Here is a 72,089-nt window from a genome sequence, read left to right on the forward strand (position 1 = left end):
GGCCATTCTTCTTTAGCCCTTCCCTGAATTCATGGGCAGCTCCGTTTCATAGTCTAGTGACTTTCCACGGCACAATTAAGTACTTCTCTCTCTGTGACGCTCTGGTATTTAATACAGTGCTGTGGATCAGTTCATTGTTCACGAGCGCTGAGGCCCTGTGCTCGCATTTTTCACATAACATACATCCCATTTCAAACAGTTCTAATACGATGTGGTTCGTATTTATGGCTAAAATCTGGCAGCTTCCATGGATATTTACGTTTCCATACATTAAGAATATAACTGCACGAGAATCCAAAACACATTATTTTTTCTGTTTTTTTTTTTATTTATGAAGTGGCGCCAAAAACTGAGTTTGCAATTTATCAAAACATAACAAGCAGTAATATTTTTGAAAAAAATTGTCGTTGCTATAAGACGTACCACATATGTAAGATGCAAAACAGTTATTGTGGTAGCCTTTCTCAAGACATGAATCGCGAAACATTTAACTAAAGACAATTTTTGTCAAAGTTATCTTGCACTCACACTTCGATCTGTAGTTGTATAGAAACGACAAAACATTATAATTTTTGGTGAAAATAATGTTTATGACTTTTGGGAGTTAAATGGTTCAAATAGCTCTGAGCAGTATGGGACTTAACATCTGAGGTCATCAGTCCCCTAGAACTTAGAATTACTGAAACCTAGCTAACCTAAGAACATCACACACATCCATGCCGGAGGCAGGATTCGAACCTGCGACCGTAGCGGTCGCGCGGTTCCAGACTGAAGCGCTTAGAAACGCTCGACCACTGCGGCCGGCCTTTGGGAGTAATTTCCAGGAAATCTAATGATGGCACAAGCTCTTACAGTAACTCGTTTCTCAAAAATGGCGCAATTCTGTCGCAGCTATTCTTTCATACATAACAAGTGCGAGTATTAATTGAGGACCAATTGGATGAAAATCAGTGTGGGTTTAGGCCTCTTAGAGGTTGTCAGGACCAGATCTTTAGCTTACGGCAAATAATGGAGAAGTGTTATGAGTGGAACAGGGAACTGTATCTATGCTTCATAGATCTAGAAAAGGCATATGACCGGGTTCCTAGGAGGAAGTTATTGTCTGTTCTACGAGATTATGGAATAGGAGGCAAACTTTTGCAAGCAATTAAAGGTCTTTACATGGATAGTCAGGCAGCAGTTAGAGTTGACGGTAAATTGAGTTCATGGTTCAGAGTAGTTTCAGGGGTAAGACAAGGCTGCAACCTGTCTCCACTGTTGTTCATATTATTTATGGATCATATGTTGAAAACAATAGACTGGCTGGGTGAGATTAAGATATGTGAACACAAAATAAGCAGTCTTGCATATGCGGATGACTTAATTGTGATGGCAGATTCGATTGAAAGTTTGCGAAGTAATATTTCAGAGCTAGATCAGAAATGTAAGGACTATGGTATGAAGATTAGCATCTCCAAAACGAAAGTAATGTCAGTGGGAAAGAAATATAAACGGATTGAGTTCCAAATAGGAGAAACAAAGTTAGAACAGGTGGACGGTTTCAAGTACTTAGGATGCATATTCTCACAGGATGGCAACATAGTGAAAGAACTGGAAGCGAGGTGTAGCAAAGCTAATGCAGTGAGTGCTCAGCTACGATCTACTCTTTTCTGCAAGAAGGAAGTCAGTACCAAGACTAAGTTACCTGTGCACCGTTCAATCTTTCGACCAACTTTGTTGTATGGGAGCGAAAGCTGGGTGGATACAGGTTACCTTATCAGCAAGGTTGAGGTTACGGATATGAAAGTAGCTAGGATGATTGCAGGTGCTAGTAGACGGGAACAATGGCAGGAGGGTGTCCACAATGAGGAAATCAAATAAAAACTGGGAATGAACTCTATAGATGTAGCAGTCAGGGCGAACAGGCTTAGATGGTGGGGTCATGTTACACGCATGGGAGAAGCAAGGTTACCCAAGAGACTCATGGGTTCAGCAGTAGAGGGTAGGAGGAGTCGGGGCAGACAAAGGAGAAGGTACCTGGATTCGGTTAAGAATGATTTTAAAGTAATAGGTTTAACATCAGAAGAGGCACCAATGTTAGCACTGAATAAGGGATCACGGAGGAATTTTATAAGGAGGCTATGCTCCAGACTGAACGCTGAAAGGCATAATCAGTCTTAAATTATGATGATGATGATGATGATGATACATAACAAGTGAGGAGATTATAACTTCTTTGGATGTAATTAGTGTAGGAGATAGATTTCAGCACTCAGGGATACGATTGCATCTTTTATACCAATTCACAATGAACAGTACTATGGCGACTAATAGAAAATGAAATTCTCTGATCTTTAGAATTCATGTCGTCAGACCAAATAATATGACGAATGTCACGTATGTACCATGCATCATATGCCAAAACGCAAGCGTGAACTATCTAAATAATGAGAAAATAGTACTACAGGTCTTCAGTATATAGTACATTGCTGTAGTTTACATTCGTCTTCTTTTTGTGGGAATTTTTCTTTACATCGAAGATCATTGTCCGGCCCTTCCTGCGGGGGAGGGCAGGGGTTAGTAATTACCGGAAAGTTAGGAATGCGACCTTAAACCACCATCTTCCATATTACAGCACTATTCTTGAGCAGAAAGAAGTAATGAGCAACCTCTCAAACTTTTGCTGTTGAGGTTAACCATGACACCTAAAGGCTCATATACTAAAACATACGTTTACCCTAAACAGGTTACGTGCAACAACGCATGTATCTAGAAAATGATGAGAGATATACCGTGTATAGCACATAGCTCCATGCTCTCTACTAACCTCCATGAGGGCGAACAACTTGTGAAGACAGTGATATGATAGCCTAACACATTAGAGGGCTTCAAAACGTTTGCTTAAGTTTCCAATTATCTCCTCCAGAGTATGCTGAGGGCAACGGTAGGAGCAAGGGAGCAGTTATGAAATCTGATGCAATCCATTCTCGGAGTGTTGTTCAATATGGTAAAATACTAGGTCTTGGATTTAGGCCATGGTACCAGTTACGATCTGCCGGTATATCGACTCCGTTTGCTGGAGACATCGTAAGTGCTTAAAAACACAAACGTTCAGTCTTCGAGAAGTAGCGATATCGATCACCATACGGATATTAAACTCCTGTCCTCACAGTCCCTGACGAAGTGTCCAAATAATGGGCATGGAACATAGGCAGCAAGTTATTTGTGGAGGCACGACTTAATTCTCAGTAACGCCATATCACCGGGTTGTAGATATCTGCCATGAAGCCTTGCAGAGTCGGGTAGTTGTATGTTTTCAGCAACACATGTATTAGTGCAGCTGAACTACGCACAGAAACGCTCGCGCGAGCAGGCTCCCGCGCTCACACACACACACACACACACACACACACACACATACTCCACCCATCCCTCTCTCACTCTCTCTCTCTCTCTCTCTCTCTCTCTCTCTCTCTCTCTCGTCTTTCCCCTAAGCGATACATCCCGTTTTCTAGGAACATGTCTCGAAGTCGTCTGTGTACGTTAACCTAATAAATTGTATCACATTTTCATTCAGCGACGACCAAATAACACCGTGCAACTGCGAAAATATATACTGAAACTAGCTCATGCTTCTCTGCTCCATTGTGTGGATAACGAATATCATAAAAGAAATTGAAACTTGGCTCTGGTCTTTGTTTTATAACGCTCAGCATCCATATAGGAAAGCCTAACAAAGTTATTCCTCTCGAAATATTTGTAACAAAATTCCGGGATTTACTGCCCTCCAAGAATTTGTTCTCGGGACCGAGAGTTGCTAACATCCGAAGTAGGTAGCTCTGAAATTCATAGCGAAGCAGGGAACGATATCGAAAAGACTGATTAGATGCCATAGAAGTGGGATTGCTTATTGCTGTCGACAAAAATGTTGTCTCTATTGAGATATAATCTGAGTGACTATGAGACTGTTTGGTCACGAATACCAGTACTAGGTGAAATCAGGTTAATTGGTGGGTGATTTCACCGGCCACCCGATTCCACCATGACAGTTTTAGAGTTATTCAAAGATAATCTACGCTTAGTCTGGCGGATACATCCAGCTCATACAATGTTAATTGGAGGCGATGGATTCACTGCAAAAATTACTCGCAAACATTTCTTCGAAAAACAGCCCTGAGCGACTAATTCAAGAGCGCACACGCAATGGAATTTTTTTAGACCTTGTTGCTGTAAATAAGCCTGACCTTACCGACAGGGATTAGTGACAGGGGTTAGTATAAAGACAGGGATTAGTGATAATTATGTCATCATAGCTACGTTGGTCACTAAACTAAATAAATGAATCAGGAAGAATAGAAAAAGCAGTAAAGCAGTTGTTAGCATCCAAATGAACGGACATTGTTTAGTTCCCGCATGATAGACCTAGAGAAATTGCAGGCAAAGTTTAGACGGATTGTATACAGCGTTCTGGAGAAGAATTTATCATGTCATTTGATTAACAGATCAACAGACTCACAGTATTTTCGTAGCATCGAGTAATGTTCAGGCAGCAAAGACTGTTGCTCTTCCGGTCCAAAAAAGAATGCGCAAATGATATCTGTCAAATGTTAGCGGAGATTCGTGTGCCGTTAAAAAGATTTATTCACAAATTATACAGGAGCTGACACTGTCACAGATTAGCAAAAGACCTGTCCGGGAAGCCAAGAAGACCTCTCTCTAGTCACACGTCGACCACGTGGAGTGTCAGCTGAATATACGAAAAGGAAAGACGAAGTTTCAGAGTTTGCGTTACAGAAATGTTTCATGCAACATGATCCTACATTTATACCGTCGTTTGACCATCGCATAGTCTCCAGTACGGAAGAGAGCAACAGGTATCCCTGCAGTCGGAAAGCAATCTCGGTATTCCACTGTGTCTGAGCTTGCATTTATCATGAAATTCATGCAAATTGCAAATCTAAATTCACTGCAACTGTACTATTTGCTGGTGACACAAGAAAATTTGAGTCGGACCTGGAATGCGATCTCGGGTTTCCCGCTGAAGTAAATCCGCAATTTGCGAATCAAATTTCGTAATATTTAAGGAGCGGCTGTGGATCGTTACACAGGCATGCATGCTTGTCTGAAGGAACATTGTTTCACTTCAATTGTCAACAGAGATATTGTAAAATCATGTAATAAATCACATAATGTTCGAGTACAGTATTAGTAGTGTGCTCCTTCACTGAGTCACGTCGTTTAAATATCTAGGCGTAACTTTGCAAAGCAAGATGAAATGGGGCTACCACGTAAGAATTGTAATAGGGAAGGCGAATCGTCGACTTCCGTTTATTGGGAAAATTTTAGGAACGTGTGGTTCATCTGTAAAGGAGAACGCCTGTAAAAGCCTAGTCTGACACATTACTGAGTACTGCTCGAGTGTTAGGGATCTCTACCAACTTGGATTAAAGGAAGGCAGCGATGCAGTTCAGAGGCAGGCTGCTATACAGTATTTGCTGCCGTTAGCATCGATAAGCACACTTTGGGAACTCAAATGGGAATCCCTGGAGCGAAGGCGACGTTCTTTTCGAGTAAAGCTACCGGGAAAATTCAGGAATCTAGTATCTGAAGCTGACTGCAGAGTGATTCTGCTACCGCCTACGTTGTTGTTGTTGATGTTGTGGTCTTAAGTACAGACACTGGTTTGTTGCAGCTCTCCATGCTACTCTATCCTGTGCAAGCTTCTTCATCTCCCAGTACCTACTGCAGCCTACATCCTTCTGAATCTGCTTAATGTATTCATCTCTTGGACTCCTTCTACGATTTTTACCCTCCACGCTGCCCTAAAATACTAAATTTGTGATCCCTTAATGCCTCAGAACATGTCCTACCAACCGAGCCCTTCTTCTAGTCAAGTTGTGCCATAAACACCTCTTCTCCCCAATTCTATTCAGTACCTCCTCATTAGATAGGTAATCTACCCATCTAATCTTCAGCATTCATCTGTAGCACCACATTTCGAAAGCTTCTGTTCCCTTCTTGTCCAAACTATTTATCGTCCATGTTTCACTTCCATACATGGCTACACTCCATACAAATACTTTCAGAAACGACTTCCTGACACTTAAATTCATACTCGATGTTAATGACATTCTCTTCTTCAGAAACGCTTTCCTTGCCATGCCAGTCTACATTTTATATCCTCTCTACTTCGACCATCATCAGTTATTTTGCTCCCCAAATAGCAAAACTCCTTTACTACTTTAAGTGTCTCATTTCCTAATCTAATTCCCTCGGCATCACCCGTCTTAATTAGACTACATTCCATTATCCCCGTTTTGCTTTTGTTGATGTTCATCTTCTATCCTCCTTTCAAGACACTGTCCATTCCGTTCAACTGCTCTTCCAAGTCCTTTGCTGTCTCTGACAGAATTACATTGTCATCGGCGAACCTCAACGTTTTTATATCTTCTCCATGGATTTTAATACCTACTCCGAGGTTTGCCTTTCCTTAATCTAGCTTCTAAGATAAGTCGTAGGGTCAGCATTGCCTCACGTGTTCCAATACTTCTACGGAATCCAAACTGATCTTCGCCGAGGTCGGCTTCTACCAGTGTTTCCATTCGTCTGTAAAGAATTCGCGTTAGTATTTTACAGCCGTGATTTATTAAACTGATAGTCGGTAATTTTCACATCTGTCAACACCTGCTTTCTTTGGGATTGGAATTATTATATTCATCTTCAAGTCTGACCGCCTACGTAAGAACTACGAAGATCACGGAAATTAGGGTTTGTGTGGAGGCAGATAAGCAGTAGATTTAGTCTCCCTCCATTTGCGAGCAGAGCAGGAAGGGAAAAGATGACTAGTAGCGGTACAAGGTTCATTCCGCCACACACAGCGCGGTGGCAGGCGGAGTATGTGAGTAGGTGTGGACTACTGCTAGGGATGCTCCTGATGTAACTTACGGCCTGCCATTTTTGTTTCATCAGTCTTCCCTTAGACTGATTTGACGCGGCTAGCCACGAATTCCTCAGTTTCTCTCCTGTTCCAGCGTCTGCATCTCAGAGTAGCTCTTGCAACACGGGTCCTCAATTATTTGCAGCACGTATTCATATCCTGGCTTCCTCTACAGTTTTTACCCTCTACAGCTCTCTCTTATACGGTGCAAGTTATTCCCTGATGTCGTTACTGATGTCCTATCATCCTGTCCATAGTTTTCCATATATTCCTTTCTTCTCCGGTTCTGCACGGAACCTGCTCATTCATTACCTCATCAGTCTACATAATTTTCAGTATTCGTCTGTAGCACCACGTCGCAAATGCCTCCTTCTGGATTGGGTTATATTGCTGCCTAAGTAGCTCAATTCTTTAACTTCATCTCCTTCGCTACCATCAACCCTGATGTTTTCCCTTTTTGTCATATTTCTGTTATTTCTCATTACTTTCGTCTTTCTTAGATTTACTTTCAATCCACATTCTGTGCTCGGTAGACTTTTCATTCCACTCAGCACATCCTTTACATCTTCGTCACTGAGGATAGCTATACCACAACAAACCTAATCATTGATATCCTTTGACCTTGAACTTTAATTCTGCTCTTCAATCTTTCATTTGTTTCCATAATTGCTTCACTAATGTATAGATTGAACATTAGGGGCGAAAAACTACATCCCTGTCGTACATCCTTTTTAATCGGAGCATTCCTCTATTATTATTTCCTCTCGGCTCTTCTACAGGTTTTATATTACCCATGTCTCCCCATAGCTTCCCCCTATTTTACTTTGGATTTCGAGCATCTTGCACCAGTTGACACTGTGGAACGCTTTTTCCAGGTAGTATATCGCCAGCCTCAAACATTCTACACAATTTTTTTGCCTCTTCCCTTAATGATTTTAGATATTTGGTGGAACTTTGACTATTACTTCCGTCTTATTGTATCTTACATCTGGCAAAGCTCTTTAAATTCTAAGACTAGTACTGGATCCCCAGTCATTTCCATATAGACTGCTGTTTCTCCTTCTATCTTATCATACAAGTCTTCCCTATCACACAGGCTTTTAATACTCTTTCCACCTATCTGCTATGCACTCTGCATTTAACACTGAAAGTTCCATTGCACTCTTAAAGTTACCAGCCTTGCTTTTAATTTCATCGAAGATTGTTTTGAATTTCCTATATATTGACTCTGTCCGTCCGACAGTCGTTTATTTTTTGATTTCTTCACACTTCTGGTGCTGCCATTTCGCCTTAAGCTCCCTGTATTTCCTATTTATTCCGTTCGTAAGTGATATATATTTCTGTATTCCCGAATTTTCCAGAACAATTTTGTACTTCCTTCTTTCATCGATTAACTGAAGCATTCCTTCTGTTACCGATGGTTTCTTAGCGGTTACTTTCTTTAAACCTATGTTTTTCTTTCCAACTTCTGTGGCTGGCTCTTTTAGAGATGTCCTTTCCTCTTCAGCTGAACTGTCTGCTGATCAGTTCCTCCAAGCACATTACGTCATTCCTTTGTTCTTCCGTATTCTACGTCTCAGCGTGTTGATTCTTCCTGACGACGCTCTTAAACTTCAGCTTACTCCTCGTCATTACAGAGTTGTAGTTTGACTCTATAGCTGCTCCTCGGTACCCCTTATAATCAACCATCTGATTTCGGAATCTCTACCAAACCATGATGTAATCTATCTAAAATCTTCACGTATTTCAAAAATGGCTCTGAGCACTATCGGACTTAACATCTGACGTCATCAGTCTCCTAGAACTTACAACATCTTAAACCTAACTAACCTAAGGACATCACACACATCCATGCCCGAGGCAGGATTCGAACCTGCGACCGTAGCGGCCACGCGGTTCCAGACTGAAGCGCCTAGAACCGCACGGCCACTAAAGGCCGGCTTCACGTATTTCCCGGCCTTTTCAAGGTATACGTCCTCCTCTTCTGAACCGTGAACTGACTGTTTGCTATTACTAGATGAAATTTTTTTGCACAACTCAGTTAGTCTGTCTCCTCTCTCATTCATAGTACCAATCCCATGATTTCTAGTAATCCATTCTTCTACTCCTTCCCCTACAACCACATTCCACTCATCCACTATTATTAGATTTTTAATCTCCCTTTACTTACTGAATTATCCGTTCCATATCCTCGTATATCTCTCCATCATTAGCTTTCGATGTCGACATGTATAACTGAACCATCGTTGTCGGCGTTGGTTTGCTTTCGATTCTTATGAGGACAAGACTACCGCAGTAACTCACTTTCTACCCTATCCCCCTGTTCATAACGAATCCTATTCCCGTCTTACCACTTTCTGCTGCTGTTGATATTGCCCTATACTCAGCTGACAAGAAATCCTTGTCTTCTTTCCATTTCATTTCACTGACACCTACTATATTTAGATTGTGTCTTAGCATTTACCTTTTCAGATTTTCTGGTTTCCACACAACGTTCACACTTCTGACACTCCACGCCCCGACTCGTAGAACATTATCCTTTCGTTGATTATTATATCTGTTCCTCGTGGTCCCCTCCTTATTGGCTGTCCCCTCATAGAGATCCGAATAGGGCACAATGAAGAGATCATCATGGCACATTTCTAACTACAGGCCACATGTTCTGTGGGTAAACAAGCGCCTTTAATGCAGTGGTTTCCATTGCCTTCTGCATGGTCATGCCGTTGATCATTGCGGATTGTTCCGCCTTTAGGGCAGTTTCTGAGCCCAAGAGGCAAGAGAGTGCCCTGAACCTCGGACCGCTCCTCCGCCCTCTTTGACAATGCCGTTTGCAAAAGGAGTGTGACTCCTTGTACCGGAAGTGTGATCTAAAATTCAACAAAATGGCTTGTCAGAACACTGCTTGCGTTAAAGCTGTTTACAGCGCTGAAATTTACGTACTCTGGTGGTCTTATTTACTGTTATTTTTATATGTCTGTAATATCTGTAAGGTACTGTAATAAACGGAATATTCTTCAGTCAGTTTTGGTTAAATTTTTTTTTTTCAGGTCACCTTTACCGAATTTTATCACTGGGAGTGTACGTATGTAATTCAAGTGGCCCTTCTTCCCACAGACTGACAGTAATTAACAAATTCCCACCAATAAACATACATATGCATTTAGTAGAGGGAATTTGTTAATTGCTGTCAGTCTGTGGAGCATGTAGTTCTGAGGTGGGCAACATTTGTTGTACCCTATCACTGAATTGTTCACAATACCTCATGGTACTTCTAAAGTGGGTGACATAAACGTAGGCACCCGAAATACATGTAATTTACAAATTGTCAACTAAATTTGTAGTACCGTGTAACAGCTACTCATTTCATCCGTGCTGAAGCATAGTACATGGCCACTGCTCTGTGGGTCGTCCGAGAGGCGAAATGAGTATCCTAGTTTTAATTAGAACACTTACGTTCCGCTGTTTTAATTAGATTTACTCCGCTAGTGTCAAGACGTAACGGGGTTGATTTAAAGTTTGTTAATTGACTAACTTTAGGTGGCTAGAGTTGGCCGGAAGCGTTTTACTGCTGGAGGCTCCACGGCTTGAAGCTCTATGTGTTCGTTCATTGCACCGTTCTTCTCTTTTGGAAACAACATAGTTCAGAGCTCTTAAGTTCGATTAACCTGTCGATTTTCAGCAATATATTGCGGTACAATTAATTCGCTTCCGAACGACATGTGCAAGAAATGTGTTTGACAGTAATACACTTTAAGACAAAAGGGAAAAAAAACGACGCACCACAAAGGAATTATTCGAATGGGACGGAAATTTGTAGACATGACGTACATGTACAGCCAAACAAATGATTACCATTTCAGAAAAAGTGAATGATTTATTCCCCCGAGAATAAGCTTCACAAACTGACGAAGTCAATGAAACGTCGGTCCACCTCTGGCCTTTATGCAAACAGTTATTCGGCTTGGCATTGATCAATAGAGTTGTTGGATTTCTTTCTGAGAGATACTGTGGCATATTCTGTCCAACTGGTGCGTTAAGGCGTAAAAATCCACAGATAGTCGGAGGGCTCTGCCCGTAATACTCCAAACGTTCTCAGCTGAGGAGCGATGCGGAGTTCTTGTTGCGCGTCATATGGTTTGTTAAGCACGAAGACATGCAGTAGAAACCCTCTTCGTGTGCCGGTGGACATTATCTACTGAACTGTACATCCAAGATGGCTTGTCATGGTGGGCAACAAAACGGGACGTAGAATTTCATCGATACCGCTGTGCAGTCAAGATGCTGCGGATAACAAGCAAAAGAGTCTTGCTATGAAAAGAAATTACCACTCACACCATTATACCTGGTTGTCAAGCCGTATGTTGGGCGACAGTCCGGATGCTATTGCTCCGCAGTCGGTGGCATCTCTAGTCACGTCTAAGGATTGAATTATCATTGACTGTAGTAGAACTGTCTTCAGTGGTAAGTCCCGCTTCGATCTGAGCCTCTGTGACCAGTGCAGACCTGTCTGGAGATGCCCCGAACAACTTTGGGACACTAATCTGCCTGTAGCCCTCCAGACGGAACGAGTACAAGGACTTTTCTTTTCACAGCAGTACGTTTTTGTTTATCATCAGAAGCGCAGCGGTACGCCGACGATATTCTGTATGCCGTTCTGTTGCCCTTCATGGTTGAAATCTGGGTTCCGCAGGACAGAGTGTATCAGAACAGTTACTGTTTGTTGCACAAAACCTACAGCTTTATTTTCCTGAAAACACTTAATCGCATGACCTTAAAAGGATTCAAAACAATACGGCTGAAAACCCGAACACAAGTTATTAAATATATAAGAAACCATCAGCTTCGATTTCCGTACTGAAACCAACCTTTACCTAGGTTTCAGCCCAAGTAATTGAGCCTTCTTCAGAAGATATTCCTGAATCTACACTACTGGCCATTAAAAGTGCTACACCACGAAGATGACGTGCTACAGACGCGAAATTTAACCGACAGGAAGAAGATGCTGTGATATGCAAATGATTAGCTTTTCAGAGCATTCACACAAGGTTGGCGCCGGTAGCGACACCTACAACGTGCTGACATGAGGAAAGTTTCCCACCGATCTCTCACACACAAACAACAATTGACAGGCGTTGAATGCTGAATCGTTGTTGTGATGCTCCGTGTAAGGAGGAAAAATGCGTACCATCACGTTGCCGACTTTGATAAAGGTCGGATTGCAGCCTATGTCGATTGAGGTTTATCGTATGGCGACATTGCTGCTCGCGTTGGTCGAGATCCAATGACTGTTAGCAGAATATGGAATCGGTGGGTTCAGGAGGGCAATACGGAACGCCGTGTTGGATTCTAACGGCCTCGTAACACTAGCAGTCGAGATGACAGGCATCTTATCCGCATGGCTGTAACGGATCGTGCGGCCGCGTCTCGATCCCTGAGTCAACAGATGGGGACGTTTGCAAGACAACAACCATCTGCACGAACAGTTCGACGACGTTTGCAGCAGCATGGACTATCTGCTCGGAGACCATGGCTGCGGTTACCCTTGACGCTGCATCACAGACAGGAGCGCCTGCGATGGTGTACTCAATGACTAACCTGGGTGCACGAATGGCAAAACGTCATTTTTTCGGATGAATCCAAGTTCTGTTTACAGCATCATGATGGTCGCATCCGTGTTTGGCGACATCGCCGTGAACTCAATTTGGAAGCTTGTATTCGTCATCGCCATACTGGCGTATCACCCGGCGTGATGGTATGGGGTGCCATTGGTTACGTGTCTCGGTCACCTCTTGTTCGCATTGACGGCAGTTTGAACAGTGGACGTTACATTTCAGATGTGGTTGTTCTGGGTACTGATTTCTCAGGATCTATGCACCCAAACTGCGTGAAAATTTAATCTCATGTCAGTTCTAGTATGATACATTTGTCAAATGAATACCCGTTTATCACGTGATATTCTTCTTGATGTAGCAATTTTAATGGCCAGTAGTGTAAAATATGTCTATAAGGGCATGGTCTAGAAATAAACATAAAACAGCCTGAATAGGCGTAGTCACGTTTTAAAAATGCGGTGCATAAGTACTAAGTCAGCACCAAGACTTAACATAACCTCTGGCGTCCATGGAGACGAGGCGCACGCCAGAGCTTAAGTCTTGGTGTTGACTTAGTACTTATGTACCGCATTTTTAAAATGTGACTACGCCTATTCAGGCTGTTTTAGTTTTATTTCTAGACCATGCCCTTTGAGACATATTACAGATTCAGGAATATCTTTTGAAGAAGGCTCAATTACTTGGACTGAAACCTAGGTAAAGGTTGGTTTCATTACCGCAATCGAAGCTGATAGTTTCGTATATATTAAATTATCACGATTACTGACCGTGCTGCAATGTTGAAAATATAACAAGTTATTAAATTTGCTTTAAAGAATACATGCAGCTGAAGGCCTTTCTTAAGAAAAAATTACGTAAATACCCGGCTTAAGGCCACATACTGAACACTGAGCAACTCAAGGCTTAAGACCTGGCTAACAAAGATTTAAAATGGAGCAAAATCTCTTTTTTAAAATAGCTTTAAATAAATCGATCTTGAAAGCTTAGTTTAAGTCTGCCGAAGGCCTTATTTTAAAATTAATACAAATTAAACTAATAGGCGGCTGAAGGCCTCGCACAGTACTTCAGACTAAAATGAAAATCACAATCTAGAACCAACAGAACAGTGGTGCTCAGAAGTGTTCCAAGGGTAGGCCTGAGGAGGCAGCTCTAACGTAAGGTGAGGTGAGACAGGCAGCCAAAAGTAAGACTAAATAATCGGATGGCAACCTGACCCAGGGACGACTGAAGGACCGACCCACAACCTAATCAAATCCCTTCCGCCGACCAACGGCATGACCACGGAAAATGTCACCCGAGGACGAAGTTACCGGCAGCACTACTTCTTCAAAATTGGCGTCTAAACACAGCCAAGACACAATAACCACTCAGCAATATGAACAACACCAAAAGCTATCGAAGTACATGCGGTACGGACAGCATCAACACGGCGAGGAAAAACGCACTGTGGAACCCAATGCTAATGCCCTCGACGCGGAGACTTCCTCGCTGGACTGATCCAACTGACCGTCACTCCAGTACACAGACAGCATTAAAATAACTGCTCAGTCGAAATCACACAAGCTAGACACAGTTGCACAAAAACACTTCCACAAGAACTCGAAAAATCCTAAAATCCATCACTGCGGAACAACAAGGATTAATCACAAGTCGAGACACACAGAGATCCCATAAGCGGTCCGCGACTAACTACACGTCGTCCGATGACACGACCGACTGACAACCAAGGTCGTACCCACTCAAGTCTTGTGTGTCGGCAGCGATCTTACGAGTCACGGCTGTCAAGACCTCACTGGTGCTCCGTCCCGGCTCCCTTCGGACGCACGCCGACCCAGAGGCACTGGCTCGGACCCAACCATGCAGAGGGGACACTTGCCCATTGGCCACCCGACATCTCCGCACAAGCAGGAACCGACCCACGTCCCGCTAGATCACAAACTGAAGCTCCCCTTTAACGGTCGTGTGAGTTCTCGCTGTCCGGACCTCACTGGTGCTCAGTACCGTCTCCCTTCAGACGGACGACGTTCCGGAGAGACTAACTCTGACCCAAACATGCAGAGGGAAACTGGCCCATTTGCCACCCGACATCTCTGCACAAGGAAGGTACAGACCCAAATCCAGCAAGATGATCCACAGATGAGGCCCAGAAACGGTTAAAAGTGCCGGCCGGAGTGGCCGTAGGTTCTAGGCTCTACAGTCAGGATCCGCGCGACCGCTACGGTCGCAGGTTCGAATCCTGCCTCGGGCATGGATGTGTGTGATGTCCTTAGGTTAGTTAGGTTTAAGTGGTTCTAAGTTCTAGGGCACTGGTGACCTGAGTGCTCAGAGCCATTTGAACCAAGTAACGGTCAAAAGACCATTTACCATCGCCCGATGAGACGACCGACCGAACGACCCACAAACGGTCGTTCCCGCTCCAGTCTCCTTCAGTCGGACAGTGCATGTGTGTCGCCAGGCGTCGGCGAGTACTGGCTGTCCGCACCTCACTGGCGCTCCTTCTCAACTCAACTGCCGACATACCACGACCCGGAAATACCAGCGGTCGCTCCAGAGATAGTATGACAGTGCACTTATCGATAAGCGCTGCTGCTGCCACTCAAGGGCAAGCAAAACAGCAACTTAGTGACGCCAGCAAATCGAATAAGAAACGAGACGGCGGCACCGTAAAGACAAGCTGTCAAGCATTAAACGGTACGAACGCGAGCCGTGCACAGCTCAATGGTAAACCATCCTGGGCTTACATTTCAGCGGTATGATACCCACCCTCACAAGGTGATAGCTCCTAAAGATTCTCTTCGTGCCTGCCAAACCCTTGCTTGGCCAGTAAGGTCGCCCGATGTCTCCGTAAGTGAGAACATTTGGAAAATTATGGGTAGGGCGCTTCAACCTTCTCGGGTTTTTCATGATCTAACGCGCCAGTTGGAAAGAATTTGGCACAACGTCCCTCGAGAGGACATTTAATATGTCTATCAATCAATGTCAAGGCGAATAACTGCTTGCACAAGGATCAGATTTGGACCAACCCGTTATCGACTGCTCAATTTGTGAGGCTCTCTCTCTTGAATAAATCATCCGTATTTCCTGAAACTGTAATTATCCACTTGTTTGTCTGCACATGTACATCACATTTACCGACTTTCGTCCCATTCGGATAATTCCTTTTTTATTCTAATATCTGCCTGAATCTACAGATTCCCATACTGTCACTCCCAACTAGAATAATTACTGCGTGAAGTCTCAACAGAAGTAACTATAGCAAGCTTCCCGTGTCTATACTGAAATTTCTTAAACTTCTTTCCACATGAACTTTTTCTAGTGGCCATAATTTGTGGCGTGCTTGTGTAGCATTACGTTTCAAGTGTTTGCCGATTAGCTCCCTGATTTATCAATATTCCACGTGTCATTACAGCAAAATGCTGTTCAACAACGTACAGTTACAAGATCTGTTTTCCCAATGCGTTGTCAATATTTGATGACCCTAGAGGTCCTTTGGCGTTGATGATTTTCTTCATGACTGCCGTTCTGTTTCTTAATTCTCCTTTACTTTATTTGTGCAGTGTAACATTGCGTTCATAGTAGTGGGAACATTTCACTTTTTTTCTGTTATTTCTGCTTCAATTCAATGCCAACATTCTGTTGGCACCCACCTACATAGGGAGAAATGATCACCACGATAAAATAAGAGAAATAAGGGCTCGCGGGGAAACATTTAAGTGCTCGTTTTTCCCGCGTGCCGTTCGAGAGTGGAACGGTAGAGAGACAGCATGAAGGTGGTTCATTGAACCCTCTGCCAGGCGCATTATTGTGAACAACAGAGTAATCACGTAGATGCATATGTAGAATTTATTATAATGTTACCCTTTCTACTGCTCTGCACCACAAATTATCACCTGATTACAAAGGGAGAATTATTTTGTAGTTAGTGCTACTTAGTCGAAGCTTGTGTAGCATTGAAGAACTTTGATTACCTCTTCCAAATTAATAAATGTGAGGAATCTCTTTCGCATTCCACACTGTTCAAATGTGTGAAATCTTATGGGAGTTAACTGCTAAGGTCATCAGTCCCTAAGCTTACACACTACTTAACCTAAATTATCCTAAGGACAAACACACACACGCATGCCCGAGGGAGGACTCGAACCTCCGTTCGGACTAGCCGCACAGTCTATGACTGCAGCGCCTCAGACCGCTCGGCTAAACCCGCGCGGCGCTTCCGCATTCCATCCAACACTGGTTATAACCCATTCAGCACTTAAAAAAGATTTCTCCTGTTTTGATGTTGAGCCATAAACCCAAAACTGTAGTGCACTCACGTCACATCCACAATAGCAAATCGGAGGACAAATACCAACCATTTATTTTTCAAACGGTGCAAACATAGCTGAGAAACTCATTATAAATCTTTTGCTATTGTTATTTAAAGAATATGACAGCCACAGTCAGCAGAGTATTCTTGTAGTTAAATGACCATTTGAAATGTAGGGTACTGTGCCTATGGCGTCAGCGATATATTCCTGTGACTGTCGATCGTCGAATACGACATTGTGCGCTTCTCGATCCTTTCATTCGTCGTCGTTGTTCTGCGACAGAGGTCGTATGGGTGATCGTCTAATATGGGTATAATTGTCAGCGTTTACTCAAGGCCGATTTTTTTTTTAATAAAAAGCTGGTCAGACGTCTCACAGTTTTCAGCAATTACGTACAATTTTTGGACCAGAGGTTAATGACGCCACGGTCTTTGCTGAGATCGCTCACGTCTAACTCTTATAAACACTTAGCGATATATTTGTAATTGGTCAGCTCCTCCTGTCTAGTGTAACCTGCAACCTAAGGCTCTGTTGAACGAAGGGGGGAAGGTAAGGCGCTACGTGACATTTCCCGCCTTACTGGGTCCTCCAGTTATGTGTGTGACATAGGACGGAACATCTATTTTCAGACACATCAAATGATTTTGCAATTGCGAATAAGGACTTGGCGTCGTAATCGGGATAACAAAGGCACTGAATATCGTACTGTATTTTCAGAAGTTTCAGAACGAATAATTCTATCGTTCTACACTTTCCGCTGCCCGAGGGGAGGTACACATTACAGGATTCCTGATAAAACGCCACAATTCATTATTGTTTCGCAGTTAATGTGAAATACTTGAAGCCTGCCACATTTGTTAACGGAGGGGGTAGCTGTTGAGGGGCCAGACTAACGTATGGATCCTGAAGATGGGCAGAAGCCTTTTCGCTAGTTTGAGGGGTAACAGTCTGTATGATTGGTTGGTCTGGCCCTGTAACATCAACCAAAACAGCCTTGCTGTACTGGTACTGCTAACGGCTGAAAGCTAGGGGAAACTACAGCCGTGCCGGCCGATGTGGCCGAGCGGTTCTAGGCCCTTCAGTCTGGAACCGCGCGACCGCTACGACCGCAGGTTCGAATCCTGCCTCGGGCATGGATGTGTGTGATGTCCTTAGGTTAGTTAGGTTTAAGTAGTTCTAAGGTATACGGGAATGATGACCTCAGCTGTTAAGTCCCATAGTGCTCAGAGCCATTTGATTTTAACTACGGCCGTAATTTTTCTCGAGGGCATCCTACTTTTCTGTACTTTTAAATGATGATGGCGCCCTCTTGGGCAAAATATTCCGAAGGTAAGGTAGTCCCCCATTCGGATCTCCTGACGGGGCTACTCAGGAGGATGAATAACAAAACAGGAGCGCGGATAAGCTACTACGAACAGCATGAGTGAACGCATTACTCACGAAAAACACGAAGCCAACGCTTACCACAGCTGTACAAGTTTATATGCAAACTTGGAAGACGAAAATTTATAGTCATGGGGGACTGGAATTCGATAGTAGGGAAAGTAAGAGAACGAAAAGTAGCAGGTGAATGCGGACTGGGAGTACGGAATGAAAGAGGAAGCCACCTGGTAGAATTTTGCACTTAGCTGACACTTTGCTTCAGAATCATGAAAGAAGGCTGTATACTTGGGAGAGGACTGGAGACACTGGAAGGTTTTAGATAGATTATATAAAGATAAGACAGAGATTTAGGAACCAGATTTTAAACCTTAAGACATTTCCTGGGGCGGTTGTGGAATTTGACAACAATTTTTTGTTTATAAAATGTAGATTAAAACTGGAGAAACTGTAAAAAAGTAAGAATTTTTAGGATATGGGACGTAGTCAAACTGAAAGAACCGGAGATTGTAGAGAGTTTCAGAGAGAGCACTAGGGAATGATTGACAAGAACATGGGGAAGAAATACAGTAGAAGAAGAATGGATAACTTTGAGAGATGAAATAGTGAAGGCAGCAGAGGATGAAGTAGGTAAAAAGCCGAGGCCTAGTAGAAATCCTCGGGTGACAGAAGAGATATTGAATTTAATTCATGAAAGGAGAAAATACAAAAATTCAGAAAATGAAGCAGCCGAAAAGGAATACAAACGTTTAAAAAATCAAATCGACAGAAAGTGATAATGGCTAACCAGGGATGGCTACAGGACAAATGTAAGAATTTAGAGGCATATATCACTAGGGGCCAGATAGATATTGGCTATAGGAAAATTAAAGAGACGTTTGGAGAAAAGAGAACTATTTCTTTTTTTTTTTTTTTTTAATATCAAGAGCTCAGATGGGAAACCTGTTCCAAGCAATGAACGGAAAGGAGAAAGGTGCAAGAAGTATGTAGAGGGTCCATACAAGGACTATTTGCTTAAGGGCAATATTATGGAAATGGAACAGGACGTCGATGAAGATGAAATGGGAGATAAGATATTGCGCGAAGAATTTGGCAGAGCACTGAAAGACCTATGTCGAAACAAGGCCCTAGGAGCAGACAACATTCTATTAGGACTACTGATAGTCTTGGGAGACCCAACCATGGCAGTAATTCCAATCCGAAAGAAAGCAAGTGTTGACAGGTGTGACAATTACCGAACTCTCCGTTTAATAAGTCACGGCTGCAAAATACAAATACGAATTCTTTACAGAAGAATGGAAAAGCTGGTAGAAGCCGACCTCGGGGAAGATTAGTTTGGATTTCGTAGAAATGCTGGAACACGCGAGGCAATACTGACCCTTCGACTTATCTTAGAAGATAGATTAGAGAAAGGCAAACCAACGTTTCTAGCATTAGTAGACTTAGACAAAGCTTTTGATAGTGTTAACGGGAATACTCTCTTTCAAATACTGAAGGTAACAGGGGTAAAATACAGGGAGCGAATTTTTACAGAAACCTGATGGCAGTTATATGAATCGCGGGGCATGAAAGGCAAGCAGTGGTTGAGAAGGGAGTGAGACAGGGTGTAGCCTATTTCCGATGTTATTCAATCTGTGTATTGAGCAGGCAGTAAAGGAAACGAAAGAGAAGAGAAGAGTAGGAATTAAAATCCATGCAGAATAAATAAAAACTTCGATGTTTTCCGATAACATTGTAATTTTGTCAGAAACAGCAAAAGACCTGGAAGAGCAGTTGACGGAACGGACAGTGTCTTGAATATCAAGGAAGATAATGGAATGCAGTCGAATTAAATCAGGTGTTACTGAGGGAATTAAATTAGGAAATGAGAAATTTTAAGTAGTAGATGAGTTTCATTATGTGGGGAGTAAAATAACTGATGATGGTCGAATTAGAGAGGATGTAAAATGTAGCCTGGCTATAGCAAGGAAAGCGTTTCTGAAGAAGAGATATTTCTCAACACCGAGTATAGCTCTAAGTGTCAAGAACTCTTTTCTGAAAGTATGTGTATGTAGTGTAGCCGTGTATGGAAGTGAAATATGGACGATAAATATATGTGGTGCTACAGAAGAATGTTGAAGTTAAGATGGGTAGATCACGTAACTAATGAGGAGTTACTGAATAGAATTGGGGAGAAGAGATATTTATGGCATAATTTGAGGAAGGGATCGGTTCGTAGGACACATTCTGGGGCAGCAAAGGATCACCAGTTTAGTACTGGAGGGAACCGTGCAGGGTAAAAACCGTATAGAGAGATCAAGAGATGAATACACTATGCCGATTCAAAAGGATGTAGGTTGCAGTAGGTACTGGGAGATGAAGAAGCTTGCACAGGGTAGAGTATCATGGAGAGCTGCAGCAAACCAGTCTCTGGACTGAAGAACACAACAACAATAAGAACAACATCATCTCTCCCTGTTATTAAGTTTATGAGTTTCACCGATATCTTTTGCGCTATCTGATAAACGTCTTGGACAAGAGATACATATGGAGCAAACAAGTTTAATTCGTTTTGACTACCATTAACCTGTTCCCATGCTCATTTTGTCCTGAATGATATCCGTATTTGTGAACGTGTAAGTGAAGGAGTTTCTGATATGCCTCTTGTATGAAAGAAAGTTTCTTTTCTCTCTTTTAGGGTAGTGTCAACTGTTTTCGAGCTCCTCCAAAGATGTCTGGCAAAGCAGTTACCTCTATGTCCTGAGCTTTCCCGCTTTCTTCCATTATGCTGAAAAAAATTTGTACTCGCGGCAATGGCCGTTGCCCGAGGCTTATTTTGACTTACCCTGGGTTCCGGCTCCGAGCTGTGGATAAGTTTGTTCTCAGGAGTATGACTTGATACCATTTCATTTGAGTTACTTAGGTGTGACGGTCATTTCCTCTTAGAGAAACATCCAGCTATTTCAGTTACACATTCACATACAGTTTTGAATTTGTTCGTGATGTAATTCCCCTGAATTAAATATGAAATTAGAATTTAACATTGCCCATTTTTCTGATCAAACACAGCCTCATGCCTTCAGCACTTGTGCATGCCAACTTGCATCTCTTCTAGTGTATCTCCAAATTAATATATCTCAGTTCATTAGCGTTAAATTTCGTTGGATCACATACTTTAAGCTAATTCTTCGATATGTGAATACGTTTGTGCTAATTGTTCAGTTGGGTTATGCTTTCTGCGACCACCAATGGTTCTCATGTGTGCTTGCATTAATTTTTTTGCGGGATTTGTGTTGGTGTTTCAGCCTTTGCGTCATGTAGTCGCCGCATGTGATGAATGTGACTATTTCGTGTTCATATGCAGCATCAATCAACAGACCAAAGTTTTCTGTGCAGAACTAACCCCTGCTTGTGTGGCAGGAACACCATTTAAATCAAGTTACCGAATTTATTGACTTTTGTGGAACAGCTGCCATGTCGAATTTTATCCCAACGTAAGTTTCTTGTTCGTATAGTTTCGTGGAATTGGAATAAGATTCTGAAGTTCTTAGAACCTCTGCGCTCCACATGTTTCCATCCATGCAACATGGAATTATTCTACATTTTATGAAATTCTTTTAGTTTTCAAATCCACAATCTCGTAAGCTACGTTTGCCAGCGTTCCCACGGGGTCTTGATAGAATTTTATTATTACATATGTTAAGGAACTATTTTTCTTTCAATATTAATTTAACAGTATTTAAATATGTTTTGAGGAGGTATTCAAATTATTGTAATGAACACCTATTTTGATCGTAACTGACTAGTAATTATTCAAGTACACCATATATTTCCAAATTCTACAAAATCCCCCGAATGACCAACAGCGCATGATTCAAAAGATATACCAATAGATTACTGGATGTTTCACTCCGTGAGTAAGAGAGATAACTTCTTGTGTATTTCGTCAGCGTGTGGTCATACAGTATACGTAGCATCCCTCTGCTTCACAACAGAGAAATGCTGCGTATATTGTATGAACACAATTAGACAAAATACGTAAATTCTGGTCTTAATAAAGGAAGTACGCTACAAGGAATCAACGGCTACGGCATTGCAATCACAGTACACGGGAGTGATAAACAAGAAATAATGTACGAGTAAATTTCTAGCTTCCTCCCTTCAGAGTCAAGGAAATGCCGGAAGTCCATGGTTACAATCGCATAAAATTGATCTACCAAGGTAACGGCAAATTTGACAATTTTAACTGGTACAGTATGTAATTGAAAAAAGGAGAAGGCAATTTTTACTTAACCATCACCACTCAAGATTACTTGAAACAAAAACTAGTAGACTGCTTTTAAATCATCTCACAACCGATACAAATGTGATATCGAAATTGAATCGACATCTGTAATTAAATATATCGATTTCTGACACTTGTCTTAAAGTCATTTACAAATAAACAAGGCATTTTCATACGCAATAACTTAAACACGCAGATTTTAGTGAACCAACGTTCAGACCAGTACATTTCGTAGTCTGGGACTATAATTTTGCTTCTGCGGTCATATAGGGTAAGTCTGCTTTGTTTAACAGTTGATAAACCATTGAAAAAATGCTTTTGAGTAAGAATTGTATCCTAAATTTCAATTTGCTTACAAGATCTGTCGTGAACGCACGAAACGAACAATCTGGAGTATTGTGTAATCGAAATTTGAAAGGGAGTCGATAAAAACACTATTTATTTTTTCATCATAATGAACAATTATAGCTGTTTTGAAGTAGCATACCTCATACCCGCTTTAAAAGTTTGTGCACAATCCCAGAACAGTATGGTAACAAAGTGTGAAAGATTTGGTTTTCTTTAATATTCCAGACGGATACATAATGCAGGACGTTCAAGTTATGTTTGCGCAGTTCATAATGAATATTTAGCCATAAGAATTCAGAACACTTCACAAGACTTTTATCTCACTTTTTAAGTACAGCCTTAGGTTGAACATTCGAAAGAAGTTAAAAACCAAGTTAATACGTACCTGATTTTGACCACAATTCGGTACTCTGGAGCAGTACAGTTACAGCTGTCATTATTAGACTACTACGACGAACGTACTCTCACATGAATACTAAACGAGACCGAATTAATAGATTTGCCAGCCTCTTGATGCGTGTGGTGTAGTAGACAGCCCGCCGAGAGAAAGCCGAAAGTAGGGCATCAACCTTCCTCGAGAAACGAAGACAAAGTGCAGGTTGGGAAAGTAAGTCACGAGAGAGAAACCGCAGCCTACATTTTACGATCTCTGAAGAAAAACTTTCGCCTCTAACAGGCTGCAGCTTTCTCTCAGGAAAGATTTTTTGAATTATGTCAAAGGAAGGCGAACTAATTCGTCGCCTCAATACCTAACTTCTCTCATTCATCTCTGACTGAGAAAACGCGTATTCCAAATATTTTATTCCTAGTTGTCAGCGCATCATACTGTACTTGCTTTTGAGAGAAATCCATATAAATTGCTCGATTATAAAAAATACCGCCAGAGGTGTGAAGTAAAGCATCTTCTAATAGCCACACTCGTTTTCTTTATGGAAACGTCTCCTGTACACTGTTACAATTTAATGATGTAATTCTGAAATCCTGAAATTTGTTGTTATAGTACAACCAGTGTGAGAGGCTTCCTCCGTGAGCCAAATTTGGGCATTTGTTCGATGTATAATTTGGCTGATCTCTGATTTTAAAGGGTATACCATCTGTTTGCTTTCCGATAAAACTTGATTCATGTTCTCCATTAAACAATGAAATTAGGAATTCCGTTAGGAATGAGTTTTTCCTATAAAATCACAAATGTACAGCTGTGACGTACTATTCCCAGAAATATTTAAATACCGTTAAGTAACCGAAATTGTTTTCCCTCGAATCTGTGCGACACGTTAGCATTTCTTGTAAGTCCACTTATTTCTTTCCCTTTCCGGGAAGACAGCAACGTAATGCACTCAGTTTTGGGAGGATAAACGAAATATTCAATGTGGTTCCAAACCCTGTTTACTTGGTTCCCCCTTTGCAACCACAGAACATCTCATGTAGCCCTATATCTATTTTATTATTTATTTGCTTACTGCTTCTTTCGAACAACTCAATTTCTTAGTAATGTGTAATCCGCACTTTAGTAAAAGTGGGTCACCAGCTGTAGACTGATACAAATGTAAAGTGTTTCAAAGAACTTGGTAGCCGTAATAGAAACGTCTTTGTGTCTCACTTATACAGCCAACGTTATTGTTTTCACTTGAACAGCACTTTTCACATCTAACGTTTTTTTGTGTGATGAAAATCACGAGAAAATTTGAGAACAACAATGAGACGGCTGAAATTGTTTTTTCTTTAAGATCTTCCTGAATATTTGATTTAAAACTATTTAAAGGACATCTAGGATCACAAGCGTCTATTTTGCTTTCATGATGGCTAGTGCTATTTCGTGCGATAGAAAGGACCTCTTTTCCCAACAATAAACTGTTTTGGTTTATTTTTTTCAACGCTGGTTGGGTCGTTGGATGACGTTGCAGATGTATAGAGCGCAATGGGTCTTTACTGAGGACATGATGGCACACAGCCCTCTATGGCAATTGGATATGTGAATCCATACTTCATATATTTTTAATTATTCGATCTTCTTTTAGCAGACTTTCAACTAAGAGTACTAAAGCAATAAAAATACTAATTACTTCGACAGAGCACAACAGGTGTTATACTGAGTTACGAATACAGAGCGCAAACTAAAAAATGAGGAGTGTCAGCAATAACCTGGTGAGTCGCGAGGCGAAGCTCATACTACCAACTCTACAAAAAATTCGCTCGATAAATTTAATAAATATAAGAATACGTATGAATTATGTGACTTCCCTGACCGCATGTTTCAACTTTCTGCTGAGCTGAATGTGCCACTCCCAATCACCCCCTCCCCCCCCCCCCTACAAATATCTCACTCGTCCCCCTCAGGTTCGGAACCACTGAGTTTGACGATGGAGAAGTAGCCCCTCCAGTATGGAAAAACTGCCAACGGCGGCAGAAGATGCGGTCGTTAGATGGTTGCCTTCATACAGATGTCCAGTGATGCCTTTCGAATTCGATGAGACAATGGTTCGACAGCTAGTTACCGACACGATTTGTCCATATATGTATCAATGAACCTGTCAACAAAATCATGTATATCCCACTTGTCTGAGAATAGGACAACAGAATAATCCACCGAAGCATCTGGCACAGTGTCTCCAGTTCTTGGATCAGTCTTCTAAGGGACAGTTTCAAGACAGAGTAATAACATATTTTATTACTACCTGATTACCTTGTTATACAAATGAATTTTTCTGGCGCCAGTACCTAATCATCTATCGCGAATTACCTGATTTAGCTAAACAGCTGGCATCACTATGAACCTTGCCACTCGAAAGCGTGTAGGTGACGGTATGCAGTGAAAGGACGAGTGACAATTCATCACTCAACACTTCAGTTGTGAATAGCAAGTAGCTTTCTTGAAGTTGTTCTGACGGATAGAATATTCCATCATCTTTATCACTAACTCCAGTCAGTGTTCAATGTACTCATCTTTAATGTTATCTGAATCGTCGCAATGGTCATGTTTCAAATTTCCACGACGTACGAGAATCGTTGCATGGGCTGTGTTTTAGAGTAGATTATATACAAAACAGACGCCAAGTAAAATAGTAGCTAACACTAAATTCTGTTAAACTAATTGGAAGGTGTTGTTAAGTAAGAAATAGTGATGTTAGGGATGGTTTGCGGGCGTGATTTAGTCCGGTACACGATTATAAATCATTTCTTATTTTCACGTTAAGCGAACCTTCTTTAGCTTCTTGGCAAAACAAACTAATGAAAAATGAAAAGCAAGATATTGTATGTGGTCTAAAGAATTAATTTATTTAGCTAATCATCAAAATTTAACTGACTTTATTCGTCAAAGAATTTACGATACTTATAAACAACAGTGGGAAGGATGTTACTCATCTAGACTAAGGTACAAACACACTCTCCTTGCCATTTCTGCTGGTGCCACAGAAATTAAATTGAGAAGGTAAAAAGTTGAAGTTTTTAATTGTATTAGCACCGACGTTTACTGAGTGATTGTGCCTCAGCCTAGATGAGTAACGTCTTTTCCAGTGTCTACAAATTTTTTAACGTCTTTGACGACGAGTGTCAGTTAAAGTCTGATGATAGTCTTGTAAGCTGTAAACTGCTTGTAATTAAACTATTCCTGTAGAACGTACACATTTCATTTTAAATTTTTACAGCAAATGAAGTGAAATATATTGTATTAATATGAACTTTATACAACGGATTAGGTGCTGGACGCTACACATGTTAAGGTAACCGATGTGTACATGATCTCTGAAACTGGAGGCTCCAGATGGAAAATATATATATTTGGGATTACTCATCTCACTTCGAAGTTTTCCACATTGCCTCACACTGAACATCGTTGTTTGGTTGGCATTTCCGGCATGGCGTTTCTTCTGCTGTTCTCTCGCCTCGTTACGACTTTGACCTGACGCATGCGTCAAAATGAAAAACCGAAGCGGTTGTCCAACATTTTGTATAAAAGCAAGCTCACTTACACACTGCACACGAAACTGTTGATTTTTTTCCTTAAAATTTCATTCATGCCTTTAAATAACCTATCGCATTCAGAGACGGACAATGGAAGTGTATGCGGAACTTACGCTAATGATTTCAAAGCAAGAACATCACATTTATGTCTGTATATATTCGCTGAAGCCATTTATGTATTTCCTCTTATCTGTTAACTGCAAAACATCACACAGATTGTGTATACTTCTGTCATCTTTCGTAATGTATGTTTCTTCAGGCAATGATCTGCGGTCGCAATGTTCAAATCTTCAAATAGTGCTTGCAGTATTGTTCATTGGGTTTGGCTTCTAAAGAAATACTGGGCTCCTCAGAAACTGTCTACTGAGAACTTCTTTTACTTTATTATCACATTGTGGAGCTGTGCCTTTGAGTAAGTGAGATTTAACTGCACTATTGGCTTACTATAAATATGGATCATGACAATTCGTCATTGATTCTACAACACAGATCGTGCGATTAATTTTTGCGTAGATCATTGTACATTATTCTTTCCTCGCCACCTCTTTTACGATCATTTGAAAAGAGTGTAAAGTGCTTTACTAACAGCCTGTAACTCCCGCACACTCTTTTCGCACTTCTTAGACTAGAAGCTACGCATCATATGATGAATATCTTTTTTTACATTAAATGGTGTCTATAATAAAGAACCTACACATTCATTAAGTTGTAGCTGATTTCTAGTAGACATGTTGTACGTAGTATACTCGTACTACTTATCAAGAAAACAACTACGTCATGAACAATCTATGATTTCGAAAATTTCATATTAGTATATGAGAAAATTGTTTTCTTTTTCTAATTTCTGTTGCAATACTTTTCTTCTTACCGAGCACTACGGAGGAACCATCACAGGCAAATCCAGCAAGTGTTGCTCTAAGGTACGTTTCATTCAGATTATGTGAATCCAAACTGTTTAGCAGAGCTTCTTTTACTGAAAATGCTGCCGCGTCAGTCAGCTGTACAAAGTATAAAAATATATTTTCACAGGATCATTAGTGCTCATGGCAGATCTCAAACAAACTACTGTGACAGGCTTATTACTTACTAGTCAGTTAAGATACTAAGTTTGATATTTCTATTCATAACATATTTTGCTCTTTTCTTTCTCATTTCTTCTGATATGTGACCTATAACGTTTGCACAACTAAAATAACAATGCAAAGTTCTTCCGTCATTAAACCCATTCACTTTTTGATGTTGTGTGTCTACAGGGAAATCTATATAAGGTATATTCAGTCAGGCCTCTTCGTGTGTACTTCCAAAAACTATGTTAGTCATTTCCAGCCTGTGTGTGTTCATTTTTTCAGCGCGTACTTCCGTTCGCTCATTTCCATTGAACTGTCTAATATTGATTTACATTTAAAATATGTTCCACATTTCTTGTGTTCTGCAATTTTTTCCACAGAAGTGGCTGTTGTGTCTCCTCACTACCACAAAAAAAAAATTTAAAAAATACTAACGTCACATTGTACCCACACTTTTGCCGTTTTTGCTCAGATTCCAGATTGCGGCCCCATCCAAAGTTTATTTACAGTCCAGCTTACTATTTTTCACCTCCTGCTTGGTAATACCCTCAGTGAATAACTATACTGCTCTGTGGTCCACCATGCCAGTAACAAAGGTCCAGCGTCATCAGCCAAGTGGATTTCAACAGGTTCGTGGTAACTAGTATCTGTAACGTATCTTTCCTAACCGGCAGAATAAATGTCGGATAAAATAATTTGTTTATACCGAAATGTATGCGACGCAGTTTAGAAATATTTGTCTCAGAGAAGTTACATCAGAAATGGGGTGGCACGATGCGGTTACTAGTTTAACACACATTGCAGTATTTAATATCATTTGGTTAACTTTTATCAGCATTAGTATCTTACTTCTGCCATCGCGATTTTCATGCGCTATCGATACATCAGGTCCTGGTAGCTGTTGTACATCGTCATTGACTGAAAGCATTGACGGTAAGAATGTATGATATTAACTTCCATCCCACGAAGTGGCAAAAGGTACGAAATCGGACTTCGTAGAAAAATAACGGAGAGGTTCCCCCCTGTATGCACGTAATGGTAAAACGATACGACACAATAAACTGTCGGTCGTTTTGATTCTAAGCAATGTGTGCACTACTCTGATAGATAGATCTGAAAACTTAAAACTCATAAACCAGATTAAAATATGTGATTCCAAAGGACTCGACAAATGACTGCAGACAAATTTGTAAGATTTAACTTTATTGCGTAATTATTCCAAGCTAGACAAAGCAAATACACTTAGCTTTACTCGCTAACGAAACAAGAAATAGTATCAGAAGAGGAAGATTCAGCTTCCTTGCTGTTGCTTTAAAAAATGAATGACACTTAGATATAATCTTTGGGGGCTTTTTGTGTACGATGTCTGTGAACTAAATTTGCAGTATGCCCCAACACTTTTTCCTCGTTTCAATAAGAGTCGCTTCACATCGCCAATATCTGAACAAACTGAATATACTCTCTTAACTCCACCAGAGTCACTGAGATCCTCAGTTGTTTGTTCCGATGTATTTTTCAACCACTTCAACATTCTGTTGACTCAAAAGGAATATTCTTTTTTACTTACATAGCCACTCCCCCACCCCGCAAGGAACTCCTTGAAAAACAGCCAGGAAATATGTATCCTGGTAAACGAAGCCTGTGAATTGTCAAATTATTTAAGTGGTGCTCCGACATACCAACATCAGTAAGTAGTTCACTAACTTTATCTCTAATCCCTCTTATATTTTGATGAAATATACTAATTCTTTCTCTACTTGGAAACATGACATTCTCTGAAGGTGATCCCTTAGTTAGAGTGACATCCTTTAAGCAGGAATACCTATCAGCTGAGTTCAGTCTAAAAATGGTGCACCTCTAACACCAACTACTACAGGAATTTTTCCTGTAGTAGTTGGCGAAGATGTAAACATGGGCTCTGTAATTCGTGCAGTAAGAGCTCTGAGCTCTTCTTCACTTTCGATAGTGGGAAACTAATTTCCTTTCACCTCATGCTTGTTGCATTCCAGATTTTAAGAGATAGTATTAGCAATCGAAACAACAATAACATGTCCACTAAACGTGGACTATAAAGCATGTACCATAAAAGGTAACAGTACACTTTCATCTTGGCTACTGTGAAACACACCTCGTCTACTTAACAAGTGCTCATAATCCTTAAGGTACGGATTATAGAGCCTGTGTTTACAGGATATTTTCTTGTTTTTGTCCACACTACCCCCACCCAGAATATGGGACGCAAAGACATGGCAGTAAAGAGATTTGTTTCACAGCAGCTCTAAAGTATGCTTTTTAGAATACATGTTTACTAACTTCTTTGCTTTGTACGATCATATGTGTCGTATGCTTGAATATTGAACGTACTGCCTGAGACACACAGTACGTGCTGTAAGGATTGTGGGAAAGCAACATGTGGTCACTGATACACAGTGCAGGCGGTTATCAACCTGTATTGTATACCGTATAATACATAAAAGCCTTTCTAATTGATATAAACCAACTTGGTTGTCTCTTAAACGCTTAGTGTAAAAAAATTAATCGTGACGTATTACAGTAATTTGTAATGTCAGTATTAGTACTTTTAAGTAAATTGTGTATCTAAACTACTCACTGCATTGAGAGATTGTAGAGTTGACAGACAACCTGAATAATTTTAATTCTGGAAGGATAAATTACAGTACTGCTCCACCTTTCTGTTAGTGCGGTACTGTACAATAATGGTCGGACATGGTCGCCTTCAGATTCATATACAGTGCAGTAGCTTGTGGAGCATATATGCGGGTATGGTTGTTCTGTAATCTCTTCAGTAAATAGCTTGTTGTGATGAAAAATTAGAGCGCTAATATATTTCTGACTAGTCCTTCCTTTGAAGTTACGGTCAGTCCCATACTATGTTCTCACAGACCAGAAATAAATTCATATTCCTGTTGAATCTTGATAAAAATTTAGCAGCATTTGTATGAATCAAACAGCACTTGCACTCGTAGAATAGATTTCTTATCGTTACAGACTTTCATTAAACTCAGTTGAGAATAGGTTCCTCTGTAACATGCATGTACCATCTAGGAATACGTGCTCATCTGTTACTTAAGCAATGTATTCCATACTAAATACTGGTCATCATTATACAGTTACAGAAATCCACTGACGTAACAAACCAGTTGTGTAACTGGGTCTGATTATACCGCAGATTTATACAGTTACGAAACGCCATAATAAAACAGCTAACGGTTCGATGTCCCTGACAATATCTCATTCATCACAAATGTCGTTCATCTTCAGAGTAACTTCATATCATCTTTTTCTTATGCAAAAAGCGATAACTAGCACGGGACACTTTCACATTTAGTGGAGGCGGGAAAACGTCAGCGCCAGCATGTTGGAACCGGTGTCCTATTTACTGCTGCGGAGCTTGGGCCATCGATAACGTGATCGAAGACGGCGACACGGGACAATACGCTGCGTCGTTTATTCTGAATGGTGGGCTGGGGTCGCTGGTGCGGCTGACAGTCTGCCTATGAGTTTATTGTCCGTCCTCTCCACATCAAAACAAACAATACGACGCCCATTTGGCTCCAAAACCCGCTCGCCATTCCTATTCATGTGCTGAGACCTCACCTTCATTTATTAGTGTTGTTGGCTGTTTTACGAAATGTCAGTACAGCGAGTGATGCTATTACTTTCAGAGAGCATGTGTCCCGATCGATAACTATGCTTCAGGTGGTGGTAACGAAGAGGAGCGAAAAGAATAGAGGTTTTAGTGCCCAAATATTCGATCGTCTTTATGCTGTAACCACCGTTTTCTAAGGTTTGCATTATTCTTTGAGCTAAAACACTGACATGCGTGTATTTATTATCTGCCTCCCATAACAGAAAATGTTTCCGCATTCAAAATGTAAACACAGTACGTATTTTCAATTAGTCACATATCATACATTATATGGAATACACCCATAATGACACGCGGTATGGATGGACGATGGAGCAAAGTGTGAGGAAAGAATTGGATAGTGGGAGACTGAATGAAGTCTAGACATGTACGAATAACAGATAGTACCAGTATTTGACTTAAAGGAGAGTCAGTAATTTTTATCATTCTTGTACTGTTAAACTCTTTAGATTTTGCCACTCTATTAAAATAGCTCAACGTACACAAAAATATCAGATGAGTTTCTGTATTTACGGGCTCCTTAGAACGAAAACTATAGAGCGTTGTTTATCTACTGCTAATTATTTCATAATGGTTACCTCTGTAGTTCTTCTGAGAGTCTGTTTATCTTTGTTGGTGTGTTACATGTATTGCCTCACTTATTCAGGTGCAATTAGCAGTAAGATTTTGGCAAGTGTAAGGTAATAAATAAAACTATTTCACTTCTAAATTTGAGAAATATTTTTAATGTTAATAAGCGCTTTGAAATCACTCGTAAATAGTAGTTTTCAGTAAAACCTGTGTTCGCCACTCTTTAGCTGATATTGAATGTTCATGTTATTTTCCACGCACATTTTAAATATTATAGAAGAACTTGAAATGAGTGTGTGAAGAAATTAAGAGCCAAAGGCTGCTTGTTGGACGCTTATTTTTGAAAATTTCTCTAGAAGCTACAATGTTTATGGAAACTCAAGATGTGGAAGCTATTTCGATGGAGGAAGCGAGCGCCCGTACCTGAAGGTTATAACTGGTGTATAGGCAAACTATTAATTTATTTCCCACATAGTAACGTGGTAAAACGTGTGGTGATACATATAGTCGATTTTGCGAATATCACTTGTGTTATTTTGCCTGTGTGACGGCTCCCATTGCACACAAACCAAAAATGCGTCTCAGTGCACTGGAAAGGTGGGCGTTGACATGTTTCCTGGCTTACTGAGTGTCCAGACGCAATGTTTTTAGAAGAAATCCTGATCAATACGATTTACAATGATTGCCAAATACGTGTGAGTGGTTAGCGTGGTGTTACTATGTAACAGGCTTCAGTGTAGAGCAGACAAAGGCTGAAGATTCGGCGCCCCGTTGGGTGTAAGTATTGAGAGCCACTTGAATATCATCAGCTACATTGGGGCATTTTAGATTCAGTCTTCGCATAATGTGTGTCAGCGAACAGTTAGCCTTCTGTAAAAGACATTACGACACCACTCTTTTCTTGCCCGTACTTTCACATGTTTGGTTGAAACGTGTGGGGTTTATAGCACTGCTTTAGTTGGAACGGTATGCTCTCGTTCTGCGTACGGCTATAACATGATTTTCCTTTTTGCGTACCGGGTAGAACATGTGTTCCAGTTCGTCGTACTGGGAGTACAGGAAATTATATTATCATAGAATATTATATTTCGGATTCAGTGTGAGAATATATTTGTTAATAAAGACAAAACATTATTAAACCAGCCGTAGATACACCTTTTAAAGGCACGTTTGCAAAATGGGCGTTGATAATTTGCAAAAACGTAGAAATAAGTTGGGAATATAAATAAAGAATCACTTAAGATACTAAATAGTATAGGCGGTTGTATCGATTGTGGCGTACAACCGCTGAAACATTAGAACAATCATGCAGTTCAGTTGTCTTGCCGAGAAGACGGCACGTTTCTGTTCTTGTTGCGGGTCAGATCGGACGCATATCTGCCATCGCTGCAGATAATTATTTGGCACAGCGCCATTATTACTATTTTACTGAGACACAATCTCACTAGGCGCACTCCCACACCGAATTAATGTGTCTATGTAATTTAATCTAGTGTAATATATTGTGAATACAGTGACATTATTTAATCTTGTGTTTCACTTATGTTGCAAGCTATTGTTCCAATTAAACGGTATCATGGCGTGTTACAAATCTTATGACGGGTCCAGCACGAGCTAGTGCCTTGGAATTATTCAATATACGAAGTCCGATAAAGAAATATTTTCAGAAGAGCCAATCACGGTAAAATTTACAATGAATGGACCTTACTCAAAAAGCCTTTGTCAAGCGTCCAAAGTTTTTATTAAGCACCATTAGAAATTTGTACCCTGATCCCATACTATTGTCATTACCTGCTATTGTTCGCCTGTTTTCTGATATTCTCAAACCACATCGGAAAAGACTATAAATTGAAACATCCAAATCTTCAGTGACTTTTTTTATTTAGACCACAAGTTGGCTGGCCGTCCGGTCTTTGGGTATGAGCTTCCGCTTCTGTTTCCGTTTTTGCTTTTCCGGAAGCTTCAAGTATGTTTGGAGGCAAGCATTGTTCCCACCAGTGCCCGTCACTGTCTTCTGTTCCTACCCTGTGGTACTGTACACGTGTCTGCAGGTTTCAAAACGTGTCTAATACTGTCACTGTACGAAATAGATATTTGAATGTTGTGCTCGGGCAGTTGAATTTAATGAAACTAAACTTGTAATTGTTGTTGTTTATAGGTCTCGTAACTCTGGCTTCAGAGCATCTCTGCTCAAGCTAGAGAGGGCTCTTGATTCACTCTGTAGGAAGTACCAGAAACTAGTTATGCGTGGTAACTTCAATATAAATTTCGTGTTGATGGTGCAAGAAAAAGGATGTTGGTAGATCTCCTAAATGCGTATGATTTGATACACATTGTGTTTTTTCCAACTAGAGTGCAGGGGAACTGTACCACTGCCATAGACAATATTTTTATTCGTTATTCATTACTAGATCGGCTTTCTGTTAGTAAAAGGGTGAATGGTCTTTCAGATCATGATGCACTAATTTTAACAGTAAAAGGGTTTTTAACTCAAACAAATGTCACAAGTAATTACAAACTATGTAAGAATGTTAAGCTAACAGCAATTGAGAGTTTCTTAAACCTTGTCAAGGAACAATAGTGGCAGGATGTTTATAGTGCCAATAACATAGATGATAAATATAATGCTTTCCTTAACACATTTCTCATAGTCTTTGAGAGTTACTTTCCATTACAGCGTTCTAAACGGAATACTGCCAGTAATAGGCAGCCCAGGTGGCTGGCTAGTGGGATAAGGATATCATGTAGAACGAAGCGGGAATTACATGAAAATGTTAGAAGTAGTCACAATCAAGTTGCAATATCCCATTACAAACAGTACTGTATGGTGCTTAAAAATTTTATTAGGAAGGCAAAGGGTATGTGGTGTGCAAAGAGAACAGCTAACTCACAGGATAAAATTAAAACCATATGACCAGATGTGAAGGAAATGTCTGGTCAGCACCACAAGGTCGATGATATAAAGCTAGTACGCAGTTTGCTTTATTTCTGTTACTGACAAATCAGATATATGTACAGTATTTAACAATCGTTTTCTGTGGTACAGACAATGGGGAGATAGACTCAATAATTAAATCACTGAACATTAAGGAACCTCACGGTTATGTTGGAGTGTCTAGCAAAATATTAAAGTACTGTGCTGCACAAGTTAGCCCTGTATTTAGCGATATTTGTAATTTTTCCTATAGGAATGGTCAATTTCCTGAACGATTTAAGTACTCAGTAATAAAACCGCTTCATAAAAAGTGAGAAAGGGAATATGTACACAACTTTAGACCCACTTCTATGCCATCAGTGTTTGCAAAAGTTATTGAAAAGGATGTGATTGTAAGGATAATTGATCATTTTATATCACACGATCTGCTATCAAATATATAGTTCGGCTTTAGAAGTCGCTTAACAATTGAAAATGCTGTATTCTCTTTTCTCTGTGAAGTACTGGATGGGTTAAACCAAAGGCTTCCAAGGCTAGGCATATTTTTTGATTTAACTAAGGTGTTTGATTGTGTTGATCACAAAATATTGCCCCAGAAGTTGGACCATTACAGAATACGGGGAGTAGCTCACAATTGGTTCACCTCGTACTTTAGCAACACACAGCGAAATGTCATTATTCACAATGTTAAGAATGGCTGTGATGTGGGGTCTGAGTGGGATACAGTCAAGTGGGGGATGCCCCAGGGATCAGTGTTAGGGCCACTACTGTTCCTTTTTTATATAAATGATATGCGCTCTAGTATTACAGGTAACTCTAAAATATTTCTGTTTGCTGATGGCACTAGCTTGGTAGTAAAGGATGTTGTGTGCAACATTGGCTCGGTTTCGAACCAGTTCATGACCTAAGTTCATGGCTTGTGGAAAATAAACCAACGCTAAATCGCAGTAAGACTAAATTTTCACAGTTTCCAACACACAGTTCAAGAAAGCTTGACCTTTTAATTTCACAGAATCGGCATACGATTAGTGAAACTGAACAGTTCAAATTTCTAGGTATTCAGATAGATAGTAAATTGTCATGGAAAGCCCACATTCAGGATCTTGTCCAGTGACTTAGTGCTGCCATTTTTACTATTCGAACGGTATCTGAAGTAAGTGTTTGACACAAAAATTAGTCTACTTTGCTTATTTTTATTCGCTTATGTCGTATGGTATTGTATTCTGGGATAATTCTTCCCATTCCAAAAGGATATTTTTGGCTCCGAAACGGGCGGTTCGGGCAAAAAGTGGAATAAGTCCACGAATCTCCAGTCGACCCCTGTTCACGACTCTGGATATTTTGACACTCGCCTCTCAATATATATATTCCTTACTGTCATTTCTTGTTTTAAGAGTATTAGCTTATTCCCAAGATTAAGCAGCTTTCATTCAGTTAGTATTCGGCAGAAATCAAAGCAGTATTTGGATCGGACTTCCTTAACTCTTGTGTAGACAGGTGTGCAGTATACTACTGCATACAATTTGAATAAGCTACCACTCGAATTAAAAAATCTTAGTAGTAATCCACGCGCTTTCAAATCTAAACTGAAGAGTTTACTAATGGGTCACTCCTTCTATTCTGCTGAGGAGTTCCGTGAAAATGTAAGCTAATTCTTGTTGTATTGTTGATTGCGTTTACTAAAACTTATGGATTGACTTTTTTCGGATTCATAAACATTTTGTATTTATCTGTTATTACTTTTATGTTGTATTTCCATGTACTGACACGTTCCATGACCTTGGAGATTTGCTCCCCAATTTGGTCCTACGGAACTTGACGTGTAAATAAAATAAATAAATAAATTTTCAGTGGTCGTTCATGTCATATCTCTAAATATTAACCATTGCTCCTTAGGCACCCTGTATAACTAGTATGCACAAAGTTCAGTTATACAGAGAGTATGTGATACTTTATGTACGGTAAACTCGACAGGAAATGGAGCCTGTGATCACCGCAACACAGTGCCAAATGTTATTAAAAAGTCGTACCCATCAAACATACAGTCTGCATCTACATCTGCATCTACATCCATACACCGCAAGCCACCTGACGGTGTGTGGCGCAGGGTACCCTGAGTACCTCTATCGGTTCTCCCTTCTATTACAGTCTCGTATTGTTCGTGGAAAGAAGGATTGTCGGTATACTTCTGTGTGGGCTCTAATCTATCTGATTTTATCCTCATGGTCTCTTCGCGAGATATACGTAGGAGGGAGCAATATACTGCTTGACTCTTCGGTGAAGGTATGTTCTCGAAACTTTAACAAAAGCCCGTACCGAGCTACTGAGCGTCTCTCCTGCAGAGTCTTCCACTGGAGTTTATCTATCATCTCCGTAACGCTTTCGCGATTACTAAATGATCCTGTAACGAAGCGCGCTGCACTCCGTTGGATCTTCTCTATCTCTTCTATCAACCCTATCTGGTACGGATCCCACACTGCTGAGCAGCATTCAAGCAGTGGGCGAACAAGCGTACTGTAACCTACTTCCTTTGTTCTCGGATTGCATTTCCTTAGGATTCTTCCAATGAATATCAGTCTGGCTTCTGCTTTACCGACGGTCAACTTTATAGGATCACTCCATTTTAAATCACTCCTAATGCGTACTCCCAGATAATTTATGGAATTAACTACTTCCAGTTGCTGACCTGCTATTTTGTAGCTAAATGATAAGGGATCTATCTTTCTATGTATTCGCAACACATTACACTTGTCTACATTGAGATTCAATTGCCATTCCCTGCACCACGCGTCAATTCGCTGCAGATCCTCCTGCATTTCAGTAAAATTTCCCATTATTACAACCTCTCGATACACCACAGCATCATCTGCAAAAAGCCTCAGTGAACTTCCGATGTCATTCACAAGGTCATTCATGTTTATTGTGAATAGCAACGGTCCTATGACACTCCCCTGCGGGATACCTGAAATCACTCTTACTTCGGGAGACATCTCTCCATTGAGAATGACATGCTGCGTTCTGTTATGTAGGAACTCTTCAATCCAATCACACAATTGGTCAGATAGTCCATATGCTCTTACTTTGTTCGTTCAACGACTGTGGGGAACTGTATCGAACGCCTTGCGGAAGTCAAGAAACACGGCATCTACCTGTGAACCCGTGTCTATGGCCCTCTGAATCTCGTGGACGAATAGCGCGAGCTGGGTCTCACACGACCGTTTTTTTCGAAACCCATGCTGATTTCTACAGAGTAGATTTCTAGTCTCCCCAAAAGTCATTATACTCGAACATAATACGTGTTCCAAAATTCTACAACTGATCGACGTTAGGGATATAGGTCTATAGTTCTGCACATCTGTTCGACATCCCTTCTTGAAAACGGGGTGACCTGTGCCCTTTTCCAATCCTCTGGAACGGTACGCTCTCCTAGAGACCTACGGTACACCGCTGCAGGAAGGGGGGCAAGTTCCTTCGCGTACTCTGTGTAAAATCGAACTGGTATCCCATCAGGTCCTGCGGCCTTTCCTCTTTTGAGCGATTTAATTGTTTGTCTATCCCTCTGTCGTCTATATCGATATCTACCATTTTGTCACATGTGCGACAATCTAGAGAAGGAAGTACAGTGCAGTCTTCCTCTGTGAAACAGCTTTGGAAAAAGACATTTAGTATTTCGGCCTTTAGTCTGTCATCCTCTGTTTCAGTACCATTTTGGTTACAGAGTGTCTGGACATTTTGTTTTGATCCACCTACCGCTTTGACACAAGACCAAATTTTCTTAGGATTTTCTGCCAAGTCAGTTCATAGAACTTTACTTTCGAATTCGTTGAACGCCTCTCGCATAGCCCTCCTCACACTACATTTCGCTTCGCGTAATTTTTGTTTGTCTGCAAGGCTTTGGCTATGTTTATGTTTGCTGTGAAGTTCCCTTAGCTTCCGCAGCAGTTTTCTAACTCGGCTGTTGTACCACCGTGGCTCTTTTACATCTCTTACGATCTTGCTTGGCACATATTCATTTAACGCATATTGTACGATGGTTTTGAACTTTGTCCACTGATCCTCAACACTATTACATTTCTTATTAATTAACTCAATTCCTCCTATTTTCAGAGGTTTAACTCTTATAAAATAGCAGCGGATGTAAAAATAGTGATAAGTTACAGTAATTAGTAGCTTTCACTGAAATTCATAACAATCGCCGTTCAGGCTTACCTAATATAAATATTAGATGATTATAAAAAAGAATTTGAGCACTTTTCAAGTTTTGCAACTGTTTGCATGTGGCTTTTCAGATATTGTCTGTTTTTGAGTAACCCCTACATGTGGTAGTATCCATTCTAGTCTATTTGTCTACCTACTAAGGGATTTCGTTACACCGAGAAGTATGGTATATTGTTATCCTCGAAGCTGACTCCCATAGTCAATAACCTCTTCCATCAGAACATATCTCACAACCATCTATTTAGCTCTCGGAAAACTGAATTATGTTTCTCGTGTCAGCATACTAGATTTCAGAACCTATCTGGTACAATAAATGGGGTTTTTGGGCAAGGTAATACAAATGTAAACCAGTGACGATAACTTTTCGAGTGTAATGCAGCATTAGTAATGGCCTGGTCTTAACTTGTAAACCAAAAGTTGCAACAAAACGATAATGAATCAAAGGTAACTTCCAGAAAACGTCACAGCATAAAGCACTCTGTTACTAAATGTAATTGTAAAAATAGTCCGAGTAGAACTGAGAGTTCCAAGCAAACTTAATTATGTATACAGATAGCTCATCCATCACGGGAATCGAGAATCTCGGCAATTTTTACTCGTTGTCGATATCGATACTGGAAAGATAACGGTGCCGGGAATTCCAAGACTGTATCAGAATCGTACGTTAATTCACGATAAAATAAGAGAAATCAGGGCTCGCACAGAAAAATTTTAGTGCTCCTTTATCCCGCGTTCCGTTCGAGAGAGGAACGGTAGATAGATAGCATGAAGGTGGTTCATTGAACCCTCTGCCAGGCACCTTATTGTGAATAGCACAGTAATCACGTAGATATAGATGTAGAGACTAGCCGAGACATACGAAAAGAAGCGAACAGGGGCTCCCGTTTATGTATGTAGAGATAGAATATTTAATAAAATACTTTTGTTTACTTACAAAAACATAACTACAAATTATGTTTTATGACTGCATCCACTAATATTTGTCTACTGTACTTCCGTGCGTGATGAATGCTATGTACGTTCTAAGGTATTTTTCTGTGGTACAACTCCAATTCAACAATTTCGGATTTTTTTTCCTTTAGATGTGAAACCTCATTTCTTACCAATGTTCAGGACTCTTGGTCAAGGGTAAGTACCCTATAGGTTTTGATGAGCGAGTTTGCGAGTATCAAAATACAGGGCTATTACAAATGATTGAAGCGATTTCATAAATTCACTGTAGCTGCATTCATTGACATATGGTCACGACACACTACAGACACGTAGAAAGACTCATAAAGTTTTGTTCGGCTGAAGCCACACTTCACGTTTCTGCCGCAAGAGCGCTCGAGAGCGCAGTGAGACAAAATGGCGACAGGAGCCGAGAAAGCGTATGTCGTGCTTGAAATGCACTCACATCAGTCAGTCATAACAGTGCAACGACACTTCAGGACGAAGTTCAACAAAGATCCACCAACTGCTAACTCCATTCGGCGATGGTATGCGCAGTTTAAAGCTTCTGGATGCCTCTGTGGGAGGAAATCAACGGGTCGGCCTGCAGTGAGCGCAGAAACGGTTGAACGCGTGCGGGCAAGTTTCACGCGTAGCCCGCAGAAGTCGAAGAATAAAGCAAGCAGGGAGCTAAACGTACCACAGGATTGTGCTCCACCGCACTTCCATCATGATGTTCTGCATTTCTTAAACAGGAGATTGGAAAACCGATGGATCGGTCGTGGTGGAGATCATGATCAGCAATTCATGTCATGGCCTCCACGCTCTCCCGACTTAACCCCATGTGATTTCTTTCTGTGGGGTTATGTGAAAGATTCAGTGTTTAAACCTCCTCTACCAAGAAACGTGCCAGAACTGCGAGCTCGCATCAACGATGCTTTCGAACTCATTGATGGGAACATGCTGCGCCGAGTGTGGGAGGAACTTGATTATCGGCTTGATGTCTGCCGAATCACTAAAGGGGCACATGTCGAACATTTGTGAATGCCTAAAAAAACTTTTTGAGTTTTTGTATGTGTGTGCAAAGCATTGTGAAAATATCTCAAATAATAAAGTTATTGTAGAGCTTTGAAATCGCTTCAATCATTTGTAATAACCCTGTATATGACATTGACTTAGAAGCTTAAATTTTATACACTGCCAAGAGATTGTACACCTTAACGTGTGACGTACTTTTTAACTTTATACCGTCTACCCGCTCCTGACAAACAGGGGTCTCAACAGTAGGATAGACAGACGAACAGCAAAGCGATACTGTGAGGGTTCCGTTCATACCGACTGTGGCATAAAATCCTAAGAACGACGAAAATATGCCAAAGTGTCGAATATTTGTTAAAAAAACCTGAGAAATCTTCCACGAAAACTAGTTTTTTCTTCGTACATCCATAGCTGAAATGGACTGTGGGGCGTCAGCTTGTATAAATTTATATTAGAATGAAGATATTCCTCCAGCTGTATTTAAGGTGTTGATTTTATTTTGGCAACTAGTTTCAGCGTTGTAACAACGTCACCTTCAGGCCCATACACTTGTTGACGTCAACTGCGTGAGGCTGATACTAGAAGTCAGTCGTGAGATACGGACGTGCTCCGAGTGGAAGGTGGTTATTATTTACTAGTTACCAACCACGTTCCACACGGAGCACGTCCGTATCTCACGACTGACTTCTAGTATCAGCCTCACGCAGTTGACGTCAACAAGTGTATGGGCCTGAAGGTGACGTTGTTACAACGTTGAAACTAGTTGCCAAAATAACATCAACACCTTAAATACAGCTGGAGGAATTTCTTCATTTCTAATATAAACTAGTTTTTTGGTTATAACAGTAATACACTCCTGGAAATTGAAATAAGAACACCGTGAATTCATTGCCCCAGGAAGGGGAAACTTTATTGACACATTCCTGGTGTCAGATACATCACATGATCACACTGACAGAACCACAGGCACATAGACACAGCCAACAGAGCATGCACAATGTCGGCACTAGCACAGTGTATATCCACCTTTCGCAGCAATGCAGGCTGCTATTCTCCCATGGAGACGATCGTAGAGATGCTGGATGTAGTCCTGTGGAACGGCTTGCCATGCCATTTCCACCTGGCGCCTCAGTTGGACCAGCGTTCGTGCTGGACGTGCAGACCGCGTGAGACGACGCTTCATCCAGTCCCAAACATGCTCAATGGGGGACAGATCCGGAGATTTTGCTGGCCAGGGTAGTTGACTTACACCTTCTAGAGCACGTTGGGTGGCACGGGATACATGCGGACGTGCATTGTCCTGTTGGAACAGCAAGTTCCCTTGCCGGTCTAGGAATGGTAGAACGATGGGTTCGATGACGGTTTGGATGTACCGTGCACTATTCAGTGTCCCCTCGACGATCACCAGTGGTGTACGGCCAGTGCAGGAGATCGCTCCCCAACCCATGATGCCGGGTGTTGGCCCTGTGTGCCTCGGTCGTATGCAGTCCTGATTGTGGCGCTCACCTGCACGGCGCCAAACATGCATACGACCATCATTGGCACCAAGGCAGAAGCGACTCTCATCGCTGAAGACGACACGTCTCCATTCGTCCCTCCATTCACGCCTGTCGCGACACCACTGGAGGCGGGCTGCACGATGTTGGGGCGTGAGCGGAAGACGGCCTAACGGTGTGCGGGACCGTAGCCCAGCTTCATGGAGACGGTTGCGAATGGTCCTCGCCGATACCCCAGGAGCAACAGTGTCCCTAATTTGCTGGGAAGTGGCGGTGCGGTCCCCTACGGCACTGCGTAGGATCCTACGGTCTTGGCGTGCATCCGTGCGTCGCTGCGGTCCGGTCCCAGGTCGACGGGCACGTGCACCTTCCGCCGACCACTGGCGACAACATCGATGTACTGTGGAGACCTCACGCCCCACGTGTTGAGCAATTCGGCAGTACGTCCACCCGGCCTCCCGCATTTCCACTATACGCCCTCGGTCAAAGTCCGTCAACTGCACATACGGTTCACGTCCACGCTGTCGCGGCATGCTACCAGTGTTAAAGACTGCGATGGAGCTCGGTATGCCACGGCCAACTGGCTGACACTGACGGCGGCGGTGCACAAATGCTGCGCAGCTAGCGCCATTCGACGGCCAACACCGCGTTTCCTGGTGTGTCCGCTGTGCCGTGGGTGTGACCATTGCTTGTACAGCCCTCTCGCAGTGTCCGGAGCAAGTATGGTGGGTCTGACACACCGGTGTCGATGTGTTCTTTTTTCCATTTCCAGGAGTGTACTTATCCCAAATGCCTTTCATGAATAATTTGAGGAAATGTATGAAGACTTTTCATTCATTACCTGAAGCAGAGCAGTTGTCTATAATTATTTAGGAGCTTTGGAATCCGCAAAGTGAAGTCTTAATTCTGCCTGGTGTTGGTAGGCACGGCTTCCGGTGCAAGCTTTCCGGCAGCAGACTGGCCCAGGTAAGTGGTTTATACTGTATTCAGGCAGAGCCTCGATGCTCGCCGGTCGTCCGTCAGGATTAGGCGCGGCGAAGCGCGTATCCCTCCCAACGTGACGGTCAGACTCTGCTGCTGGTAGCCGCTACCTGCCGCCTGAAACTGAGTGCCCGTCTATCTCCGAAAGTGTCTCCTCTTCCCCTGCCCGGAGTCGCCCGCTGCTCTGCATCGGCACAAGCTACGCGTGGGTTTCATGTTGACAAACCTTCCCAAGTCTACTGTCAATGTACTATTTGCTGACTCACGATGATGAATTCATCTTTTCAAACTTCAAATTAATAAAGAAATCTTTAAGTGATGTTTGACGACAGCAGGCCATTGCTACTTCATACACAACCTTTCGTGTTGGTATCTATTACATGGTACACATGAGCGTACGTTGTACAGCGGGTGACAAATTATTACACTCACTGAATGGACACGGCGGTTTTATTGTGCAGTTTGTGAAATTAAATTTTATTTATCACTAATATTCATTTGTGTGACCTTATTAAACTATTTCTAAATAAAAAAATATTTAAAACGCAGAATTTTATTGAACAACGCGAAGAGGAACAAAGTTTTCAGTGTTTCGTATGTCCTTTATCAGCGATCGAATCTTTAATTCTTCTAGGCATATTCATAATGCCTTTCTTCGATATATTCTGCTACTCAGGTGTCTTGTACCATGTCTGACAAGTTTTTCCAGCAGCCTGAATTTGTTAAGTGTAACCTACCTTTACAATCTCCCTCTTTAGTATTTGCCAGTCATTTTCAAATGACACTGGCCTATGTTTCGACATCCACCAGGGGTGTTTTCATCAGAATGAAATGGTGCTAAGTCGTAAAATTTTTATCAATGTAATTTTACGATTTAGCAAACATTTCATTCTGATGAAGACACCCGTAGTAGGTGTCGAAACCTAGGTCAGTGTATCTACCGGTAATGTGCAACCGGCTGGCTGAATAATACCATGTTGAAATCAGCATACTATTTCTGAGTAACACCCACGTTCAAAACTGTAAAATTTTTCAAATGTGTTCATGACTGGGGAGTTCTCTGGCCAGTTCGAAATATGAATTCAAGTTTCGATTAAATACTTAGTCATAGATTTTGCCTTTTGGCAGTGTGCAGAATTCTTCATAAACACGTAAGTACCGTCGAGAAACTATATCTTCACCTGGCGAAGAAAGCGAGTTCCCAGGACTGATCTTGATGCATCGTCTTTTTCAGAATATAAAGGCGTCCGTTTCCTTTGCTACTTAGTATAGACCAAACTAATATTGATAGAGGATGTTTGATTCGCTGAACTATGCACTCTTCGTGTAATTTTTCATGGCCCCTGCGTCTCACAAATTCCGTTTTGTCCTCAGAGAAGAAAACCTTAAATGAAACCACATGTCACATATGGAAGACTACTATCATAAAGGAAGGAGTAGGACGATATTATAGTTTATTTACTTACTCCACTCATCCACGGTAAAAGTTTTGCTCTTTTATGACAATTCTAGTCTTTTTAGGGTTACGTACCACAATACAAAAAAATGGAACCATTATAGGACCATTTTGTTGTCTGTCTGTCCGTCTGAACGTTCTAAACCCTGTTTGCCAGGAACCGGTAGATGTATAAAGGTGACAATTACGCAACTTGCTAAGACTGTAGTCCCTTCACAGAGTAGTAAACGTTAGCTTCTAAGGCAATGCAGTCATAAAAGATACGGCCATTTATGTCACATACTTCGGTACTCGTAAACCCACTCATCAAAACTTATAGAGTACTTCCCGTTGGTCTACAATCGTGGAATTTGGCATAAAGCGAGGTTTCACGCAACAACCAAAAGGAAAAAATTCGAAAATTGTGTCTTTGTAATTATATCACGCGAAAAAATTTTCATTTGTCATTTGTTATCCGAATCCGAATTCCTGGGACCGATATCTTGCCGGTAGCGATTGCCAACAGGGAAAATTCGTGGAAATGCCCGGTCCCTAGAAAGGATGAACTGTCTATATACATAATTAATGTTCCGACCTAACGACAAGCGCCACCACGACGATGAAGGACGGACGGACAGAGGGGGCCAATAGTACGCTGAATGGGACGACACCAAAACATGAGCGGCACCTAGGCCAAGAAAATATAAGCTTCGCTCCGCCTAGTCGCGGCCGTAACGAAAGACGAGCTGTCGTACAAACGCTATTGCAGTGACTTATGAACTGATTTGTTCTGTTTCCTACGACGTGTAGCGAAGGACACTGATTATTTACATGTCGCCATTTGCTTGCGACACACCTTTGTGATTAAACAATCTTAAGTATGGTCAAGTTAACTTCAATAAACTCTATTAATAGGATTAGCTTGAATTGTTGTCTAGCGACCCGAGCAAACACCTTCCTACGCACTCCATATTAGACGAGTAGAAGGGATACTACAATTAAGCTTGTTAGGAGCTCTCAGTGCACGAGTCCTATAAGCATCTGGACCATTTTTTTTTTTACATCACTGGGGCAAGTTTTTGCTTCTTGGCAGGTCCACGGCACCGCACACATTACCTACGAAAATGTCCAATTCATTTTTTGTCTATTACTAGTAGTTTGTGCAGAGAAAGCGAGAGCATATGAAAACTTCGCTCGTCGTTTTTGAAGGCGGAATAGAACATTGCGGGCTGCATAAATCAACATGGTAGGGGCAACTGAATTGCCCCATATCTAGACGTGACTGTTTTAATATGTCGGACATTATAGAAAAATTTCACCGGTTTCTTCTCACGACTAAATTACTCGAAAACGCTTAGGTTCTTTTACTTTTCATGTTGCTAACAAAAAACACCAGTAATTTTGAAAGCCAGTTCTGTGTTTGTATGAAAATCGTTGTTTGCTATCCGCAGACATTGCTCTTTAGGATTACTTTGCTTACAAATATAGAACAAATTTAAATTCTCAAAGGTAATATGTAGCTGATGTTTGCTGAGTCAAACATAAGCAACGCTTCAACGACGTTGTGACGCAACAATAGTACTACATCCTCGCTCTTTGCTTTCTCTTCGCCTTAAGGACTGAAACGTCTACACTAACGAGGTAATACACACTATTTGTGGCATTTGGAAAGATATTCTATTGGCGTGTATTTCGCAACAGTTGGCACAAAAGAGAAGCATGAATCATTTCGTAATTCTTTGCGCAGAGGATATGACAGTAGACTCGTTTGGAAGACTGGGTCATCATGATTTTCTATTTCTTGGTTGCACGTAACCTCTTGGGGCGATTTCCGGGAATAGTTCTCAGCCCTTGTCTAAATGAGGCATCTCATAGAGTGTAACTGTAAATTCCTGAGTGAGAAAAGATTGGCACAGTGCACGTATCTACGTCCTTCGACGTGTAAAGTACATCATATCCTAAGTACAAAGATGAAGGTACTGATACAGGGTTGTAACGTATATTACGTGCGGAGACCAAAGGCCAGGGACGAAAATAATAAAATGCAGTTATCTACAATTATACGTACCACCATTATGGCCTAGCTATATCTCGAGACGTGGTAATTAGAGAGAAAAATGTGAAGCAAGACCGAAATTGAAACTTCCTGGCAGATTAAAACTGTGCGCCGGACAAACACTCGAACTCGGGACCTTTGCCTTTCGCTGGCAAGTGCGGTTGTGCTCTCAATGGTGTTACAGTTTCAGTGGCTGGCAGCATATTTTGATAAAAATTATAGCTGTCATACCTCTGTTGAACATTCACTGTGCATTGTGACGTAGTTTGTTCCCACAGACAAACAATAAAAAAAATTGGCTCTGAGCACTAAGGGATTTAACATCTGAGGTCATCAGTCCCCTAGAACTTAGAACAACTTAAACCTAACTAACCTAAGGACATCACACACATCCATGCCCGAGGCAGGATTCGAACCTGCGACCGTAGCGGTCGCGCGGTTCCAGACTGACGCGCCTAGAACCGCTCGGCCACACTGGCCGGCGGCAAACAATCGTCGGGCTTTTTACAATATATTTGTGAGCAAGCTTAGGTTGATACTTTACTTATTTCTTTCACAACTGCACTGTTTTGAAGTAAACAACAATACTGAATTGTCTATTAGGACATGGTATCTGTTATCAGGTGAATTTTTCTTTTGTTAGTGCATGATTCTTTCTCTCAGGGATATTATCTTTTCTCATCACTTTTACTTACGTGCATAAGTAAATATGAGACGGGTTCTTGAATGTCCACTGTTATTCATGTATCAACTTTACATTTTGAACGTGGTGGCTAAAATATAGTTGCCGTTAGCTGAATTGAATGTAATTTTGTTAATTTCTATTTGGGAAGGGAGAGAATTTCAATTGCTGCCGTGGAGCGGCCAAGATAAAACTTACTGAACTCATGGAATCTGTATAATTTAAAAAATGAACTTTAACGTAATTTAATTATCTGTTGCAGTTTAGAAAGGTTCTTACAACGAAATCTCTCGCATTCACAGTTACTGTAAACACTTTGAGATATAAACTAATACTTCGGCGCGCAATGGCCGACCAGAGGCTGCATCGGAAGATGAGCTTCTCGCCGTGCAAATTACTGAAAAAATGCTTATTAAAAATAATTCGCCGCTGCGACCATTTGAGGTAACAACTATTACAAAGAATTCATTTTGTGATAACAATAATTAGTTTATTTTAGCAGAATACCGAATAACTTACATAAAATATGTGTAGCCGTTCAATGGCTGCCTTCCGTATCGCGAAACAATACAGTGTGTGTACCATAAAGTACGTCATTCCTCCTCGGCCGTACAATCGCGTCTCTTTTCGATCCTTTTTTATTTTCATAGATATGTATTAAAGGTGTTACTCTTAAATTACCGCTGCATATCAGTTGTTTCAAGAACATTAACTGTATCTTTTATACTAATTATATTCATAAAATACGTTCACTGGGGTTTAAAACCGATAAAAATGTCCATATATATGTGACGTCCCGTCACATATCGCATCATTAGAAAACGTACGACTGAAATATACGTCTGTCAATCTCAGAATGTTGCTAAATGGCACGTAATATGAAAATCTCTTAACTCATATTTAAAAGTACTGCCTGAAAAATAATTTTTGAGATCCGTATCGCCAAAAGAAAGAGTGGTCATTGCATAAGCTGTGTGCTAAATCGATAGTCTGGAACTTGCTACGAAATTTGCCGTCCGCGGGCAGAGAGTATGGGATACGGAGACGTGAAAAGAGAAGGCGCGGCTGAATAGGGGGAGGAAGACGGCGAACGCGGCGCGGAAAGACGAAGAGAGTGGGGCGTCAGGACAGAGAGGAACCGCCACGCAATGACCTCAACGTGGCGCCCCCAGCCGCGCCATACTGTGCTTGGGGGTCGGGGGTGCAGCCGCGGACTTCGCAGCTGGACGTGGACCGCCGTAGAGCGGCTTTTATTCGATTACGTATCGCCGCGGCGACAAAATAACGCCAGCTGCGCCAGACGTTTCGGAACAATCACGAGGCGACCTATTGTTCACCGTGGCCCGGCTGCACACGGCGTCCGCTTTGTGTGCCGCCAAATGGGCAATCGGAAGCGGAAATAGGCGTAGGAAACAAAACGGCAAGTAGTCGAATTTCGGAATTCGCTCCCCTCTATAGACTGCGGGAATGAGTTTAAACTAACGTGACACAGCATCATTAGCGCAGCAGCTGATGTGAGGCATTCCTATTGACAGTCGTTCTGGACAGGGCACGCTAGGAAAAAACTGTGGCTCAACGCCGTCCTTGTTCGTTTGTTTTCAAGGCCTGTTTAAGACCGCGAGAGGTTCGCAGCTCTGATAAATTAGGGCCCCCCTTTGAAGCAGTACATCCTCATAATCATTTTGAACGTGTTATTTTACTTCCACATGATATGCGATAGTCAATTCCCGTAAAATATTACTTTGCTAATTTAAGCAATTGCATATCTACCATTTTTAATCGACATATACATTGGTGATGATACTAAAACTAATCGTCAAAACAATTTTTTTAGATCTATTAACACATGTAGCGTTGCTCTTGGGGAGCGAAAAGAAAAAGAATTGTTTTATATTTTAAAATGTCGAAAAAGTGAATATTTTGGTGGGTCACTTGGCAACAGAATCAGGGATTGATTACACTATTCTAATAACATTCGTTGAGCGTTAAATACCTGAACAAGAGCAGCATATTGATATATTTGAGATCGTTCGGAAGAAACATTGTCATTTCTATGCATTTTTATAGTCCCGATGTAGTCATACCCGCAACAACACTAAGGGACCAGAAGATTTATAGACTTTATAAGAAATGCAACACTACACAATTAAAAAAGAGTTGGTTCAGAAATAATAGGAAAACGGTAATGTTCCTTATTCCTCACGCTGTGTTCAGCCCATCAACATGATCGTAATTTCTGGCGATGAACTAACACAAAATAATTATCATTCAAGTAAATAAGGAGATGGAAATCATCAAGGTTAATTTACTAAAAGAACCACGCATATCTTTGACACACCTTTTTTTGATGCTACGTACTTTTTCATATTAAATTACAATAGATGACCATTGTGGTTAAATACTTTATACATAACAGTCAAAATGTCCTTTTGATGCTGTCTGTTAGTGATCAATTACAAGAAACTACATGTTTTCTGATTGGAAAAATAACAATTATCATATTCACTCACTATTTTCACATGAAATATAAAATACCGTTGCGGAACGCAGCAAGTCCGCCTCTGCCTTTCAGGGAATACAAACAGTAAAAGGTGAGGCGCCAAATGCCTCATTTGTCTTGAAACAACAGAATTCTTTTTTATATCATTAATCGATACATGTACATAGAGATTAACAGGCACCGCGCAAGAACGGCAAAGATAAAGAATAATAGAATCTGTCGCTGCTATGCGATGGTTCATTTCTTTTACTTTACAATTGTTCGATAACTTTAGGCCATCAGGGTGTACTATTGAGCGTATATTAATGTTTGTTAGGTGAAAATTACTAATATTACACACAACAAGAAGAGAGATTGTTGTTTTGCCTTAGTAAATACTCCACGGTCAGGCAGTTTTTGTGTCCTTCGATATACTATGACTGATAATCCAGTGAAGTGGCTATACAGCAACGAGTGAAAGCAGGTGAGATCAACATTAGATCATCAATACTCATCGATTCTCAGTCTCTGCAGTTCGTGACACTTGTCAGCACTGTCCCAAACCATATCTGCAATACTACAGGGCGTGTGAATTTACGTTGCGACGCCTCAGAATAACGTTCAGTTCTAACTTTCCGGTTCTGGCTTTCTGAGTAGGTCATACTGTTTATTTTCTGGAGAGCCCGCACTTTCTCGGTGTGTGTATGTACAGAGCATCAGACACTTTTCAGAATGATGCCATGGAGATTTTCTGCCTTTTTCCACACCTAAGAGCCTTGTTCGTTCAACAGAGGGAAAATATTGGAGGGCAGGAGATTGTTCAACATCTTCACTTAAGTTTTACTGGTCAGTGGTCGGAATCTTCGCCAGCACTCGTCAGCAAGTTCCTGCTGTGATCAGACACAGAAAAGTTCCAGAGCAACCAGAAGGAGAATACTTCTGTCCAGGCCTTAGCAGAGTAATGACTTACTGTTGTCTTTTGCAGACGAATAATTTCAGTTTATATTTTCGCAGAGTTAAGACTTCTGATTATGACAGGAGAGATGGGTCAAGAGATGACCCTTATTCACATTCCGTGTGCTTGGTAAGACGAGTCATCGTTGCGTGTGAAGTTGTTTTTTTGAGACGCAGACTTAACTCTCTCCCTTCAGGAGCCAAGTACGTGACGTTAAAGTCACGCGTTCAGCTTGTTGCTCTTAGTGTCCATTTGTGACAGTCGTATGATGTTTGGTCCTATTTTTCCTTGTGCTTTCAGTATTTATCTATCATCGTACTCAATCACTAGCCACGTCTGCGAATTATTAACGTAGTGTGTTTCATCCTCTCCACCCACCTGTGCCTAGGTTATACTTTAGAAATATAATCCCTTGCCTGTTTGTCAATGGTTCCTTTTAGCTCTTTTTTTCAGTCATCATCTTCGTCTGATTTGATGGGGCGCGCCACGAATTCCTCTCCTGTGCCAGCTTCTTCATGTCAGAGTAGACGTTACAACCTAGGTCCTCAATGATTTGCTGGATGTATTCCAATCTCTGTATCTCTGTAAAGTTATTACCCTCTGAAGTTCCATCTAGTGCCATGAAAGTTATTCCTTGATGACTTAACATATTTCCCATCGTACTGTTCCTTCTACTTGTCACTGTTTTTCCTCTCCGATTCTGCACAGAACTTCCTCATCCATTACCTCATCAGTCCACCTTAATTGTCAACATTCGTTTGCAGCATCACGTCTCTTCTGTTCCGGTTTCCTCACAGTCCAACATCCTTAGAGATTGCTTCCGCAAATTAAGGACCTACTTTCGATACAAGTAGATTTCTCTAGACCAGGAATGCCCTTTTTGCTGGTGTTAGTTTGTTTTTATTGTTCTTGCTCCGTCCGTCATGGGTTACTTTGCTGCGAAAGTAGCAGAACTCCTTCACTTAATCCACTTCGTGCCCATCAGTCCTGATGGTAAGTGCACTATGTGATCAAAAGTATCCGGACACCTGGCTGGAAATGATTTACAAATTCGTGATGCCATCCATCGGTAATGTTGGAATTCAATGTAGTGTTGGCCGACCCTTAGCCTTGATGACAGCTTCCATTCTTGCAGGCATACGTTCAATCAGGTGCTGGAAGCTTTCTTGGGGAATGGCAGACCATTCTTCATGGAGTGCTGCACTGAGGAGAGGTATCGATTTCGGTCGGTGAGGCCCGGCACGAATTCGGCATTCCAAAACATCCCAAAGGTGTTCGATTTGATTCAGGTCAGCACTCTGTGCAGGCCAGTCCATTAGAGGGATGTTATTGTCGAGTGACCACTTCGCCACAGGGCGTGCATTATGAACAGGTGCTCAATCGTGTTGAAAGATGCAATCGCCATCCTCGAATTGCTCTTCAACAGTGGGAAGCAAGAAGGTGCTTAAAACATCAGTATAGGCCTGCGCTTTGATAGTGCCGCTCAAACCAACAAGGGGTGCAAGTCCCCTCCATGGAAAACCGGACCACAACGTAACACCACCGCCTCATAATTTTACTGTTGGTACTGTATACGCTGGCAGATGACGTTCACCAGGCATTCGCGATACCCACACCCTGCCATCTGATCGCCGAATTTTGCATTGTGATTCGTCACTCCACACAACTTTTATCCACTGTTCAGTTGTCCCATGTTTACGCTCCTTACACCAAGCGAGGCGTCGTTGGCATTTACCGACCTGATGTGTGGCTCATGAGCAGCCGCTCGACTATGAAATCCAAGTTTTCTCACCTCCCGCCTAACTGTCGTCGTACTTGGAGTGGATCCTGACGCAGTTTGGAATTCTTGTGTGATGGTCTGGATAGATGTCTGCCTATTATACATTACGACCCTCTTCAACTGTCGGCGGTCTCTGTCAATGAACAGACGAGGTCGCCCTGTACGCTTTTGTGCTGTACGTGTCCTTTCAAGTTTCCACTTCACATCGGAAACAGTGGACCCAGGGATGTTTAGGTGTATGAAAATTTCACGTACAGACGTATGACACAAGTGACGCCCAATCACCTGACCACGTCCGAAGTTCGTGAGTTCCGCAGGGCGCCCTATTCTGCTCTCTCACGATGTCGAATGACTACTGAGGTCCCTGAGATGAAGCAGCTGGCAGTAGGTGGCAGAACAATGCATCTAACATGAAAAACGTATGATTTTGGGGGTGTCCGGACACTTTTGATCACATCGTGTGTCTCGATGTCCTTATTTCTGCTATTTCTCATTACTTTCGTTTTTCCTCGATTTACTCTTAATCCATATTCTGTACGCATTACAGTATTCTTTCCGTTAACAGATGTTGCAAATCTTCTTCACTTTCACTAAGGATAATAATGTCGTCAGCGACTCTTATCACTGATATTCTTTCACCTTGAATTTTAATTCCACTCTTCTTTTTTTTTATTTCCGTCATTGGTTCTTTTGTGTATAGATCTGACCAGTAGGGGCGAATGCTGCATCCCTGTCTTATAACCTTTTTAATCCCAGCACATCTTTCTAGGTCATCCACTGTTATTATTCCCTCTTTACTCTTGTGCGTGTTGTATACTACCCGTCTCCCCCTATAGATTATCCCTGTTTTCACCAGAATTTTGAATATCTTGTACCATTTTCCAGTGTCTGCAGGTTTCCTTTGTTTTACTTCAATTATCAGCCGTAGAGCCAGAACTGCCCCTTATATTCCTTTACCTTTCTTAAAGCCAAACCGATCGTCATCTGACACACCCCCTGTTTTCTGTTCCTTTCTTCTGTACATTATTCTTGTAAGCAACTTGCATTCATGAACTGTTAAGCTGATTGTGCGATAATTATCGCACTTGTCAATCTTACAGTCTTCGGAATCGTGTGGATGATACTTTTCCGGAAGTCAGAAGCTGTGTCCTCAGACTCATACATTCCTCACATCAACGTGAGTAGTTATGTTGAAACTTCCTCCAATGATTCCAGAAATTCTGAAGGGATGTTATCTATCCCTTCTGCCTTATTCGATCTTAAATTCTGATTCTTATACTGGATCCCCTGTTTCTTCTATGCCGAGTCCTGTCTCTTCTTCTATCACGTCATCAGTCAAATCTTCCCCCTCATAGACGCCTTCAACGTACTTTTCCCACTTATCCGCTCGCTTCTCTGAATTTAACAGAGGAATTCGTAGTGCAGTGTTAATGTTACCGCCATTGCTTTAAATTTCACCGATTGCTATATGCTGAGTTAGTCCTTCCGACAATCATTTCTTTATCGATTTCTTCATATGTTTCATGGAGACATTTCGTATTAGCTTCCCTGCATTTTCTATTTATTTCATTCCTCAGCGATTTGTATTTCTGTATTTCCGAACTTCCCGAAACACTTTCGAACTTCCTCCTGTCATCGATCAACTGAAGTATTTCTTCTGTTACCCATGGTTTCATCACAATTACCCTCATTGTACCTACGCTTTTCTCTCGAACTTCGGTGATTGCCCTTTTTAGGGGTGTCCAGTTCTCTTCACTTGAACTTCCTACTGAGCTATTCCTTACGACGGTATTTACCGCCTCGGAGAACTTTAACAGTATCTCCTCATTCCTTAGTACTTACATATCCCACTTCTTTGCCCATCGATTCTTCTTGCCTATTCTCGTAAACTTTAGCCTTCATACACTACTAAATTGTTATCTGAGTCTATATCTGCTCCTGTGTATACCTTAAAGTCCAGCGTCTGACTTCGGAATCTCTGCCTGACCATGATATAATCGAACTGAAATCTCCCTCTATCTCTCAGCCTTTTTCAAGGATACCTCCTTGTCGTGTGATTCTTGAATAGAATATTCGTTATTACTAACAGAATTCAATTAGCCTTTCTCCTCTCTCATCCTGAATACCAAGCCCATATTCTCTCGTAAGCGTTTCTTTTGTTCCTTTCTCTACAGCCCTATTGTAGTCCCACATGATTATTAGACTTTCATCTCCCTTTACATACTGAATTACTCGTTGAATATCCACATATATTTTCTGAATCTCCTCATCTTCAGCTTGCGGCGTCGGCAAGTATATCTGATCTATTGTTGTCGGCGTTAGTTGCTGGCGATTGTGATGAGAACAATCCTGTCACTGAACTGTTCACAGTAACATACTCTCTGCCCTATCTTCCTAGTCATAACGACTCTCATACCATTTTCTGCTGCTGTTAATATTGTCCTATACTCATCCGACCAAAACTCCTTGTCTTCTTTCCATTTCACTTTACTGACGCTCACTATATCTAGATTGAGTCTTTGCATTTGCCTTTTCAGATTTCTAGCTTTCCCTACCACGTTCAGACATATGACATTCCACGCCCCAACTAATAGAACGTTATCATTCTGTTGGTTATTAAATCATTTTCTCATGTCACCTCCCATTTTGCAGTCCCCTCCTGGACATCCGAGTTTGGGATCAGTCCGAAATCTTATGCCGGTGGGGAAATCATCATGATGCTTTTCCAGCTACAGGCCACGTTCCCTGAGGATGCATATTATTTAATGCAGTGGTTTCCATCGCCTTCCGCATCTTCATGCCGTTAATCATTGCTGATTCTTCCGCCTTTAGAGACAGTTTCTCACCCCTAAAAACAAGATAGTGCCTTGGATCTCTGTGTGCTCCTTCTCCCTCACTGACAATGTCGTTGGCAGAATAAGGTTCAAATGGCTCTGAGCACTATGGGACTTAACTTCTGAGGTCATCAGTCCCCTAGAATTTAGAACTACTTAAACCTAACTAACCTAAGGACATCACACACATCCATGCCCGAGACAGGATTCGAACCTGCGACCGTAGCGGTCACGCGGTTCCAGACTGTAGCGCCTAGAACCGCTCAGCCACCGCGGCCGATGCAGAATAAGGGTGACTTCAGATGCAGCAAGTCTGCGGCCCCCAGAAGAACCGAATATACATATGACATCAAACACATTTTTTTTCACAAGACCACAACTCGTACCCGGCCCGGAATTATACAACACAATGGCAATAACTGAAATTGATAAAATATTTTCGTAACTATGAAAACTTTAAAACACAGCTTTAAATAAAATATGTACGGCACTGCAAAACTACACAGCAGTTACTTTACTCGAAAAAGGCAATAAATTCTAATACCCGTTTGGTAAGAATAGTTAGTGAACTGTTGCAGCAATAAACTAATGGACGACTGACTGCAAATTTAAGGTTACTAAACAAGAATGTGTTTCAATAACCCTAGCCCGCTTAGGATAACTCAGTGAAATCGAAATCCCACAAAACCTTGAAAGGTAACTTTAATAAGCATATGAAAATAAAGTACCTCCTTTTGAAAAGCAACCAGCACTCTGACACACCATATTCACATGAGTCTAATAAAGCCCAATGCAGGACAAAGTGCGGACAATGCCGAGGAAAAGCTCTGTTCTTTCCAGACACAGACAATATTTTTCTGCCACTACACAGCAGCTTCCCTATGTGACGACAACTAAAGGCGCTTACCACTAATCGTATTCCACCTTAGCGAGCCACAAAAACGCCGTCGCCCAGTATGGTTACAGCAGCCAACTCGACGCTCTGCAACGCGCCGACATCCTTCACGCCGAGAGCCGTCTCCACATATAAAGCCGTAGACGGCGGATTAATAGCACATCACAACATTGCTCGGCTTCTAGTGCTGTCAGTTACAAGTTTTCAAGTATACTTCGGCACCCAACCACCTCATGCCCGCCGTAAACTCAGCTTCGACGAAGCACTGCAATACGCTCAGGGGTAAATCAACATATTCACTTTCCTTGGAAACAGCTGTCTACATCGAACCGCATGTTTCTTCTGTATCTTCGGCGCTGATACATCGTGGGCCGACGACAAGACTCTCTGCAATCGACAACAGATCGTCTCAAGCTAAAGGCCGCATATACAATACGCATCACAGGAACTTTTCAAATGAAAACTACAACAATGGAAATGCCGTGTGGCTAGGGCCTTTCGTCGGGTAGACCGTTCGCCTGGTGCAAGTCTTTCGAGCTGACACCACCCCGACTTGTGTGTCGATGGGAAGGAAATGATGATGGTCAGGACAACACAACACCCAGTTCCTGAGCGGCGAAAATCTCCGACCCACCCGCGAATCGAACCCGGGCCGTTAGGTATGACGTTCCGTCACGCTGACCAATCAGCTACCAGGGGCGGACACTGCAACACTACCTTGCTGAGGATTACCTCTAGATGATCGAATATCGGTTAAGAGACTGGCAGTAAATGTGGAACATGCATAAACGAACATTGAACGTGTACATCACCATAGAAATCCGCCACTGTCGGATTGCGCTGCTGGGGACAAATCACTGGAAACGGCAATAACCGCAGAATACCTAAGGGTAACCATACGGAACAATCAAAAGTAGGACCACCACGTGAAACAAATACTAGGAAAAGCAAATACCAGTCTGAAATTTATGGGAAGAATCAGATCGTTATCTACCTGTAACTTACCTGGATGTTAAATGAAGAACCAACACCTCTACCATCGAGGAATCATGGATGCAGTAGTAAAACAAGAGGTTTACTTGACAGAATTCATACAGCAGCCGAAGACTTCGTCTCGATGGCTTGCATTGCCTGCCTCCGGCGGCGTGTTGGCGGTGCGCAGATGCCAGAGGCCTGAGTTACTTGTGCCAGTAGCCTTAGCGCCGAAGCTGCACCAGTGGCACACCGAAAACTAAGGCGACGAGTCGCGGAATAACAAAAGCTGCTCGGAATAGAAGAACATTAAGGCGCAGACTGCGAACCGAGGACCCCTTGTAGGCGTCCAACAGTCGGTGGATGCCAGCCTGCAGCACGCCTCAGCTGATACGCGCCACTGCAGGCCTCGACAGCACGAGGTCTAGGCGCGGCCCACAGACCAGGGGCTGTCAGAGGCAGCGGCTACGTGTAGGCAGGACTGAAGTCTCACATGGGGTTGACCACTGGCACGTCTCGCTCAGACAGCCAGAGCGACCATCATTTTTATTGTTTCGCTCCGGTGTTGTTAAAAAAGGACGCCGCTTCTTGTTACGTACGGTGCCCTGGCAAAAAGCTTCAGGTCCAAGCGTGTGGTAACCACGCTGGCTGTAGGAAAAGAGTGGAGAAAGGAGGGAAGGAAAATTAGGATTTGACTCACATCAACATCGCGGTGGAGCACACCCTGGGAATGTTTCACTGATGGGGAACGATATGGACCTTGTCCTTTCAAAGGAACCATCTCGGCATTTCCCTGTAGCGATTTAGGAAACTCACGAAATGCCTAAATGTTGATGGCCGAACGTCGATTTGAATCGTCATCCTCCCGAGCTCGGTTCGAAGTGTTGGCTTCACCATGCTTACTGAGCACTTCTCTGCCCACCACATCGGAATTAACGCTGGCAGAAAGCGACCTGTCTGCAGACAGATTGTCTCCAATAACATTTCATATACAAAAAAACTACAAAAGATCTTATTTTACTCCATATAGTGATAATACCAGATTAGTGGGAAAAGCGAATTGGTACCAACTGCAATCGTAGATTTCACGAGAGTTTAGTAATCTAAGGTTAATTTAGACAGGGTCAATAGTAGATATCAAAAGAGTTTACGTGCACAGTGTTCCATGGTAAACTATGAATAACATGTGTAATACTCTAAAAATCGGATTTAGCTATTTCTGGAGCCTATCCCTTCCCTAATGTATGCAGGCCATATGACAATAACTTCCGTAGAGTACAACATCGCCTACTATTTGATGCAAGAAAAAGAGAGGTACTCTCATGGAATTCATGCAAAGTATTTGAGAAATACCGGGAATACACTTCAGTCGTGAAACTTTCTATACTTTTTATGCCTGGAATTCACAGTCATGTAGAACTTCATAAAAGACACCATATTTACGCCAGTGACTGTAACACTTTTTTTGTTTCAAAATTGCAATTTCGGCCTTAGGCCATTACCAAGTGCCTATTTTTGTGGTTTTAAGCCATGTCAACTTAAAATGAGCTGACACATCTATATGTCTTTTTTTTTTTTTTCCTTTATTGAATTTCAATTCCCCCCGAAGGGGGCGGGCTGGCAGCAGCTTAGGACGCCGCTCTGCAGCCTACAGGTTTTCTGACAAAGAGCAGGAGAATAAATAATAATAAAAAACAGGCGATAAAATCGGGGACTCATTGAGTAACAAGGTGAAAAGAAAATGGGGAAATGAAAACAAACAACAGAGGGATGATGAAGCGAATAAAAAAATACATACGGAGCAGACAGGGGAAACAATAGACAATTAAGAAAACACGGCGACAGTCTGGATTCTGTTCGCAAAGTATATAAAACGCACACCCAGCGACAGCATGGTTTCTGTTCGCAACACAACACTGAATAGTCACTAGAACACAGCACGAAAAAGTCGGCAAAGGTGACACCACAGTCGAGAGCAGGTGGGGGGAAATTGAACAGGAGATGGGAAAACAAAAAGGGGGGGAAAGGAGAGTAAAAGCGAAGGGGGGGGGGACCGGGAAAGGAGCTGATGGAGGATGAGGACCCATAAGAGGGGTGGGGGCAGACACGACAGGGAGGGGGGTAGGCAGAGGAGGGGAATACAAAAGGACTGGGGGGGAGAAGGGAGGTAGGGAGAGGTGTAGTGGGGAGGAAACAGGACGGAAGGGGGGGGAAGAGGGAGCCCAGGGAAAGGACAGAGGAAAGGAGGGGGAGGGAGGATCAGAGTTGATAGGAAGGATAAATGGAGGGAGAGAGGGCATCATCCGGGAGGGGGAGTTGACGGAAGCCACCTTGGGAAAGGAGATGGAGGGTGTAGAGATGGAGGGTAGGGGGGACACAACGGTGAAGACGGGGCAGGGGGCGAGGATGGGAGAGGAGAGGAGCAACCAGGGGGTGAGGGGGTTCAAGACGGCGGGAGGTGTAGAGGATGCGGATATGTTCGAGGAAGAGGAGCAGATGGGGGAAAGGAATGAGATCATAGAGGAGCCGCGTGGGGGACGGGAGGCGGATACGGAAGGCGAGGCGGAGTGCATGACGCTCAAGGATCTGGAGGGACTGATAGAATTTGGGGGGGGGGCAGATATCCAGGCAGGATTGGCATAACAGAGGATGGGACGGATTAAGGATTTGTAGGTGTGGAGGATGGTAGAGGGGTGCAACCCCCATGTCCGGCCAGAGAGGAGTTTGAGGAGGCGGAGGCGGTTGTGGGCTTTGGATTGGATGGATCGGAGATGAGGGATCCAGGTGAGGTGACGGTCAATGGTGAGGCCAAGGTAGGTGAGGGTGGGGGTGAGACGGACAGGACGTGCGCAGACAGTAAGGGAGAAATCCAGGAGCCGGAAGGAGCGAGTGGTACGACCTACGATGATTGCCTGGGTCTTGGAAGGATTGAGTTTCAGGAGCCATTGGTTACACCATGCAGCAAAAAGGTCAAGGTGATTCTGGAGAAGGCGTTGGGACCGTTGGAGGGTAGGAGCGAGGGCGAGGAATGCGGTGTCATCAGCATATTGCAAGAGGTGCACTGGAGGGGGGGGTTGGGGCATATCTGCTGTGTACAGGAGGTAGAGGAGAGGGGAGAGGACAGAGCCCTATCTATATGTCTTTGTCATTAGTATTAAATACATTCGTGACGCTGTTACATATTGCGAGCACACACATCCATATGTCATAAAACAACATAGTCTGAAGACACTCATGTTCGTTAGCCCATCACTAGTCGGGAAACGTTATTATTATTGTTACTATTATCACCATTATTATCCCAAATACGAGTCCAACGTCTTCAGAGCAGCACGATCTCGATACGTTTACGGTGTCCAGTTAAGGATACTTCAACATCTCTGCTCCACTAACACTGCGGATTGTCACGAATAGATTGAAACCACGACAGGCCCTACTCATCCCGATAGGAGAGTTACACCCCGAGAAGCACAATGCCATCGTTGGTCGAACTCACTGAACGTTGTGAAGCATTACGGAATCTTCGGCGAAGGAAATGGGGAGCTTAATTCACAATAGGAAAATTAAGGCGCATTTTAAATGTGCTTTTGATAGAAGAGGGCGTTGTACAAATGTTAAAAAACATAATAAATACAGTCATGTAGGAGCAGCTAAACTTTACAATATCCCAAGAATTTTGGATTTTTCTTCTTTTGTTCTCTCTTAGCTCCCTTAAACGCTTATTGCGAAATGTACTTGCCATTCTGTTGATCTTTGTAAAATGGAACTTAAAACTCTTACACTACTGGCCATTAAAATTGCTACACCACGAAGATGACATGCAACAGACGCGAAATTCAACCGACAGGAAGAAGATGCTGTAATATGCAAATGATTAGCTTATCAGAGCATTTACACAAGATTGGCGCCGGTGGTGACACCTACAACGTGCTGATATCACAAAAGTTTCTAACCGATTTCTCATACACAAACAGCAGTTGACCGGCGTTGCCTGCTGAAACTTTGTTGTGATGCCTCGTGTAAGGAGGAGAAATGCGTACCATCACGTTTCCGACTTTGGTAAAGGTCGGATTGTAGGCTATCGCGATTGCGGTTTATCGTATCGCGACATTGCTGCTCGCGTTGGTCAAGATCCAATGACTGTTAGCAGAATATGGAATCGGTGGGTTCAGAAGGGTAGCACGGAACGCCGTGCTGGATGCCAACGGCATCGTATCACTAGCAGTCGAGATGACAGGCATCTTATCCGCATGGCTGTAGCGGATCGTGCAGCCACGTCTCGATCCCTTAGTCAACAGATGGGGACGTTTGCAAGACAACAACCATCTGAACGAATAGTTCGACGACGTTTGCAGCAGCATGGACTGTGAGCTCGGAGACCATGGCTGCGGTTAACCTCGACACTGCATCACAGACAGGAGCGCCTGCGATGGTGTACTCAATGACTAACCTGGGTGCACGAATGGCAAAACGTCATTTTTTTCGGGTGAATCCAAGTTCTGTTTACAGCATCATGACGGTCGCATCCGTGTATGGCGACATCGCGGTGAAAGCGGATTGGAAGCGTGTATTCATCATCGCCATACTCGCGTATCACCTGGCGTGATGGTATGCGGTGCCATTGGTTACACGTCTCGGTTACCTCTTGTTCGCAATGACGGCACTTTGCACAGTGGACGTTACATTTCAAATGTGTTACGACCCGTGGCTCTAACCTTCATTCGGTCCCTGCGAAACGCTACATTTCAGCAGGATAATGCACGACAGCAAGTTGCAGGTCCTGTACGGGCCTTTCTGGATACAGAAAATATTCGACTGCTGCCCTAGCCAGCACATTCTCCAGATCTCTCACCAGTTGAAAACGTCTGGTCAATAGTGGCAGAGCAACTGGCTCGTCACAATACACCAGTCACTACTCTTGATGAACTGTGGTATCGTGTTGAAGCTGCGTGGGCAGCTGCACCTGTACACGCAATCCAAGCTCTGTTTGACTCAATGCCAAGTCGTATCAAGACCCTTATTACTGCCATAGGTGGTTGTGCTAGGTACTGATTTCTCAGGATGTATGGTCCCAAATTTCTTGAAAATGTAGTCACATGTCAGTTCTAGTATAATATATTTGTCCAATGAATACCTGTTTATCATCTGCATTTCTTCTTGGTATAGCAATTTTAAAGGCCAGTAGTGTATATGCACTGGGTGTCTCATATAACTTTGCGACCTCATACATTTCCTAAATGAAACAAAATGTCAAAAATGCAATTGGCCAGATATACACCTTAGTCAGGGGCTCTCACACAATAGGCACGAATGCACAGTCCATACAAGTAAACAAACAGCACGTTAAGCACGAAGTTACATTTATTTTAAATGGCAAATATGTGTATTTTAAACTGAAATAATAGCTAGAGGTAAAGCTGGTGAGGACATATTTCGCTTCACTGCTCTAAAGCTTGTAATCTCTGTAATATTTAAGACTTTAAATAATGGAAACGGTGCCACATCTCTGCCGTAATGCTGTAATGCCGTAATGCGGGTTGCCTGCACCGTCCTGACGCCTGCTGTGAGAAACCCGTGCTCTGCGCATTATGGCAGAAGCTGTGGCGCAGTTGCCATCTATGTAACCTAGAAAGCATGAGGCTTAAAACATTGAAAACTATTCTGCCGTTGTTAATTGTATCTCTAGTTTTCACTGTCGTAGAAAAGATGTACATATGTCATTTAAAGAAACGTAACTTTGTGTTGAAAATAATATTTGTTACTCGTAGTAATTGTGCATTCCTGTCCGTTGCGTGAGCTCCTGACATAGTTGCAACTCTGGTCAGTAGCAGTTTCCGCATTTTGTTTCCTTTCGGAAATATATGAGACGGTATAGATGGGACATTATACAGATTACTCTTTAGTTATGTTACTGTTCAATTATCTTAATATAGTTCGTTTTAATGTAATGTGTAGATTGTGCTTTAAATTTTCCGAATACTCTGTTTGGGTGGTTATGCAGCATAACTGTATCTGTTCCACGGGGCGTTGATTGAAACTAACAAAAAATATTTGCCATTCCTTTTGGTGCTCTGTAGTTATTGTTGTAGCTACGAAATGAAGAATACCAAAGCTAAAAGTAACTAACGAATACAACTTTCTTATCTACTGTCACATTTTTCGCCAGTGTTTTAACGGATTTGATGTTACCCATACTCTTCATATCAGCATTACACTTGCACGCAACGTCCACTATTTTTTTAGCTGTATTGCAAACCTCTGTCTTCCCTTCAAATTTTCCCCTCTTCAGCTCCGACAAGTATAGTGCAAGAAACACCATTATCTCATTACACACGTCCTGTTATCCTGCGCTTTCGTCTTGTCAGAATTTAGCATACGTTCCTCCCCTCCTCGATTCCGCGAAGGACCTCTTCATTTCCTATTAGTTCACCTAATTTTGAACATATTTCTGTACCACAAAATCTCAAATGCTTCTATTCTTTTTTTCTCCAGTTCTCTATGTTGTGGTAGTAGAGTGAGTCAAACTGCCAACTTCATCAGAAACGATGTGGTAGCGCACATTTCCAGAGCACGGTACTCGTCTGCTCACGACCGCCCCTCCTTGTGTGTGTGTGCAGCGGGCTGGCTGGCGCAGGTGGCCGGAGTCGCCGACTGCGGCAACACGACCGTCCTCAAGGAGTGCCTGGACCAGGTGCCCGCCGTGCTGGGCGAAGGCGGCCGCGGACTGCCCACCTCCAAGGACGACCTCACCAAGTACTGCAGGTATCGTAGACACGTCATTAAGTACATGGCCAACCTATCAATCTAGTTCCAAGGACGCCCTGACCAAGTACTGCAGGTACCGTAGACACGTCATTAAGTACATGCCCAACCTATCAGTCTAGTTCCAAGGACGCCCTGACCAAGTACTGCAGGTACTGTAGGCATGTCATTAAGTACATGGCCAACCTATCAGTCTAGTTCCAAGGACGCCCTGACCAAGTACTGCAGGTACCGTAGACACGTCATTAAGTACATAGCCAACCTATCAATCTAGTTCCAAGGACGACCTCACCAAGTACTGAAGGTACCGTAGACACGTCATTAAGTACATGGCCAACCTATCAGTCTAGTTCCAAGGACGCCCTAACCGAGTACTGCAGGTACCGTAGACACGTCATTAAGTACATGTCCAACATATCAGTCTAGTTGAAAGGACGCCCTGACCGAGTACTGCAGATACTGTAGGCACGTCATTAAGTACATGCCCAACCTATCAGTCTAGTTCCAAGGACGCCCTGACCGAGTACTGCAGGTACTGTAGGCACTTCATGAAGTATATGGCCAATCTATCAGTCTAGTTCCAAGGACGACCTGACCAAGTCCTGCAGGTACTGTAGGCACTTCATGAAGTACGTGGCCAATCTATCAGTCTAGTTCCGAGGACGACCTGACCAAATACTGCATGACCATAGACACCTCATTAAATACATGGCCAATCTATCAGTCTAGTTTCCAAGGATGACCTGACCAAGTACTGCAGGTACCGTAGACACTTCATTAATCTACATCTACATGTACATTTATACTCCGCAAGCCACCCCACGGTGTGTGGTGGAAGGCACTTTAGTGCCACTATCTTTACCTCCCTTTCCTGTTCCAGTCGCGTTTGGTTCGCGGGAAGAACGACTGCCGAAAGCTTCCGTGCGTGCTCGAATCTCTCTAATTTTACATTCGTGATCTCCTCGGGAGGTATAAGTAGGGGGAAGCAAAATATTCGATACCTCAACCATCCTCTCGAAACCTGGACAGCAAGCTACACCGCGACGCAGAGCGCCTCTCTTCCAGAGTCTGCCACTTGAGTTTGCTTAACATCTCCGTAACGCTATCACGCTTACCAAATAACCCTGTGACGAAACGCGCCGCTCTTCTTTGGATCTTCTCTATCTCCTCTGTCAACCCGACCTGGTACGGATCCCACACTGATGAGCAACACTCAAGTATACGTCGAACGACTGTTTTGTAAGCCACCTCCTTTGCTGATGTACTACATTTTCTAAGGACTCTCCCAATGAATCTCAACATAGCACCCGCCTTACCTACAATTAATTCTATATGATCATTCCACTTCAAATCGTTCCGTACGCATACTCCCAGGTATTTTACAGAAGTAACCGCTACCAGTGTTTGTTCCACTATCATATAATCATACAATAAAGCATCCTCCTTTCTATATATTCGCAATATATTACATTTGTCTATGTTAAGGGTCTGTTGCCACTCCCTGCACCAAGTGCCTATCTGCTGCAGATCTTCCTGCATTTTGCTGCAGTTTTCTAATGCTGCAACTTCTCTGTATACTACAGCATCATCCGCGAAAAGCCGCATGGAACTTCCGACACTATCTTCTAGGTCATTTATATAGATTGTGAAAAGAAATGGTCCCATAACACTCCCCTGTGGCACGCCAGAGGTTACTTTAACGTCTGTAGACGTCTCTCCATTAAAAACAACATGCTGTGTTCTGTTTGCTAAAAACACTTCAAGCCAGCCACATAGCTGGTCTGATATTCCTTGGCTCTTACTTTATCAGGCGACAGTGCGGGACTGCATCGAACGCCTTCCGGAAGTCAAGGAGAATGGCATCTACCTGGGAGCCTGTATCTGATATTTTCTGGGGCTCATGAACAAATAAGGCGAGTTGGGTCTCATACGATATCTGTTTCCGGAATCAATGTTGATTCCTACAGAGTAGATTCTGGGCTTTCAGAAATGACATGATACGCGAACAAAATACGTGTTCTAAAATTCTGCAACAGATCTATGTCAGAGATATAGGTCTATAGTTTTGCGCATCTGCTCGACGACCATCCAACCACCCTCCAACAGTGTCGGGATCTTAAAAATCTCACGCTCCAATTGGTCAGAATTTTGCACTATACCCTCAGGAGGACATCCAACATCTCTGTCTATCAATGCCAGGAGTAGATCAAAGCGTTATTAACTTGCTCAATTTTTGAAGCCCTTTCTTTTGAGTAAATAGCCGGCCGGTGTGGCCGTGCGGTTAAAGGCGCTTCAGTCTGGAACCGCGTGACCGCTACGGTCGCAGGTTCGAATCCTGCCTCGGGCATGGATGTGTGTGCTGTCCTTAGGTTAGTTAGGTTTAATTAGTTCTAAGTTCTAGGCGACTGATGACCTCAGAAGTTGAGTCGCATAGTGCTCAGAGCCATTTGAACCATTTTGAGTAAATAATCAAATATTTCTGAAACTATAATTTTGTTGCTAGGAAGAGGTCTGCATCAACCTATATTGCATCTCAATAATAATCTGCCCGTACTGGCGTACAGTACCTGTTATGGTGTCAGAGAAACAATGTAAAGCTCCTCTTTCTGCCTCAGCGACCGACTGGCCGAACGCTTTGTCATCCTCAGTTAACAGACTCATTTAGATGCGATATGAAGGAGCATGGATTCAGCATATCACTCTTCCGACCGTTGTCTGCTTTCTTCACCCTGGAGCCGCTAGTTCTCAAATGGTTCAAATGGCACTGAGCACTATGGGTCTTAACATCTGAGGTCATCAATCCCCTAGAACTTAGAACTACTTCAACCTGACTAACCTATCACACACATCCATGCCCGAGGCAGGATTCGAACCTGAGACCGTAGAGGTCGCGCTTCCAGACTGCAGCGCCTAGAACCGCTCGGCCACACCGGCCGGCTACCGCTAGTTCTCTCTCGGATAGTTAAGTGGCGTCACTTGAGTGATAGAACCCCGTTCCAGTCCTGCCAGCTGGTAAAGGTCCCCGGTAGTGTAGGGAGTCGAATGCGTCTCCTCAACACATCAGCCAGACGAACTGACCACCAAGCTACGGAGGCGGACTTGCGAAGTCCGGCGGATTACCACCGAAGTGCAGTGTTGAGGTTTTTCTGTGTCTTTAAGGTACTGTGTAAGGTGCGCGCGGGGCACACAATACTCTTTAAAGCCTGTACTATGCTAAGTGAATGGGGGTCACCTTACAAGACAGGATTTTTGTATAGATATTGACCGCGTGTACCTGAATGGTGGCAAATCAGACTTATACCCACTCTGTAATAACAATGATACGTCAAATAAGTCCGAAATGCAACTACACGTCAGTACGGACAAAAAAGCAACACAGAAGATGCTACCAATTTGTTAATAATACGGTCGCCAGCCTTATTAGGCATTAACTGAGTTTCTTCCCTGTACAAGTTGGCAGATATTCGTGCAAAGCAACAAGTAGTAACACTGTATAATACAGTAGAATTTTAGAACCAGAAAATCTATTGAACTGATATTTTCACGTTCTGTACTGATATGAAAAAACCATAAATACATAACACTAGACTATAATGTATACTACAAAACTTGGTACTGTCTATTGATCTGATTAAAATCGGGCATAGGTTACGCTAGAAATAGTACTTTCGAGCCACGCACAAAACGTCAATTTTGATAAAGATAAAACACTGATAAATTTTGTTTTTATATTGACTTTAACTTTTGCTGATCAAATCAATTTAGAACACTTCAGAATTCAAATGAATAAAAATGAAGGGGGGGGGGGACCTGAAACTGTTATGATCACTGTATAAAAAAATTGATTACTGAACTCATTATGCACTCAAGATTTCCAATATATGAGTTACTACTCTTTTTATCTTATTTCCTGCTCATTTAAATACCTTTATATCTGTCTCGAAATAATTAAACTTCATTATTAAATCAATATTAAAGTTATCTTCCTACTTTATCAGACCTTCGTTATTCATTTACTGGTTCATTGACAAAACTGTTTTATTACACCATTCTAACATAGCTAGGTCTGCGGGTAATTATGATTAACACAAAATTTAATTTTTCATTTTGGGACACTCGGATTGCACAACATTTGGAAAGGACTCTATGTTGTGTCTAGACAAGACAGCCTAGACACAATGAGAGGAAGCCGAAAGGCACGCGCTAAGTTAAAGCAAGATGGGCGTGAGGTCTGAATCAGGATACGTAATATATGCTATAAAGAAAAGTACGTAGCTTCGGGAATACTTAACTTTAATCCATCCTTTTGGTACATCTGGAGATTGTGGCGATACAAGTGAGACTCTTTAGATACATGCAATTTTACTAATGGCGCCTTGCTGGGTCGTAGCCATTGACTTAGCTGAAGGCTATTCTAACTATCTGCTCGGCAAAGGAGCGAGGCTTCGTCAGTGTAGTCGCTAGCTACGTCGTCCGTACAACTGGGGCGAGTGCTCGTCAGTCTCTCGAGACCTGCCTTGTGGTGGCGCTCGGTCTGCGATCACACAGTGGCGACACGCGGGTCCGACATGTACTAATGGACTGCAGCCGATTTAAAGCTACCACCTAGCAAGTGTGGTGTCTGGTGGTGACACCACACTCTATCTAGGTTAGTTGTGAGCATAATTAAATGATAGGAAAGTTCTGGTAAAATTTGTTACTAAGTTGTTACTGAACAGTATGGAACAAAAGTAACACTGGTCCATACGAATACAGTACTAAAAGTGTCAACCTGTTTGTATCGATGCGGCGGTTGGCGGGCGGCGAGATGGCGAGGCACAGAGCACACATACAACCACAGCTATGGCTCTTGACGTACCGGCACTTTATTTCTTCATAGCGTCGCAATACTTTTCCGTTTAGTGCCTATGGAATTTTGCCATGCTGTGTGGGCGTTGGAACGGCATACCCGAGGCTCAATGAAACTGCGTCCTCCAGGAGAACCTCCTCGATCCAGAAGGTGTTGCTCAGACCAATGCCAGACTCCAACTACTACTGCTGAGCCCGTTATGCCATACAGCGCCCACGTGCATTTTCCCACGCTAGCCTGCCATCCACCTTTTACCGCTCCCTTACAGACAGGGTATTCACCCGAGGTTTTGCATTCTACATATCCTAATACATTGCCTACGTATGGACCAGACGCACGGTTACAATTTTAAACATCTTACAACAGTCTCAACATTTGTTACATTTCAATTCTATTACAATATTGTTTGACATTTGACATAAACATTAATATTCACATTGAAAATTGTTTACCGTTTTCTTAACACAATGGCATGAAACAAGGAAACAAATGAAATCAGAACATCAATTACTCAAGTTTAACGAAAAATCAGAGGGAAAAAAAAATATTATTTATATGTACAATAGTACAACGTCATTGTTGTTACAACTGACCTTGAGTGCAATTTGGATAGTGTATGCCTGCTTCCCCACATGGCATTTGTGTACCTCACTAAGCGGTAATGTCTTGCAATAAACAATAATAACGGCTTGTATTGTATATCTCGTTACCTTCTAGGTTTATGAAAGCCAAAATCTAGGAATCAATAAATTGCAAGTTTGCGTGTAAAAAATTCCTCAGAAGCAATATTCCTGCATGAGACAGACAAGTGTGCTATATTACTGAACTGATACCTCACTATATAATAATTCTGAAACATGATCTTTTATAATCAAATTTTCCCCCAGATATTCAAGTCTCCTCTTTATCTACGATAATGATGGAACCTGAAGAAATTAATTAAAATTTGTACTACTGCCGCAACTCGAACCCGGGTCTTTTTGCTTGTACAGCGGAAATTCTGATCCTTACAAGAAACCCGGGGTATACGCCCCACCGCGGCAGAAATTTTAATTCATTTCTTCAGCTTCCATCATTAACGTAGATAATCTGTTATCTTCTAGATTCTTAGCAGCCACGTGTATGAGTTACAGTCAGTCCCATGGAACCTTTGGAAATAATCAATAAATTTGAGGGCTGTCGAATAATTGGGTCATCGAGGAACTAAGATGCGCTGTTTCGAGATCCATGACACATCAATTGCTGTCAGCAACAACTTCCTACCTTTAATGATTCTTGTCTTTCGAAATGTCCCTATGCATCCATTTGTATGCACATCAAAAAAAAAAATTGCATCACCACGGTTCCGAGAGCTCCAGAACCTGTACAGAAAACTGGAATAGAGATCAACATAAACATCATTTCTGAACTTTTTATTGCTCATGAAAACGACACATTGCATGTTGTAACACCATACAGTGACACCTGAGACCACCAGAGATGGTGGCCCAGATTACTGTACACACCGGTACCTGTGATACCGAGTAGCACGTCCTCTTGCATTGATGCGTACCTGTATTCGTCGTTGCATACTACTCACAAGTTCATCAAGGCACTGTTGGTCCAGATTGTCCAACCCCTCAAAGGCGATTCGGTGTAGATCCCTCATAGTGGTTGGTGGGTCACGTCGTCCGTAAACAGCCTTTTTCAATCCATCCCAGGCATGTTGGATAGGGTTCACGTCTGGAGAGCACGCTGGCCACTCTAGTCGAGCGATGTCGTTATCCTGAAGGAAGTCATTCACAAGAGGTGCACGATGGGGGCGCGAATTGTCGTCCATGAAGACGAATGCCTCACCAATATGCTGCCGATATGGTTGCACTATCGGTGGGAGGATGGCATTCAGGTGTCGTACAGCCGTTACAGCGCCTTCCGTGACCACCAGCGGCGTACGTCGGCCCTATACAATGCCACCCGAAAACAGTAGGGACCTCCACCTTGCTGCACTCGCTGGACAGTGTGTCTAAGGCGTTCAGCCTGACCGGTTTGCCTCCAAACACGCCTCTGAGGGGATTGCCTGGTTTAAGGCATATGCGACACTCATCGGTTCCCACGCCCAGGTTCCCGCGTTCGATTCCCGGCGGGGTCAGGGATTTTCTCTGCCTCGTGATGACTGAGTGTTGTCTGCTGTCCTTAGGTTAGTTAGCTTTAAGTAGTTCTAAGTTCTAGGGGACTGATGACCATAGATGTTAAGTCCCATAGCGCTCAGAGCCATTTGAACCATTTGAACATTATCGGTGAAGAGGACGAGATGCCAATCCTGAGCGGTCAGTTCGGCATTTTGGGCCCATCTGTACCGCGCTGCATGGTGCCATGGTTGCAAAGACAAACCTCGCCATCGACGTTGAGAATGAAGTTGCGGATCATGCAGCCTATTGCCCACAGATTGAGTCGTAACATAACGTCCAGTGGCTGCACGAAAAGCATTACTCAACATGGTGGCGTTGCAATCAGGGTTCCTCCGAGCCATAATCCGTAGGTAGAGGTCATGCACTGGAGTAGTAGCCCTTGGGCGGCCTGAACGAGCCATGTCATCGACAGTTCCTGTCTCTATCTATCTCGTCCATGTCCGAACATCTTCGCTTTGGTTCACTCCTAGACGCCTGGACACTTCCCTTCTTGAGAGCCCATCCTGGCACAAAGTAACAATTCGGAC

The sequence above is a fragment of the Schistocerca piceifrons genome, chromosome 2, assembly GCF_021461385.2.
Source record: "Schistocerca piceifrons isolate TAMUIC-IGC-003096 chromosome 2, iqSchPice1.1, whole genome shotgun sequence".
Classification (NCBI taxonomy): domain Eukaryota; kingdom Metazoa; phylum Arthropoda; class Insecta; order Orthoptera; family Acrididae; genus Schistocerca; species Schistocerca piceifrons.